We start from the raw sequence: 72,089 nt of genomic DNA, 5'->3' as shown, positions 1-72,089 counted from the left end.
GGGGCTAAACGGAGGAGAGGGGTGGACTGGTGTGCTGCACAAGAACGGACACTGTACGCGGCCCGGGGTTGCCCCAAAACGTTTCGCAGAATATGGGGTAAATGGCTTGGGGGCATAGTTTAGGGGAGGGAATGCATTGGATGGGAACGGAAGGGGGGAGATGGGGGGAAAGATCACGCGACTGCTTATCACTGCTTATCTGACGGGTCTTGTTGATGCCAAGTTACTCAAATTGATGTATGTCCTTCTTGATTCTGCTGCTTATATGAAAATAAAAATTTGTTTATCAAAAAAAATAATACTGAAATATGGGCCAGACTCCTTTTGTTCCCTTATTCAAAGTGTATTAATCTACTGGTCAGTTGCCAGAAGCTTTGAGGCGGGGGGGGGGGGGGTCATTGTTCCTTTACACAAGAAGGAAAGTTACTACCAGGAAATTACCAGCAAATTCCGTGGCTGAAGGCAGTTGGGAAGGTCTTTGCATTGAGCATTTTAGAGAAAGTACAGAATTGGCACAGGAAGCGAATATTATTTCCCTTGAACAATCTGGTTTTAGAGCAAATTGGTCAATCATTAATAATATAGTGGTTTTGCAATGTTCTTTTTTTTTTCTTTTTTTTTCAAAGATCTGTTTTTAATTTCTACAAACAAAGTAGAATAGAGGTCCAGCTAGACACAGCGTTAAGCCCACAACCCATTTAGGGCCAGACACATTTCACTCAAGGTTCTCCAAGAATATGTAAAGGCATTAATAGACAGTTTAGAACACAGCATGTCGCCTGCAACCCTTGTTGGGCCGGCCGCGTGACATAGTATATATAGCAATATTAGAGTGTTGTAGGAAGTCTCAGGACCTTTTTGTGGTAACAGTGAGAACATGGGCAAGAGGCCCATATAAAGCGGATAGACAGAAAAGAGTCGAAAGAAGAGGGAGCAATAGAAAAAGGAAGTATACAGCAACAAAAGCGGCTAGGTGGGTGGACGGGTAGATGCGCGCAGCAGTGCATGGTGTTAAGAGTGCATATCTTGAGGCTTGACGAAGGGAGCGTCGCCTAAGGCTGGTCTGGTTACGTAAGGAGCCTATTGGGGTCCGAAGGGAGTATGGCATCTTCAAAAAGTCGTAGCGCTCTAAGCTTGGAGGGTAGATAGCGCGCATGTTCTATTTTACAGAGATAGTGGACTAAAAGTCGCCGAACGGCAGTGAAGCGGGTGTCGCGTGATTGCAGTCGCACTGTAAAAAGTTCCATGGTTATTACATGCTATAGGCGTGTGAACCAAGCGGCTATTGGGGGAGGCTCCGTTTTTTTCCAGTACAACGCTATAATTTGTTTAGCCGCCAAAAGCATATGAAGTGCTATAGTCCAGTCGCTGCGGGTAAGTGCTTTAAGGTTAGTAGGTTGAAGGCCCAAAGGGATCGTGGTTGCAGACTCAGGCAGGGGAAAGCCCAATACCTCCTTGATATGACTAAAGACTTCCTTCCAGAGCAGGGTCAAGAGCGGACAGGCCCACCAAATGTGAATGAAATCTCCAGATGCATTCGAACACCTCCAGCACAATGGGGACACGGCAGGGAACATTTTGTGCAGTCGAGCAGGTGTATAATACCATTGTGTCATAATTTTGTATGCATTTTCCCTCTGCGGGATGCTGCGATAGACCCTAGGGATATCTCGCCAAAGGCAATTCCACTGTGTTGGTGTGATTTCCGTGGTTGACGTTGATTGCCATTGGCACTGATATGAGTGTGCAGTTAGCATCGAAGGGTGCTGTAGGATCTGGTACGTCCGAGAGATAAGGCCTTTCGATTCATCGAAGGAACGGACAGCAGCCTGTTGCATCTCTGGTGAGGACATCCAGTGCCGCAGCTGTGCATATTGTAGTCCTGCGCCCAGTGGGAGACAAAAGTCCTCCCTACACTGGGCAAATGACTTAAGTGTTCCCCCCTCATACAGGTCTCCGATCACTCTGCATCCCCCCTGTAGCCACTTAGCGAATGTTTGTGAATGGAAGGCTGGAGGGAATAGTGGGTTACCTGCAATGGGAGTATGGGGGGGAGGGGAAGGTTGTTAGTCCCTCATGCACGGCTACCTTGTCCCATATATCCAGGACCGTTTTAGTAGGTACTGCAATATAGGCACTGCGTGAGCGCGCTGTACGATGAAGCCACGCAAGATCCCAGATGGAGCGCCCAGTTACAATCCTGTCCATATGGAACCAGATTTTTTCGCTTTCAATGGCTATCCAATCCGAGACAAAGCAGAGATGCGAGGCCCAGTAATAGTCCAGAAGGTTAGGGCACGCTAGTCCCCCTCTGTCTCGCGGCGACATGAGGGTCTTGTGAGAGAATCGTGACCTACGTCCGCCCCAGATGAAGCGAGCGAGAACTCGTTGGAGGCCCTGTATTTGGTGTTGCGGGATAGGGGTGGGGAGACATTGAAATAAATATAAGATTTTAGGGAGTATCGACATTTTCACGGCATTAAGCCTGCCCAACCAGGAGAGAGTTAGGGATTTCCACCCCCGTAAGTCTTCCAGAACGGTTCTCCTGCATTCTCGCCAATTTACCTGGGTCCATGTGCCCAAGGAGGAGGTCAGTTGAAGCCCTAAGTACCTGATATGCTCCGTGGCCCATCGATAAGGGGAGAGTGTCTGCAAGACTGGTATCTCCTCCTTCGGGATCGTAAGGTTCAGAGCCCAAGATTTGCCATGATTAATTTTAAGGCCTGAAGCCTGCTCAACAGAGTGTGAAGCGCTGGGAGGGATGTATGTGGACGCAATATTGTGAGGATAAGATCATCTGCAAAGAGCGCTACCTTGTTCTGCCTGCCTCCAAGAGAAATACCATGTATGTCCGCATTCTGCCTGATCATCTCTGCTAAGGGCTCTACCAACAGGGCAAACAACAGAGGCAACAAGGGGCAACTCTGCCGTGTACCTCTATGTATGGAGAAAGGGTCTGTAAGTTGTCCATTAACCCGAACCCTAGCTTGCAGGGATAGATAAGGGGCCATGATCATAGAGATCATGTTCCGGCCCAGTCCGATCTTTTGCAGCACCGCGCGAAGAAAACCCCAGTCCACCCAGTCAAACGCCTTCTCCGCATTAAGCGAGAGAAGGCAGGCTGGTATATTCCAGTGCTGTGCTTTCCCCACCAGATGCGCGATTCTACGCACATTGTCCGCCCCTTGCCTATTGCGGATGAAGCCAACTTGAAGCCGGTTTGTATGCTTTCCACATCAGCCGGATCTCGCAAGACATGCAGCGGCAAGCACCACCGTGGGAGGTGGGTGGGGCAAGCGGCCGGATCCTGCAAGAGGAGCTCCACGTGGGCATGGTCAGATAGCGATATGCCAGACATAGACGCCACTAACGTGTCCCTCATGAGGTCGTGTGAGATAAAAAGATAATCAATACGCGAGTACGAGCGGTGAACGTGGGAGTAGTACAAATAATCCCACACCTCCGGAGAGTGACATCGCCATGAGTCCATCAAGCTAAGGTCTGCTATCTGTTTCCGGAGTGCAGAGGACATGGCCCCCGACCCATTGGAGGAAGCTTCACTACGATCCATCGCAGGATCCCACACCAGGTTAAAGTCTCCCCCCAAAATTAGAGAGGGGTCGCCATATGGCACATGTTCCTGCAGAAGCGTTCGGAGATAGGAGTCCTGCATCTGGTTCGGTGCGTAGACATTACACAGTGTAGGTAGGCATCTCCCCATCACCACCCCTGCCCTGATGAAGCGTCCATCTGGACTGCGAAAGACTATGGGGTCCAACTGCCTGATACCAGATCTGCATAGAATAGCCACTCCAGCCGTTTTGGTGGTCGCTGTGGCCCAGAACTGGAGGGGGTATTTTGGGTGCGCCATGCGGGGAGTATCTATGTTCAGCAGTTAGGTCTCTTGAAGAAAGATGATGTCTGGGCTATGTTGACGTAGGGAGCGCCACACTTGCTGCCGCTTATTGGGAGAGTTAAGCCCCTTGACATTAAGGGTTAGTACCTTTAAGGGGCCGGGAAGAGGCATAAATAAAACGGATCCCAAATTAGTCCATCATGCCACCGCAGAGAGCGGGGGAATGGAAGGGGGATACAGGCGTGAGCCTTCCCTGTCGACAAGAGCGCGTCGTATCCTTGGGGTCATCAGTCTGTCATACCTAGTAAACAAAAAAGAGGGAGAGAAAAGGTACAGACAAGTAGGAAAATAGAGAATAGAAAGGTGGATAACCAACTTTGGCCAACCGGGCCACATTGTCCTGTTCCAGTTGCGGGCTAGCCTACACCCTAAGGTTCGGATGAGCCCAGAGACGTCACTCTCTCAGGGACAGAGGGGGGTATATCGTCCGCTGCTCTCTAGTTCATCCAGGCGAAGTGCTCCGGCACCAGCTACACTGCGAAAGGGGAGTTGGGGTAGCGTCAAGGCCCCCACAACAAATATCGAGTCCCACTAGAAAGAGCTGTGCTCCCAGATGAGGGCTCCAAGGGCCATCACGGGTATATGAGCTGTTAATCAGGGGATTGGAGAATCCGTACCGGACTCTGACTTGTCATCTGCCAAGGACCTGATGTGCTCTATAATGTCCTGTTTAGCCTGCAAGGACGCTTGTTCATTGAAGGGTGGTGAGCGTCTGCGCCGATACACAGTCGACCAGGTTGGCTTGGCAGGCCCCCATGCAGAAGGTGGAGGGCGAGTGGGGCTGGTGGGCCGTGAAGAAGGAAGTCGGTGTAGTTGAGCCGCATCCTTGTAGGACCGAATCACCCTACGCTTGGTCTCCCATGTAAAAATGAGGGCGAAGGGATGGCCCCACTGATAGGAGATGTCCATGCCTCGCAACTTGTCTTTCACAGGTTTAAAGTCACGGCGGCGTCGTAGGGTATTGGGTGCCAGGTCATGGAAAATCTGGATCTTGTTCCCCTCATACGTGAGATCTTGCTTGGCTCGCGCCGGAGAATAGCTTCTTTTTCTGTGAAAAAGTGGACCCTGGTTAAGATATCCGGGAGGAGGCCCGGCCTGACCGCGGGCCCGTAGACTCGGTGAGCCCGATCCAAAGCCGGCGGGGAGGCGTCATCATCTCCCCACACCTCGTGGAGTAGCTGTGCCACATAGGTAGGCTGTCCGGAATTCGGTTTAAACCGAATCTAACCGACACTACCCTACCGGGTGAAAATCAGCAGACTCGGTTTAAACCGAGTGTCACTGATTTTCCTTGCTGTTGCACCACTTGGCCACTTGATGGAGCCAAAGCGTTAGATGCAAAGCCCCAATGCTGTCCGGACTTTGTCTGGCCCCACACAAAAACTCCAGCGGCGCAGGCACACACCCAACGTCAGCCTTAGAGCCCCCTGGACAGGTCTTTGCCGAGAAGCACAATGAATGGATGGCCCTTCCCGGTCCCGGGTCAGGCAGCTAATGGGAAGTGCTGAGCGAAGACGGTTTAAGTAGTCCGGGCGGAGATAACGTCCACTGTACTTGATATAAGTCACCATGCTCGGTGTCAGCACTGCATAAGGCTCTGACCCCTCTGTTAATTTACTAACACACATAATTTCTCTCCACCCCATACCCAAATCACTGCCACTCTGACTGTGTGAAATAGACTAGGCGCTATACGAACTGATAATGCACCCGACCCCTGAGTCTTGCGGCCCGCACGGTTGCACTGGAACCACTCATAACCTCGCATCTTCTTGTCCCTCCCTTCTACATCACCTCGGATCTCACGGGTTCCCCTAACTGTTATGTATATGAGCATCTAGGCGCTATATGACTCAACTTCTAAGCTCGCTCCCACAACCTCTACAGCGCCGCACCAAGGCGAGGACGGATGATAGATCGCACTCTCCCTGATCTCACGCGAGCGGCCATCCTCCAATTGACAGGCGACGCATCCCGGGCTCCAGCAGTCCAGATCCGTGGGGTGGGCGCTCCTGGGTCACTTCGGGGGCAGGCGGTGGAGAGCAGGCGCATCCTGACCCGAGTCCGTGTGTGAGAGGTTGTGGGTGCATGCTTTAGCGCGTCGTTGTGTGTATGTGCGAGAATAAGTTAGCTTGTGTGTAAGTATGAGTGTGTGCATAAGTGTCTCAGCGTGTGATTCAGTGGTGGGTGTGAGTGTCGCCTGTGTGCAAGTTGTGTGTGTGTCCGTAAGGGCTGTGTGTGTCAGCGTGCGTGTAAGCACGTGTCAGTGTGTGCACAAGCTGCGTGTGTGTGTGTGTCAGCTTGTTTGTTCTCTCCCCACCCCCCTCCGAGATCGCTGTCCTTTCGCGGGCACTAATTGGAAAACTCCTTGTGCTTAACGGTAACTACCCTTAGCAATACACGTATCCAAAGCCCACATGAACATGTGCAGTTGCGGCCATGTTTAAGAAAGGCTGTAAGCGCCAGGATCCCAACACCGCCCATAGGGCATTATTTGTTTACATGCAGAGCTTAGAAAAGGCACATATGCGATATGTAGCGCAATGTGAAAAGCGAATACTTCAATAAGCAAGCCAGTAGAGTCCACATGTAAACAAACTTAAAGATGTAGTAAATGTATTCCTATTTTCGTCGAAAGACGACCTGCCTGCCGAGGAGGCGGATGTGTCCATGAAACCGGTCAGTTTTGTGGTCTCCGGCACAGGACAGCCTATGGGTGGGGCAGACAGTCACCGTCCTTACTTCTGCTGCAGGATCTCGCGCCAAACACCCCAGAGTGTGATATCTTTTACTGGAGTAATTGAAAATGAAGCAACAACTATCCGTTTGCAACTCTGTGGGAAATGTTTTTGGGACGTTTTAAGGGAAGCGATTTACAAGAGCACGTCCCATATTTTGCTTAAAATCTCTTCGACAGTTGTATGATTCGATAGCTGAGAAAAAGAAATTGATTTTGATTCAGGAGTTGTGACTGAAAAACGTCGGAACAGTGACTGCCACTCCGATAGGTCTCCGCCTTCCACCCCTAGTTCTTTTAATGTCTACCGTCTAATCTCAGCGCTCCGAAGTAACTGAATGGCTCCGCGTTGCGCTTTACAAAAACTTTAAATAACTTTGCTTCCACCCAAATGAGGCGAGCGCTTCAACTTCCGATATCCACAAAACCCGAGAGCTGTTCTTGAATAGGACGTTTATTATGAAAAAAAAGTGTCTGTACCACTGTTAACTTTTCCCATTATGGGAAGTTTCTAATCTATATTTTTCGATCTTAAAAATATAAAGATGTCCGAAGCAAGTTTTATTAACAACGGTGACTCTGTTAACCTTTTAGCTGCTCGCTTGCTTCACTTGTTTTTTTCTATTAAATCCCATAATTGATCCCGCTTCATTCATAATCCCTAGTCATTAAAATACTGAAAACCCTGCATTATTACCTCTCATCGGTGCAGTATTTGGGCGCATTTCCAAGAGATTGGTGTTTATAGTCGTGTGAACATCGGTCGCTCTTTTAATGCCACCACTTTCCTCACAGGTTTTAAAAATTACTTATTTATATATCGCTTCACACCGTGCATGTGCCGCATCAAAGCCCTATGTTCCTATTTTCCTATTAGCGCTGCGAGGCCACACCACTGGCAGAATGTACGCTATATAAGCACGTGTATTCGAAAACTACCGACTATAATATTACTTGGAATTGACCCCTCTTGTTGTTCCCTGGCATCAGTAGTCTAGCTGATCTCACGGGGAGAAGGGGTAGGCAGGAGAGGGTGCGGGCACAAGACTTTTTTTAATGGAGTGTGGCACCTACCATGCCTGGAGGCCCACTAAACAAGCATTTGCAATGCAATAGGTTTCACATTTACGCAAGTTTAAGCTATTGCCATTGTAAATGACAATGCCTTCTTTTATGTTTTCAAAATTAAAACAAAAATAAAAGGCATTGTTATTTGCAATGTCAATCTGTTCCGCAAGCGTGCACCAGCATGCAAAACATTACCAAGAGCAACACAAATGTATGACAAATACCTACCAGAGGTGTTCCTTGCAGATATCGAACATATTTCAGAGTTACTCCAGGGTGATGTAAAGATCTCTGTTACCCTTGATGAAACCCCAGAGATGCGTGGCGACCCAGCAGTGGCAGTGCTAATCACATTTTGTGATGCAAAAAATGGATGGTACAGACGTACCATCATGGCAGATCTAGATGTACTGGAAACATGCAACGCAGTGTCACTTGGAATGCTGCTGCAGAGAGTTCTTACAAAGTTTAACAAAGATTGGAGTGATATTGTTTGTATTTGCAGCGATTCTGCTACGTATATGAAAAAGTTATGTGATGACCTTTCAAAAGCAATACCTGAGCTGAAGTGTTTCCCTGTAAGAGATCCATGCCATTTGCTAGATGGTATGCTGAAAGCAGCTCTCCAATCTTCTGAGCTAATGAAGAATGCTATTGATTTTGTAGTCCATTCTGGTGCACTGTTTCGGTATGCGCGGGAACTAAAACGCAAATATTTCTCATTTTGTGTGGCAGCAAAGAAAAAGTAATCCCAACTGTGTCATTTAGTCGGTGGTTCTCAGTCCTAGAGGCCGTGAATGCAATTTTATCTATGTGGCGACCGTTTACTGATTTTTTGCTTAGTGATGATGCAAAAGGCAAGAAATGTGATGATCTTCGGGTGCATATTGATAGCGATGTAAAAAAAAGTACATTGTACTGCATTCTTAGATTCCTACAAGAAAATATGACTGCTGTAGTGGACATAATCAAAAAACTAGAGTCAGAAAACACCCTGGTCTACCAAGTGTTCAGCATAATTGGTGTAGATGTCAAACATCTCCTCGAGAGTAGGCTAGGCGACACTTTTAGTGACTTTGGCACTGCAACATGTTCCCTGTTAGAATGCTTGCCACTTGGTAAGCAGAGAAGTGTTGAGGACCAATTCAGGAAATTTTATTTCACAATGCATGAGAAATGGCTAGCTATGATGCATAGAAATGTCCCTTCACCAACCATGGCGTTTGAAGCCAATGAAGCCTCACTTTGGTACTCTGCGCAAGTGTTAGATCCCTTCCGTAAAGGGGAATTTTCTCCAGATTTTGCGAAGTACAGCTTCATTTTTGACCGCTTTAACACCTCGGAGGGCATATGCACCCAGTTCAACGCATATGTCGCAGAACCTGGCCCAGAGAATGTCAACCTTGAGGTGCACCAATACTGGCATGGAAAGCTACGTCAGTGGCCAGAGTTGGCAAATTGTGTACTGTCTGTTTTGGCGTTGCCAGTCTCAAGTGCCAATGTCGAGAGGGCCTTTTCCCAAATAAAAGTATACATGGGTAGGAAAGAGAGAGCGCGAATGACCAAAGATTCACGGAAAAAATATTGTATGGTGTACTACAATAAATTCGACTTGTAAAGATGTATTTTAACCTCATATACACTATACATAGACTGTCTATATTCCATGCACCAATTAAGAAAGCAAACCATAATAAAAGCAAAGCGTCCCATAAACACCGGTAAAACACTGTTTCAGTTGTTTTTTTGGGGGCGAAAATGAGTAACCACTGAAAAGCACTGTTTTTTTGAGGTTTTGAAATCACTGGAAAACACTGAAAAAACACCACCAGAATTCACCAAAAATAGAAACTGAAAACAGGAAAGCCTACACATAGGTCATAATGTCCTTCCCTTCCGCTCAGAGAGGAACCCCCCGGATGCGGAGATTATTCCGGCGGCTTCGATTTTCCAGGTCCTCCTGCTTCAGTTGCAATTCTATGTGTTGGTCTTCCAGGACGGCCAGGCATTGCCAGAGCTGCTCCTGGTCTTCTGTGCGGGCGTCGACGGTCTTTTCCAGCCCGTCTACCCGCTCGCCTATCTCTGCGACTTCTTTCCTGAGTTCCCGAACACAGGAGTGCACTTCGGTACGTAGGGAGCCAATTTCAGACTTCAACTCGGACATGAAGGAAGCCATAAAAGCCTGCGTCACCGGTGACGAGTCCCCTCCAGCCTGCAGGGTCCCCTCAGTGGGGGCAGACGGGCCCACCTTGCCCCACATTGCCGCCACCGAACTGTCTTTGTAGGTTGGCCCTGAAACGTCTTTGCCTCTGTTGGTGCGTGTCATTCTTGTTCTGCGGCTGTTCAGCTGGTTTTCAGTCATAGAGGGTAGCGAGAGTCTATCCACGGTCTCTGCAGATCAGGGGTCCCAGTGGGAGCACCGTCCCCTGCCACAGGACCCCCCAGAGGCGTCCGGCTCCACCGCAGACCCAGGCGAACCAGGCAGTTCAGTATAGTAGGCCCGACGCTCAGGCCGTCGCAACAGCTCCGCAGCTCACAGCCGCACGTGAGTCCAGCATCCCCCGTCGATCCCACAGCGTTCCTGTAAAGCTCACGGCAGCCCTGCGGGCGTATGTGGTCGGCCCCCAAGACACAGCACAATGTCCCAACCAGGTCTCGCACCCGACCCACCGCACCTCCAGCAAGTATGCATCCAATGGTCGCCTCCCAAGAGCGGTAGCAAGCGTGCCGGGGTCAGGCCAGTCTCTCCTCAGACCCCAGTTGCGTGCAATCCGGTATGTCGCGGTCCAACGCTGTCAACACAGGTCAGAAGGTCTAAGGTGAGTCTCCACGTAAGAGGATCCAGAGGCCAATGCAGATGAGCAATCCGGCGAGGTATGCGGCCACAGCTAGGGGCAGCTCGCAAGTGCAGCAGCATGCCTTTCTCCCATTGGCAATGCAAGAGTTAGCCCTCGCAATGGCAGCGCAAGGATTGCTTCGGGCTAGTGTGAAGAATAGGCTGGGCAGTCAGGCAGGGTGTGCGGCAACAGCGGCGGGCGGCTCACGAGGGCATCGGTAGGTGTACTGGGGCCTGGGCAGCCAACCCGCGGCCCCCGGCCGCGCGATCCTATGGGTGGCGGGCGTAAGCCAAGAGTGCCTCCGGGGGACCCCCCCCACAAGGGAATCCTCAAGCCACTAACAGGCAACGGCCGAGCAAACGGGCAGGACGCGCCGGCATATCAGCGGCCTTTGTCATTTGGACAGTGACCCAGCCCCCCGTCGTCTCCAGTCTTAGGGCTCCTTCGCGCCACAGCGCACTAGGAGCAGAGTCGGACCAGGCCCTCCGCATTCAAGAGCTTCCACACGCCGCTGCCAGACACCGCCTACCACTCAAGAGCGCCACTCACCTCCACGTTGCCCAGCCACTGACAGCTCTCCACTCCCGCTGTCCTCTCAAGGCCGGCTCCGCTGCATTCTGGTCCGTGCCCGCTCATAAAATGGCGGACAGCTGGTGTGACCTGAGTGCTCCCAGGCAGCTCACAATGCCCTCCGCTGCCTCCGATGTGCTGCGTCGTCGTGTCGAGGACGGTGCAGCACCGATGCGGTCCGATGAGGGTCGAGACAGGTCCTGCTGATCCCGCGGCGTGCCCCCGACCAGAAAGCCACAAGATGGCAGCCGCAGGCTTCAGCAGTGGAAGGCCAAAGCAACAACGCCGTGTCACTGGTGCAGCCTCAGCGCCCTCAGCTTGCCAGGAGACGCTTCTCACCTTCTGCCACCTGTGCACCCCAAAAAACGGCAGCAAATGGGCCCCAGCTCCGCTTATGATGGAAAGTAGCGATCCGCCAGAGCCCCCGCCAGAGCCCCCGCGACGTGAGTCTCACCTCATTTGCAGCGAGACCACGCCCCTGCAATGTTCTTTTAGACAAGTATGTTGTAAGGAATATGTTATATTTATATGCAGCCTTTGACTTTTCCACTGCATTTGACTCTGTGGATCGACTGACTATGGCAGAAGTTATCAGCCTTAGGGATATCGAGTGGTCTATTTAGTCTTCTGGTGTCTTTGCATTCTTCAACATGGTATAAAAGGCTGACCGGTCTGCTGCTCCTGATGTCCCACGTACTTCGAAAGGCTCAGCAACACATGTGGTGGTTCAGCAACTTCCTCGAGGCCTGGCCTTTCCTTACTGCAACTTTGAGGTCAGTAACCCAGGTTGGAAACGCGGTGACCGAATCCCTGTTCACCACGTCAACTTGCTGTTGCCAAAGCTTGTTAGTTCAACACTCCAGAGATCTTCAAGCTACAAGAAACTCTAGCCTCCAGCATATCTTCCTGCCAAGATCAGCACTCTCACCGCATCCTTTACATCCTTGCTGAGCTGCTCAAGGTCCTCTTGCGACTCCTGTGCTTTCGCCCTGTGGGTCCTCTCAAAAGTCTTCTCCTGCTTCAGTGAGCTCCCCTGTTTGCTTGGGCCCTGCCCTGCTCTGCTCTCCCGCATATGGAGAGTCCCTTGGACCTTGCTGGCCTCAACGTTGCTCCTTCTTCGCTTTCCGTGCATGTTGCAGCGTGCAAGGCTTGTTGGTGCTCCTGCCAGACACTGACTCCCTGGTTCTCGACTTCCGAAGTGGGACAGCTTGTGAATGGTTCCTGGTCTTCCTCAGCGTGGCCTGGTCCTCACAGCTGCAACAACAAGGTCACTAAGAACTTGTTTGAACCGTTAGACATCGGTGGGCATTGCTCTTCCGTGCCTCCTGGTCACCTCCGACTGCTTGCAGGTTCTTCTCTTCAAAGATCCACCTTTGGATTCCACCAGACTCTTGAACAATCTTCGCCAGTGGCATCTATACTGAAGTCCTCCATTGTTGTCCACTGCGGTTTCCGACGTCACTTCCCACCTATGCACCCAGCTTCCCTGGGGTAGGTTTTCTGGTTCCTGGGGTATCCATGGGTGGGGTGACTCTCCAACCTTCTGTCTTCCACAGGGTTTCTTCAGGGTGTACTGGGAAGGGTCCTTCTTCGAAACAGCAACAGCAACTTTCCCGTTGACTTCTATTGAGTACGCGGCAGTGTTTCTATTCTGCACACAACCTCCATGGGGTTCCTGGGCACTTACCTTGGGTGGTTCCTTTGGTCCTCAGCTCTTCCGAGTCTCCTGGTCCAAGTCCCGACTCTGGTCGCAGTTTGCATTCCATTTTTTTTGTTAAATGGTTTGGTCTCATCTTGGAGACCACTGTGAATTGTGCTTACTTACCTGTTTATTGATGTTGGAGAGAGGAGTTGGCCTAACGGCTACGGCGGTCGGCCTCGAATCTGGGGAACCGGGTTCGCATCTCGACAATGACGCTGAACATCCTGTGATTCTGGGCAAATCACTTAATCTACCCGTGCCTAACAAAAATGAATGTGTCCTCATGTAATGCAACTGGTGCCATGTAAAGCGCTCAGATACTCGATACCTTCGGGGCAAGTTCGAGCTATATAAAAAAAATATATATATCAAACAAGGGGTGGCCCAGCACTCAAAATCATATATTTTGTAAGTGGAACTTGTTAGCAATCCACAAATTTTAAAAGCTCAATTTTCAATTTCTTAAAATCGCCAACGCAAGAGAAGCTCCGGGGACGCAGTCACTTCCCCGAGCAATCCGCTATGTAATCCGGACATAATACTGATCCAAAGGACCCGCAACACAATCCGGAGGCGCTGGTGTCCCGATCGCGGCACTTGCGCGGCGGGAATTCAGTCCAGGACGCCGGTTAGACCACGGGGCGAGGAGCGGCCTAGACGAGCACCGGGAGCCGGCTTGATTATCGGATCCGGAGGCGCGGCGCTCCGCTGCGCTACGACGCTGTGGGGCGTTCGGCGCGGACCCGGTGACCGCTCTTGGAGGCGGCAGAAAAGTGTGGCCCTGCCTGCGGACATTCCTCCCCTTCCCCCCCCCCTGTTATTCGGATGGCGCTGTGCTGTCCGCCTGGGACCAACTGCTGGCGAGGTAAGAGCTCGGAGGAGAGAGACTGGTGCCCACGCGGGGGAAAAGGTGCTGACTGCCAATAAGACCGCAGGGCCCCATCAGCGAAATGCCCGCGGGCGGGGGAGAACGGTCCTGATTGGCTTGCGCCAGCCATTGACCGCCGGGTTGGAGCGACATGTGCCCTGGACGCCGGCACTGAAAACAGCGTGTGCAGGCAGGGGAGGCCCTTCACTGGCGCTGTTGGAGCCTTGCCGTGGAGCACCGAAGCTGGAGCGTGCTGGGCGGCTTGGAGCCGGACAGCGACGCTAACTCTGCCCCCCCGGAGCTGCGCTGGGTGGACTGGGGTGCAGCTGTCCTTGAAGTGACTGTTTGAAGACCCACGCCTCTGGCGGTGCCCGATCGGCGTGGTGTGGAGGTGGCCGGGATCCTCGTGTGCCTCACTGGAGTGGGCCCGTGGCCTCAGAGCCTTCCAGGTGCCTCCGCGGCGGGAAACCCGACAGGCCGCACGAGGGACGAAAGCCCCGTGGCTGGCGGCGGCGATTACCGACTGCGACAGAGCTCATCACAAAAATGGGAGGCAGGGGCCCACGCGCGAATACCCAGGGCAAACTAGACAAGTATGCCTACACAAAAGAAGCGCCGGCTTCCATGACCAGCAAAGATTCGCAGGAAAAATCGTTGAACCAAGGGGAAGCGGGTAAGGTGACGCTTGATGATATTATGACCGCGCTTACTCAGGTCCAGTCCACGGTGGGCACCATTTCTACCGATGTGTCTTTTTTAAGAGCTGACTTTCAGAAGATGGAGGCGCGAGTCACGGAGGTGGAACACACGACGAAATCCCTGGTTGGAGATACCACCGCACTGCTTCAGAGGGTGACTCACCTTGAGGCCGAGAACAAAAATATGGCGGCGAAGCTCGATGACCAGGAGGGGCGCTCCCGCCGCAATAACGTCCGAATTACAGGCCTTCCCGAGAGTGAAGGGGGTCAGGCCATGGACCTTTACGTTGAAGAACTCATCAAGACACGACTCCAGCCGAGAGGGTTATCCACCTTCTTCTCGGTTGAACGGGCGCACAGGGTGCCGGGTGGCAGGCCCAAACCAAGGGCACCCCCCAGGCCGGTGTTGGCACGCATCTTTAACTTCCGTGACCGAGATGCCATTTTGCAGACTGCAAGAGTGGCCCCACCGATTCAAGTGCATAACTCGCTCATCTCCTTTTTTCCGGACTTCACAGATGCAGTCACCAAACGCCGCAGAAGCTTCCTTGAGATAAAAAAGGATCTCCGGCGCAAGGAAATTGCCTATTCAATGCTATTCCCGGCGAAGTTACGAGTTGTAGCTGATGGAAAAACGTGGTTCTTTGATCGCCCGGAGGAGGCCCGAGAATGGCTTGAGGGGTGGCGACAAGTGGAAGGACGTAAGCGACCAGAAAAACATCAGCAGCGGCGACGAGTGGGAAGACGGCCCGAGGATCACGAACAGGCACGGGAAGGAGACACGGCGCATGGGGCGGAGACAGAGAAATGAGAAGAGGAACCATGGATCACGCATATCGGCACACACAGAGACAGAGGACAATGGTAGTGCAATGCTACCCAGGTCATCGGTCGGTGGGGGCCTCATGTGATCTTCTATACACACTAAAAGGGTGGGCGAGGATCCACTAGTGCAGGGTCCACACGGCGGCCGCAGAACGGTCTCGCAGAACAATTGTCCTAAGGAAGGGGATGGACTAAGGTGATCACCGGACTTCTCACCCCGACACGCAAGTACTGTTACTGGGAATGGGAATAAAGCGCTCTGCAAAGTTGGGGCGGCGGGTAGTTGTAAGTCCGTCTAGCAGGGAAGCAGGGTGGGGGGTGGAGGGTGGGGTTTTGTTGTTTTGGTTTGGTTTTATTTGTTCACGTTTTGTATGCAGACACTTGGAAATGATATGTCCTCACATGGGGATGGCAGAGACTCCATCCACGCTCATCCGTCCCATTGACTATGCGTCTTGACGATCATGACAATACCACACACGCAGACAACTGAGCGGGGGCAGAGGCCGGACACAAAGGAGAGATCCCTAACACTAATGACGTGGAATGTGCGTGGCCTTGGGGATAAAATTAAGAGGGGTATTAAGCGAAGCTCCCCAGCTGTTGTCCTGCTGCCAGAGACGCATCTCACTGGGAGTGCATGCCGGGCGCTAGACAGATGGGGGTTCAGGATGGTGGCCCACTCAGAGTTCACGTCGGGGTCCAGAGGGGTGGGCATCTTGGTACGTAAACAATCGCCACTCATAATACATAGAACGAAAACGGACGCAAATGGCCGCTTTGCGGCTCTGGTGGGACAATGGGAGGGACACTCTATCAACATAGTGTCGGTGTACATTCCCCGGCGCTACAGGCAGTTGCGCTTCTGGCCCTGAGTGACTTCCTCCTTGATCTCCCGGAAGGGGAACTGCTGATTGGAGGAAACTTTAATGACGTGGTGGACGGGGACATGGAACGGCATCCTGTGAGGGAGCAGGCGATGGGGGGGGGGGGGGTCACGTCTCGGGGGTTTTCTGGAGGCAATGGGGCTGGTGAACGCCTGGCGGCATCAGCATCCCATGGCGCGTCAATTTACTTTTCATTCTGCGGTGCATAATAGCTTATCGGGAATAGACCACTTTGTGGCCTCCTCTGAGAGCCTCAAGCACGTAGACTCAGTTGTCATTCGGTCTAGAGGTATTTCAGACCACTCGCCAGTGGTCTTAACGTACACCAAGGGGGAAGGCGGCGAATATTCCCCATATTCCCTGGATACTTGAAAGTTCCCAAGATCATTAAATCCATACGCACCTCGACACAACAATACTTCAGGGAAAATGCCGGGTCGGTCCACTCCCCGTCCACCCTCTGGGAGGCCTATAAGACTGTACTCAGAGGGAAAGCTATCTCTTCTATAGCAGGCTATAAGCAAGAACAGCGGCGAGAACTCACTGCCTTGGAATCGGAGCTCCAAAAGGCTGACACACAACATTCACAGGACCCGACTCCCATCACGGCCCGCACCCTGCACCTCCAACAACAATTACATAGGGAACATTTGAGGGGGGTGACCGTACTTAGACTTTCGGCAACAAGACATAAGGTGTACGAGGCCGATGATAAAGCTGGGAAGCTGTTGGCGTGGCTCGATAAAAGGGAGCGAGATAGAAAGTGGATAGCGCAGCTTAGAATGACAGATAATGCAATGGACGCTGACCCACGGGCCATAGTCCATAGGCTAGCGCAGCACTTTCAGCAGGTGTACACATCACAGTCAGCGATGACAATGGAAGAGGCACTGACCTATATCAGGGATATTGCGATGCCCAAGCTTGCGCCAGAGACAGCCCTCACATTGGAGGCGGATCTGACGACAGAGGAGCTACAGGTAGCAATTGGCTCCTTACAGACAGGGAAAGCGCTAGGACCGAATGGAATCCCCGTAGAGCTTCACAAAAGGCTGGCGGGGACAGTGGCCCCGCACCTACTCAATATGTACCGTGACAGCTTGGCGAAGGGAGAACTCCTGCGGGATCAGCGTGTAGCCACAATAGTGGCGATCCCGAAACCCGGGAAGCCCCCGGAAGAATGTACATCATACCGCCCCATTTCCTTAATTAATGCTGAAGCCAAAATATTAGCAAAAGTCCTTGCGCTGCGGCTTACTCCGCATCTCGCAACCCTGGTTCACCTGGATCAATCAGGGTTTATGCCTAGTAGAAACACGGCGTTAAATCTGAAGCGACTGCATGGAGTGATGGCCCGTATACCATATCTTCAGGAGCCAGCCGTTATCCTGTCATTGGACGCCCGTATGGCATTCGACATGGTGGAATGGCCCTTCTTATTTGCGGTTTTGACATACTTGGGGTTTGGCCCACAGTTTTGTACGTGGGTGTGCCTACTCTACACGACTGGCCCACGTAGCGGCTAATGGGCACATATCCAAGGACTTCCCACTGTCCCGAGGCACGCGTCAGGGCTGCCCGCTGTCACCGTTACTGTTTGCGCTGGTGCTGTAACCACTGGCGGCATGGATCAGGTGGGAGCCCCAGATACGCGGACTGCGATGGACAGCAGATTGGGAAGATCGTATATCGCTTTACGCGGATGACGTTCTGCTTTATTTGGCCTCACCCAGGCGCTCCATCCTGGTACTTCTCAATTTATGTGACCAATTTGGTCGTGCATCGGGCTATACTATCAATTGGTCCAAATCAATACTTTTCGTGCTCCGGGGCCCACCACCACAGCTTCTAGAGGATTGTCCACTGCAGATCTCGGTGGCGGGATTCCGATATTTGGGAATCTACATCACGGCGGACCCAGATGAATTCTTTAAGAAAAATCTTATGCCTCCCCTGGAGCGTCTAAAAAGAGATGCCACCCAATGGGGGACACTCCCCCTAACGCTGCTGGGGAAGGCAGCGCTTTTTAAGATGATGGCATTGCCTCGATTCCTGTATGCCCTCGAAAATACGCCATACTCGGTGCCACCCATCTACTTTAAGCACATTGCGGCTCAGGTCACGGGGCTAATGTGGGGGAACAAACCTGCACGCATCGCACAGCGCAAGCTCAACAAAGGGTGGTATGATGGGGGCATTGCACTGCCGGACGTACAGCTATATTATTGGGCGGCGCATTTGAAAGTTATTAATCAATGGGTGCATGCTCCACAGACGAATCCCGCCTATAAGGCAGATAGATATGGGCTCGGGCTGAAGGCATGATGTCCGCACTTTACATCAGAAAGCGTACACCGATACAACTCGGACCCACTAGGCAGACGGTCGACATCTGGCATGCAGCACATGCTAAAATGGGATGAGCAGGAAAGATAACACAGCTCACCCCTCTGTGGGTGACACAGCGGCTAGGCGGCTTGAGGCACTGCAAGGGCTTTGACAAATGGGATGCAATTGGAATTTCGACAGTGGGTGATATGTGGCATAAGGGAGGAATAATGTAATTAGTGAGTAGTGAGATGCACACCGTTCTTTATTGCACTTCAAATTTTTTCATGCTTTGTATTCCTTGCTTGTCCATTTAAACTTTGTGTGGTGTGCAAGCACGGTTCGCGCCCTGTCCCCGTTGCGCAATTCAACAAGACCAAACACGAAGGAACCACTCTTTGGAACCTATCCGGCTGCACAGCCCAATCCTGGATTTAATGAATCCAATAAATCAAGTTTTCAATTCAACCTCTTTAAATTTCTCCTTATTTTTTCGCATAATCTTTTATTCTTAACTTTCTTCCTCTTCGATTTATTTTACTCATTCGTCCATAAGTGATGATGTTGGTACAAAACAGGAGGAATACATGTTTCTGCATATCACGACTTTATTTGCGTCACCCAATGCATTTCGGGATTGATTTCCCTTCGTCAGGGGTATCTGCAATACAAGTATTCAATGACATCACCATCAGTATTCATGTAATATTCCTTAAATACAGTACAAAACGAAAACTGAGTGCATTCTCATTATACACATAGCCTACGCAAACTCGTTTTTAGAAAAAAGGTTATTTGCTACTTTCCTTATCCAACAATCTCACCTTCGTAAACCATTCCCAACCCCCGGTCAGCTCTGGTTCAAAAAAACCGCCCTTCACTACTTCTCTCAATAACCTCTCCCCCATCTATTGACACTCCACCTACTGTCTCATCCCCTCAAAAGCTTACCGTGATATGTATTATTCATTAAAAACCCCGGAGTTCACATCACGTCTGCACAACATGAATTCCCCAGCGTCGCGTCATTTTCCTGCTGAGATAAAGCTCTTTCCTTGATCAGACCTTAAAGCTATTATCACTGCTGTGAATTCACTTCCCCTTGTACCTCCCCTCTCAATTAACGACTAACGGTCACAAACGTGTGTACAAGCTGTATCCAAACTACGGAGCGGATTAAATATTTAGCGTGGTAGCTTTACTTCTGTGGTTGTCTAATACTACATTTCCCAGAATCCCTTTGATTTGTATCCTGCGCTTTTCAGTTATCCTAACCCGTAAGCTAATGTCTTGCAACCAGTTAACATAGAAATGTTTTTTTTACTCTAAACCCTTTCTCACTTAAATGCGGTATGTTACATCTATTAGTCCTCCAATCCATTGTAGAAGAGTTGCTATTTTACAGTGAAAAAGACTGTTTATCACCCCATGTTTATTGAAAGCCGTTCCTAGCAAGAAACACTCCTCCTGTGATTATCATCATGTTCGCGGGCCACAATACTCTCCAAATTCTCAAATTTCAACGTGGGTGCTATCTCACAATGAGGACAGAAGTTCATTCAAATGTAATTAGTGAGTAGTGAGATGCACACCGTTCTTTATTGCACTTCGAATTTTTTCATGCTTTGTATTCCTTGCTTGTCCATTTAAACTTTGTGTGGCGTGCAAGCACGGTTCGCGACCTGTCCCCGTTGCGCAATTCAACAAGACCAAACACGAAGGAACCACTCTTTGGAACCTATCCGGCTGCACAGCCCAATCCTGGATTTAATGAATCCAATTAATCAATGGGTGCATGCTCCACAGACGAATCCCGCCTATAAGGCAGATAGATATGGGCTCGGGCTGAAGGCATGATGTCCGCACTTTACAACAGAAAGCGTACACCGATACAACTCGGACCCACTAGGCAGACGGTCGACATCTGGCATGCAGCACATGCTAAAATGGGATGGGCAAGAAAGATAAAACAGCTCACCCCTCTGTGGGTGACACAGTGGCTAGGCAGCTTGAGGCACTGCAAGGGCTTTGACAAATGGGATGCAATTGGAATTTCGACAGTGGGTGATATGTGGCATAAGGGAGGAATAGCCACGTTTGAGCACCTCCGAGCGCAATACGACCTGGCGCCCTCTGAATGCTTTAGATACCTGCAGATCAGACATGCGCTGCAGGCGGTCCTACCACCCGGCACAGAGGTCCCTGAAGCCACCCCCTTAGAGGATAGGCTGTTGACAGACTGCATGTATAAACGAGCTACCTCTTTCACATATCGAAAGCTAGTGAACAATCTCCCGGGGCACTCAGGGGAAAATGGTCACGAGATGTGGGCGATTTCGACGACTCTGAATGGCGGGAGGCGCTTGCCTCACCACGGAAGGTGGGGATACCGTCTAGACTTAAACTAGTGCAAATAAAAATCCTACATAGAACTTATTACACTAGATATATCCTGCACACAATAGGGTCGGCACCACACCCGTACTGCCTGAGACGCTGTGGGAAGGAGGGTACTTTCCTTCATACCTTGTGGGAATGTCCTAAGATAAAGGAATACTGGGTAAAAGTGATGAGGACTATATCACAGGTGGTGGAGATATCACTGGCGCCCGAGCCGAGGAGATGCATTTTAAATGTGTGGGAGCTGAACGACCTTACACGCCCAGCACAGGAATGGGTAACAATGGGGATAATGGTGGCAAAGCGCAATATCGCACAAAAATGGGGTGCGAGAGAGACGCCGTCGCTTGCCGCCTGGTGTGGGGATCTTGATATGGCCATGGTGGCAGAGAAAGCAGTGTTTATAAATTGTGGCTGCCCGAGGAAATGGAACAAGGTATGGGGGGCCTTGAATAAGTACAGGGGATACATTTGTGAACCCCCCTGACATAAGAGTAGAGGAGGACTCAGATATTGAAAACGGAGGGGAGCTGTAGATGTAATGTGAAGACAGTTCTCATTTTATCGAGATGTTTATGATTCTGTAACACCAAGTGCCATAATTTTCAACAATGCAAAGGTAATGTTTATATGTAGTTGATTAATGTATCAGAATTGTCTATGCCTTGAATATGAAAATAATAAAAAAGGTTTTCCAAAAATAAAAAAAATTCGCTAACGCGTGCTGAACTGGACATTACTTTTTCCAGAAGGGAGATACATATCCCAGATGATATAATCAAAGAAACCAAGTAGAAACTAGATCCCCTAGGATCAATAGGAACAACACGAATACACGCAATTTCATTTTCGTTGTATGCCGTCTTGCTTTTAAAATCCGAGGGAATTTCACACTTGAATCCTCAAAGCTAAAACAAAGATCTTAAAGTACATCTGAGCCCTGAAGAAGTCCGTATGAGGACGAAACACGTTGGCGATTTTAAGAAATTGAAAATAAGAATAAAGAATCTTTCATAACTACAATCAAAAACTTACCAGCGTTTCTTTTATTTCTGTTTGGGAAGATCTTGATACATTGTTTACTTGATATTGAGCTTTTAAAATTTGTGGATTACTAACAAGTTCCACTTACAAGATATATGATTTTGAGTGCTGGGCCACCCCTTGTTTGATTTGTTATAGTGGTACTTGTGCCACCTTTGTTTGGAACACATGGAGGTCATGTTCTAGGCCCCTATGCACCAGAAAATGTTACAATAGACTCAGCCTAGATATGGTATTGCTGACTCGTGCTGGATCTCTAGCCTTGACTCTCCTTTCCTTTTGAATTTCTCAAAAAAATAAATATGTTGTTTATTTGTGTTTATATCTCCAGGTAGGGGATGTACCAATGTGTTAGTGAGTGTTGTGTAACAAATAGACATTTTTATATATACACTTTGTGGTTCTTTTTCGTTTAACCTACACTATGAGATTAGTTCTGGTAAAACAAGCTGCTTAACACTCCTCCTGGACTAAGCTTGAAGGCTGCTCTCCGCAGCTACCACTCAGAGAGCTTTCTAAGGTGGCCGATACCACTAAAACCACCCTATGGGTTGTCTGGATTAATGCAAGGTTCTTCATTCGAATAAGTGTGAACCATATAGTAAGCCAACCTCCTACATTGGTGTGCTGCTGTTGGTATTTAAGCCTGCACTGTTTTACCAGCTACTCTAGATGTGGTTGGATGAAATAACATCACTACTAGCATTAGGCACATAGAAAAATACTTTTTTTTAAATAGTAAGTTCTACTAAACTTTTTGGATTGTTAGTTGATTGTCTAGCACAGCCCTTTCTACAATCCTTTTTGAAGTTTAGTTTCCACTAGGGTAGGTAGGTGCAACACCACACTTCACCTAGTTCACCATGTATTTAGTTAGGGAAGGCAGTGGTTCCCAATCTTCTAGATTCAGTGGTCTTAAATTCCAGGAACGTAGGACCCTGGAAGTTATAGACAGGTAGCAACCCTAACACTCAGCAACTCTTAGAGATGCTGCTGCAGGATGACCTCCAGAAAGCTGAGCAGTCAGAAGGGCAGAACAGTGTGGGTGGGATAGCTCCAGAAGATGGGTCAGGGGTGGTTCACCCCAGTGACACTGATTCTGAGCTTGAGCAGGAGAAGTCTGATGACCCCACACTGGTGAACTCTGATCCCCCAGCGAATGGTGCAGAGGTTGTCCCTATAGGTAGGTCCCCCTTTATCCCTCATAGGAGGGTACAGAAAATGCAGGGGAGGGCTAGATCCTCCTCTGGTAATTCCAATGCCTCTGATAATTCCATAGAGACCTCCATCTCTAATCAGAGGGAGGACTCCTTATAGATGGAATACTACTTGCTTAAGATTGATTCTGAGCTTAGCTTTCACAATCAAGAACATTTGGCCCTTGATAAGGAAACCTTGGACGTACAGAGGGCTAGGAAGAATTTGGGACTAGAGTCCCATGGTGGCAGCACTAGTGTCCCTAGGTTCAGGGAGCAATCTTTTGAGGCTAGGAACTGGAGCAAGATAGTCGCTCCTTACCAGGAGGGGGATGAGATCCATAAATGGATCACTGCCTTGGAGAGGGTATGTAAAGTACACAAGGGCAGTGGGCAATTAACCTGTGGCTTTCCTTTGCTAGCAAAGGCAGAGACAAACTTCTTACTGTCAAAGAGGAAGATGCTGGCAAGTAAACAGTCTGTCTTGAAGAGTGCCTTCATAGATGGGTTTGGTTTAACCACTGAGCAATACAGGGTTCAGTAGCAGCCAGCACGGATCGGGGGTGGTGGGGTGTGGGTAAGGGGATATTTTTATTGATTCGACCAAAAGCCATGCATTAGATACAAATAGTACTTCACTCCAAAGATATTTATTTGATTTTCAAAAATAAAGTCATAATAGAGACAAATATACGAGATACCTGATCTTAAAAAATGGCATTCATTAAGACTGATAAATAAAATGAAATAAGACACACGGATGCAAATACAGCCAGGGAAATCTGACCTCTTATAGTGCAGTGTAAAAAATGGGGGGGGGGGGGGGGGGGGTTAGGTTGTTTATATGTTTTATGCAGGCATATCATCTAGATCAGGTTCCCTCCATTGCTATCCATTTAGCGCCGCAAGATCATAGCCTCAGAAGATGTACCCCTCCTTGGGGACCTAAAGATGTTCTCATGGAACGTTCGAGGCCTTCAGAATAAGATCAAACGCGGCGCGGTCCTCCGTCAGGCATAAAGGTATGGGGCAGATGTCCTCCTATTGCAAGAAACCCACCTGTTGGGCACTAAAGCCCCTTGCCTAGCCAGGTTTCGTTTCCACCACATTTATCATGCAGGGTTCACCAGGGGCTCCCGGGGGGTGGCCATTTTAATACATCCCAGGGTCCAGTTCCAATACATATCACAAAAAGCAGACCCCGGGGGTAGGTTCCTCTTCGTCAACTGTACACTTCATGGTGAACGGGTCACTCTTGGTAGCATATATGCCACCCCCCTGCTGGGAGCGAGTTTTGTAGACAGGCTTGCGGGTGTGTGGGGAGACATTCAGGAGGGTCTAACACTACTAGGGGGTGACTGGAATGACACGATGGGACCGTTGGATAGACAGCGTAACGCGACCCCTCAATTAGCACCAAATACCACTAGGCTAAGCACTCTGGCCTCCACATTGGGCTGGGCGGACGTCTGGCGGGAATACCATCCCTCCGTACAGAGCTACACTTACTTTTCTATGGTCCATGGGTCGCAATCCAGACTCGACTATTTTTTTGTTCCCCGCTTATACATTCACTGCTTCTCACACGTAACGCACCCTCCCCGTGGGCTTTCTGACGATTCTCCAGTCGCCCTACGATTCCACACGAGTTCCCGCAGACCTCCCTTTCGATGGCGCATGTCCCCCTGGCACCTCCGATGCCCAGAGTATCAGGATATGCTCCGCACGGCTATCACAGAGTATTTGGATTCTAACACTCCATCCACCCCCTCGAGATGCATATTATGGGAGGCCCTAAAGCCGACTGTCCAAGGTGCCGAGATAGGTTACCGCACCAAGGAAAAACGTTTACGGGGGGAGCAATTGGCGACCCTAGAATCACGTCAGATGGCCCTAGCAGCGCAGCTCAATATGGATCCTAGTCCTGCTATCCAGCGCAATCTACGTCTGGCACAGCAGGAATTGCAGCAATATCTAATGAGCGAGGCTAAAGAAATTTGGGAGGCGTCACAACACCGGGTATACCAATGGGGAAATAAATCGAGTACAATGCTCCACCGACTCTGTCAGACAGATAAATCTCCGGCGACGGTCCCCACTATCCGCGGCACTGATGGGTCCCTCTATACATCGCCAGAGGGGGTAGCTGGAGAATTTGCGCGGCACTTTAAGACTTTTTTTACGCTCGGCAAGAGCAGATCTCGGCCGCGCTCATCGTGGAATCCCGCCACGGAAACTTCCAGACTCCATGCGAGACTGTCTGGAGGCCCCTATCACGTTAGACGAGCTATTGGGGGCCCTCAATGCGCTCCACCCGGGATGAGCCCCTGGCCGTCCAACGGATTCCCGATGGAATTCCTTCGGCCAAATATACATCTACTGGGCCCTCACCTCCTAGCCGCAATTCACGAGGCCTTGGATGCCTCCATATTGCCTCAAGATTGGAGGCATGCTGAAATAGTCCTCTTTCTCAAGCCAGGGTGCCCTCCGGAAGACCCTTCCTCCTATCGTCCCATATCCCTTATTAATTTTGAACCTAAGTTATTGGGAAAGGTCCATGCTGATCGCCTCAGATCCTGTGTCTTAGATCTGATCCATCCCGACCAGTCAGGATTTATTTCCCAGAGAGCGATACGTCATAATATACGCAGGGTTCATAACGCCATAGCAGCTGCTCCAGCACTGGGCCGACCGGCCGCATTGCTTCTGGCTGATATAAATAAGGCCTCCGACTCCCTTAGTTGTGCATACCTTTTTCAACTACTAGAAGCCATCATCTTCGGTTCGCGATTCCTTGCCTTTACACGCTTATTATATACTGACTTAACAGCATCAGTGCGGATAGCCGGGCACCGCCTCTCCTCCTTTCCCATCCAAAGAGGCACCAGGCAGGGCTGCCCTCTGTCTCCCTTATTATTTGCCATCGCGATCCAACCTCTGGCGGCACGGGTTAGGAACGACCCGGTCCTTCGAGGTTTCGAATGGTCGCAGTCACACTCGGACCGCATCGCGCTATATGCAGACGATGTTCTCTTCTTCTTTACACACCCCTGGTATTCAGGGCCGCGCATCCTAGAGATCCTGAGAGTATTCGGAAGCACTACAGGCCTGCACGCGAAGCCAGCCAAATCCATCCTTTATCCAGTGTGCGGCCACCAAGGCCGAGACACATGGGCTCTGCAACTCTCCCGTGTCACCGACGGATTTTTTTTTATTATTTTTTTTTTTATTTATAAAAACCTTTATTCAGTAAATCCGGAACACAGCTATTCAGCCGACAACCCGGAGGTTCGGCAGCTTAAGTTGAGCAACACAGAAAAGTCACCGACGGATTTAAATACCTCGGTATCTTTGTGTTCTCGTGTCCCAAAATCTCCTGGGCCCATAATCTCACTCCACTGCTGGCTAGCCTCAACAGTGAGACTGCGATATGGTCTTCCCTTCCCCTGTCTCTATATGGGTGCTCAGCCATCTTCAAGATGGTATCACTACCTCGGATCCTGTACCGTCTTCAAAATGTCCCTTATTCTATCCCGCGCTCATGGTTTGCGCAGGTTAACGCCATACAAAATACATTTCTCGCGAATGGTGGGGCAATTTTCGGGATATCATATCTTCAGAATTGGTTCAATTCTGGCATACTTAAACTAGGGGCTTTGTATTCGACCGAAGGGATCCGGACTTTTGACGATCCTAATACCCAATACAACTTGAGCCATAATGAGGCCTTCAAATAGCTTGCAATTGGGGATTTTTGGGTATGCAAGGCTGGTGGGCCCACAGGGTTCGTCCAAAAAGATCTTATTGACAGACTATGCAAGCATACTACGCCTCGCATCGGGTGTATCTATTCCACTCTGAATAGCCTAATGCCTGACGACATGGCCAGAATTTCAAGCAAATGGCAAAAGAAATTGGATACTACTAATAACGTCTTTTACCTAGCTTTGCGATCCACTCAGACCGATTTGTTATCTGCCAAGCTACAGGCACAGTTTTACAAACCTGTTTATTCAATTTTTGACACCTAGCAGAATTGCGAAATGAGGGACAGGCAAAGGCACGTATTGTCCTAGATGTGCTGAATTTAGCACAGACTCTGTTCACATGTTTGCCATTTGTGTAGAACTTGGGCCATTGCTAAACAAGATCCAAGACTTTCAAAGGGAAGTCTTAGTACAAGATATTCTGCTAACCCCCACGACCATCCTGGTGGGTATACAAGACACTGTTGATAGGAAGAGCGGTGGGGCCCTAGTTTTTGTTGCCATGACAATTTACAGGCTATGCATAACATCGGCATGGATAGACTCAAATCCCCCCTTATTTTCACAGTGGTTGGCCCGACTAGTTGCTACTTGCAACCTCAAAAAGGCTATCTATGCAAAAAAAGGTATCTGGGCCAAAAAGAGGGGTTTAGTCATATGGGAACCTCTGTCAAGTTGGTTCAATCAGACAAACTACTAGTACATCACAGGGATGGAAGCGAATCTTCACCGAGCCTAGAGCTTGGTTGAGCTGCATTTTATCTTTATTTTTTTACAGAAAGGTCTTATCCTAAAAATTAAACTTTTATGAAAAATGATGAATGAAGTATTGTATTTTTGCACTTGAAATGCTGGAAGTTCGACCTTACCTGGCAAATGTCTACTCTGTTTACACTAATCTTGTTTTATTGCGTTAGATTGCGTATTTTTCACATTGGCATTAATCACTTTATTATCAATTAACATATACCTTAGATATGTTGTACCACAATGATTTATGGCGCTGCACTTTATGTACATGCACTTTTAAGTATTTTTTTTAATCAAGGCCAGAACCATGTCTGAAAGTTTAATACTTTGTTGGCAAGCGTGGGCCTAAAACTGTGATTACTGTTAAAGGGCAAGTAGATCTTCCTGCTTGTGGCAAATGCATTTAGTTTTAGATTAGAGGGTGGAGGGCGGAGGAGGGCAATGTATTGCACTGTTTTATTCTTTATTGTTTATTGCATATATAAAAATACAAAATAAAAAAACTAATAATAATTTCCTAAATGCAAGAGCTTACAAAATGAGTTTGAGATAAGTTTAAAAAAAGTTTTATAACATTTATGGAAAAACAAAAATGTAGTAATTATTATTTTGTAGCCCCATCACATGGGCATGCTGGTACATGGCTCCCCCAGACCTTAGAGTCATCAGAGAAACACAAAAGACACTATACGTTACCCGCTCTCAATCTTAAAAGTAGCAACTTTTCCCACCACGAGAGTTCAGGCTGCAAATAAAACGCCACCTTTCCTATGGCTAAAAATATGTCGGAATTGCATTGATGGCACTTGCTAAAAACCTCCTCATGTCTTTGTAAAGCACAAAATTCTGAATAGCGAGATTTCACCAGCTCCTTGCCCGATTTATATATATTTGCCAGAGAGGTAAACAATTCAGACAATCCAATATCACTAAAAGTCTTTTCGATGTACATCAGCCAAGGAATTAAAAGTCCTCTATCAAGGCTAAGGCAGTCCTGAATGACCTCTCCCGGTTTAAACCTTGACTTACGCTGGACGGGTCTACATTTACTTTCTAAACTTAAAAGATGAGTTTTGACTACGATAGAGGAGAATTGGCTATGGACTTATTTAAGCCCAATAGTGAGATTTGACAAGTGGCATCTGGTGTAGGGAATAAAAATGAAGGATTGAAGTCCAAATTTCAGAAATTAGAACGTTTGAAAAAGAACGAACTTTCTAAATGGCGGGATGGGGTCACTCTAAATTGCTATATAGGAATACAAAAAAAGTATCCAGGGGTCTAAGGATCCTTACATTCCCCAAATGTGATGACCTTGATCCAGATTTATTGTTAGAATGGGAGGACAACTTACACAGTTAATCATTTCCAATTATGAAAATATTAATTTAGCAAGCGGAGAGGAAATGCTCCAAACTCAGAGATGAGATTAAGATCTTGGAGGAGGATTTTGAGGAGGATATTAAGTCTTTAAATCTAAAAGAAGCTACCAAAAGGAATTACTCCATTTTGAAAGAGCAAATTATTGCTCATCAAGCGATGGAAAAAGGTAAGGAAGATGAGCAAAATAATGAGGGATGATAGGGACTGTGAGAAGGGGCGTATTTTTACATTTGCTTGATGCTTTGATGATGTAAAAGTCCTGAAAGGCATCTCACCGCCTTTGGCTGATACAGGCAGTGTGTCGAGCATTAACAGCAGTTTGGGTGCCTTGTCTTGGAAGAACAAGGCTTGGGTAGAAATAAAGATATTGAAGCACAAGGGGCCAGTTCTTCGACTTTTTTAGAGGAGGTACTAAAGATTCCATATTGGGAACAAAAAGCAAAGACAAGTTGTAAAACCAGGAAAAGGGGGGGGGAATAGAAGACAAAAACAGAGTTCTAACCAGGAAACAAAAGAAACAGTTGAGAAAATAATGGGAGCAACCCAGATTGATGGAACAGATATGCTCCTAGGAGGGCTTATAAAAGAGGATCTTGTAGTAAATCTTTCAGACCATGAGTTGACTATACATGAGAATGTGGTATTTAATAAAGGCCTTGGATTCTGTCCGGTATCAAATGGTGTCTTTTCAGAGTTACATGTGGACCTATACAAATTCATTAGGAAATTTAAACTTAAATGCCATCTTGCCATCAATGAATATAGGGGTGAGAAAGTGAGAAACACAGTGACACCTACAGAATTTACAGTGGCACACATTAAAGACATCTGTCTCCAGACACTGATAAGTAGTCTTCATTGGATCATATATTTGAGAGTCTTAATATAACACAAGACTATACCTGTGATAGGGGCCTACATGCCCATAGTAAATTTACCCCTAAGGGGTCCCACCTTAAGAGCATAGAAGTCTTTTATATATTCTGGAGACAAACTATTTATGTTGTTCGGAGGATAAAATGCTCCAATCACAGAATATATCATAAGGATAATCTATCGACAGAAGAGAGGGCAGCCTTACATAACCTTCAAGTGAATGATTCCTTAGTGATAAGGGAGGCAGACAAAAGTGGGAACGTGGTTCTAATGAACAGAAGAGATTATGAGGAAGAGGTGTAACGACAGTTAAACAACATACCACATTAAAAAAAGTTACACAATAATCCCTGTACTTTGGCCACAGTTCAAATAAATGAGAAACTGTTGCACTGGAAAAATATTTGTCTTCTGAGTTTAACTTTCTCCTAATCAGTAACCCTAGATTTCCATGTTTATATTTACTTCAAAAAATACATAAGAAAGGACATTTCCTGCCGGGCCGTCCTATCATCTCTGGAATTGGGTCCATGACTGGACACCTCTCACAGTTTGTGGACTCATTTCTGCAGCCCTTGGTTCGTAATCTCCCTTCTTATATTAGGGATACCATGGACATACTCAGTAAATTTGAAGATCAACCATGGGAGGAATCAATGTGGTTTGTCACATTGGATGTTGAATCCCTCTACACTTGCATCATGAAGGATTTGGGGAAAATGGCAGTGGAGTTCTTTTTATCCACTCAAGAGCTCTGATTTGTTGAATCATAATGATATGCTTTTGGACATGGTTGATCTAATTCTTGACAATAATTACTTTCTTTATGACAAGGACTAGTACAAACGCCAACAAGGGACTGCGATAGGTTTGAAATGTCCGCCATTATATGCCAATCTCTTCATGGGGTGGGTGGAACACATCCATGCGTGGTCAATGCCGGCTGCCGAATGGACCGAGCTTGTACAATTTTGGGGCCAATATATCGATGACATCATCTGGACTGGTACGGATGTCCAGATGAAAAAATATTTTGGCCTACTTAATGTGAACTATTTGCAACAGGCTCCATATATTTGGGGGATAATGGTATTGTTGTATTATAAGGTATATTGGATACCACAAATTTGGTTAGCCTTACTGAGTGCTACGTCTGATGACCCTTTTGTGTGGCGAGGGCCTTTGGGATTTGACCCAAATGATATGCAATGTGTATGTACGATTTACACTGGAATTCAAGTATTAGCTTGTTATTGTAGTGTGTTACATCTGTAGCTATATTTCGAGCACTTAACTTATCAAGCATTGCACCCAAACATTGATGTGCTCTGGCACCGAGATCTCGAAGTTGCTCAGGAAGTACATTTGAAAATGGCTGTCCTATTGGGAATGGGAGGCTTAAGCAGATTTGTTTTGCTCTGTCAACCTCTCGGACAAAGTTAAATAAAGAACCTGGTGCCCTTCTCAATTTTACATAGGGGAATGTACCTAGGGCTGCCAAGAACCTGATGAATTAAAAGTGACCCCGAAGTTGCTAAAATTTTGTACAGAGCTCAAAAACTGGTCTGAAGGTTAAAGGGATCTTAATTTTTTTTCAAAGGACCATCTGCCATTATATGGAACTTCCCGAGGCAGCGCTGGAGTGGGAGACGTTAGTGCAGGCCCTTAGGGATTATTGCGCCCCCAGCGACTCTGAAAGTGAGGAAGCAGCTCGCCCCAAGTCCCGATAGACGATTGCACTTTTCAGTTCTGTTGCTTTCCCCATGGGTCCTTTAGCAGATCCTGTTGAGGTTGTTGCCGTGCGCTGATGGCGGGGTTGGGTGGGTTCTCTTTGGTTCGTAGCGTTTTTGAGGGTGGGGTTTTTCTTTCTGGGTTTATAGGCTTGTTTGGAAAAGCAGATGACGGACAGTGGATCATCCGGACCAGCCTCGACATCCTTCTGAGCCCCCATTGAATTTCGCCGCCCGACCCCAGGGTTGTGGGCTGAATGGCTGTGTAAGAAACTTACGGCGGGGGGACGGAGGGTTGTGTCTCATTGATCTTGCTTGTTATATAATGCTGGTCGATTATGTAACGATTTACTGATTCCTGCAATAAAAATATATTTAAAAAAAAAAAAAAAAAAATTATATGGAACTTCCCAAAATTAGTTAGCGTGTCTAGGTTCCCCATGAACGCAATAAAGTATTCAACCAGCGTCCGCAGGGTGCTGCAAGTACGGACCATTAAAACAGCATTGTCTGCATGTAATAACGCAGGAACAGAAACGTTGAATATTTTAGGCATGTCTCTAGCAGCTGCAGACAGATGGGTGTTTAATTCAGTTATATAAATGATAAAAAGTAATGGAGCCAAAATGCACCCTTGACGTACACTGCTAGATGGAGGGGAAAACCCCAGTAGTTTCCCTTGCACAACCATATCCCACCCTGCCCCCCAAGTTATCATCCAGGCTGTACAAACAAAATTCACCAGGCGAACCTCAGCTCATAGATCAAGTAAAGCCAACCATATTTTTGGCCCGTTTACCCTGTTGATTGCATTGGATAAATCCATTAAGGCCAGGTACAGCGGGCTGTGCCTGGCAATGGTATATTTCCCTAGGATCAAGGATCAAGTGCAGGTTCAGACATTGATCCACTGTACCTGGGCGAAAACCATGCTGACATAGGGACAGAATATTATTAAGACTGATCCAGGTCTGCATGTGATTAAAGATTGCCCTCCCCAAAATATTTACCAAGCTGTCAATGAGGAAAATAGTCTGGTATCTCTTTAGCGATTCATGGTCCCCTTTTTCGAAATTAGGAACTATGATTGAGTGCGCCTATAAGATAGATAACTTGTGCATACAGAGGTATTAAACAGGCTAGTGAGGAAAGGGTCCCAAATCTCAACATTAAACTTTATGAGATCCATAGGAATCCCATCGGTCCCAGTTGCTTTCCCTGACGAACTCTGGCCAAATGGCTGATTAAACTTCTTCCAGGGGGATCTGGAGGGGAGGTAATTCCCTAAGTGAGCTCTCAACAAATCATTGCGGGTATAATCCTCGACTAAATGATAGATTGAAGAGAAATGCTCAACCCACTCAACACCAGATATATCACAGACCAAAAGGTGACCTGACGGAGCATCCCTCTGACTGAACCCATTTGACAATCTCCCAAACTAGAAATAGTAAAACAAGAATTGTTTAAACTGTAATATGCTAAACTTAAGAATAAAACAGTAACATTAACTGTTGAAACATTTTCAAGCTAATATGGCATGTACTTCAGGTGCATTAAAACAATGGTAAATCAGTCCTGTGGCAAAGTGCTCTAGCTTTCTTGTAGGTTAAGATACAGTGAGCCCCGAACAGACGTCCCATATATGCAAATCGTTTTGTGCAAAAGTCTAAACTTTACATACCATGTACAGCGGATTTTGGGCTATATTTTCATTAGATGTACTTCACAGACACACTGGGGCTGGTTTGCAAGATATCTAGAAAATAAGGAGCCCTCCCTAACACTATGCAGAACTTCTCTTCTTTGGATTGTCAATATCTTTCCTTAATGAGGTCAGATGTAAGTTCACTTATTAAATGTAGGGCTAGTCCACAGCTCACTGCATGCAATCCATTTTAGGCAACCTCCTCGTCATCCAGCCAACAGCATTTCTTAAAGTTGTCCATGATCATTACTTCTTGCATTGATCTCAGATATACATTTGCACATGGGTTCTTGCGTAGCCCCATCCACAATAAAACGTAGCACAATAAAATCCAGTCCAATATACAATTCAAGCCCAGCTCAAACATTAATGAGCATATTGATATACCAGTGCTCAATTGTAGGTGACTACTTAAAAACCATTCTCATTTTCTTTTTAAATGAGACATGTTACTAAAGCTCCAGAGCGAATGCAGCAACTGTTCTTATATTATAAACCTGGGTATCTGCACTTTTTGTGTTGCACCAAAGGATAGCATCCATGGCCTGCCCTTCACAAATTCTGCTATCTGAATTTGGTAAGACCATGAGAGCTTGCAGTCTAGCCTGACACCAAGATAATGGAACCAGCCTATTCTCCTGAGTGTTTTGCCCTCAAAGGTGCTTTTGAAATGTCCTGTGTGGTTCATATTCATAACATTTAACTTGAAGTAATAAGGTACCTGTTAAAGCCACTCCATAAATAATGTAGTGAGTTTTCTTTTATAGGTGGTAGCATTTCAGATAAAACAGAAGCATGGTAATTTATCCAAGGGGGTGGGATTCATATCGCCCGATGCCTGAGACATATTCATTTTTATTGTGGACAAGAAGATTTATGGTCTTTTTTGTCCGATGGAGAACTAGATGTTACAATATGGTAAACAATGCAAGATCAGTGACATGCTAGAGCTCAGAGCCAATCAGGAGGGCTGAAAGAAATTCTATAAGCAAGGGAAACGCTTGGAGGCCTTTGGTTAGCTAAAAGCCTGTAAATGTAGTTGTGCTGTTATCTGTATTTCCTCAATTTTTGTTTACTTGATTTTGACGCAGATGTGTTTTCTTATTGCAGCAGCTGACTATTAAGTACACTATTTCATAAGTGAAATCAAGGCACTCTGCTGTAAGGTTCGCATGTCAGGCTGGTCAGAGCCTTTGTTCGTTCTTCTACGTGTATCATTTGTACTGCATCCTAGAGCAGGGAAGTAGAGAACGCAGTCCCCTGTTCCCCGGCGTTTTGCCTTGCTATATTAAACCTGAATATCACTCCATCTCTGTATTCAAGAAAATGAGAGCAACATCGACTGGCAGTGGGATGTGTTTTCAAGATAAACATCCATTGCAGGCAGAAATGAAAGGCAACTTGAAGTGGAAATAAGAACGGGGGCAGTCATTTGCCGTCTTTATTTTGAACCCACATGGCGACTGGCTATGTTACTCTGGCCATGTCCTCGTCTTCCTACTTCCTTCGCTGCAGTGAGTGGATGTGCTAGGGCACGGAGCAGACAAGTCTGCCTGAGTGAGAGAGTAAGAGCAGGTGGGCACCGGGCTCACTTTGCCTTCAGTGCTTCATTTCATCAGTGTTTGACAAATAAGGCACATACTAGCCCACTATCGCAGCAACAACTACATTGCAATGCTGCAAAACGTGGAATTGTAAGCACTATAGGAAGTAGGAGGCTTCTGTAAGATGCTCAGGTGCCAATTTTGTTTGTCAATTTTTGCTCCAATTTTAGAACACTTTAAATTTGCTACTTTATTGATTCTTGCATTTTAATAGGTCCTTAGAGTAGCACAGCTTGGAAGTGGGATACTACAGATATGGCGGTTGCGCTTGACCACAATGTGCTGTTAGAGCAAATGTTAACAAAGTGCAATTTCAAGCAAAACACACACACACTTCTTTTGTAATGTTTAATTGGTCAACGATTTTTCTACTCTCCGCACTTTTAAGCAGGCGCCAAAGAGCCATCGACCAGGGTTTCCAGAGTAAGTGTAGAAGGTGGAACCTGGCTCCTTTAAGAGTGACCCTCATCTTACCTTCCATTGTCGGCATAACTTATTTCTGAGTATACTCTACTCTTAGTCTCATGCCAGCATGTCTCAGACCCTATTTTAATTCTGCAATTGGCCGATACCTCATTTCATAGATCACAAAACCTCTCCTCTTTAAACTTCTGTCCTTGTAATCTAGCATAACCTAATCTCCACCAGCCTATATCACCGACCATTCACCTGAAACCACTTAGCCCACACCAATGATCACTCCTACCTTGTATTATTATATCTCAAAGTACCTTGAGTAAATGCATTACATTTTCTCCTGAGAGCACCACTATCCACAATAACCACTAGATTAACCACTAACCTTGAGTTCCGGAGAAACATGCTACACACCGTAAAGTTCTTGAACGCCTCTGCAGGGATACGTGCTTTGTAATTACAATAAAAGTTTGCCATAGTAAAAAGAAATGTTTAAGGGCTTGTTAGAGGAAGGAGATCCTGCCTTTAGGTGATTTTTCATTGTTTTGTACCAGCCAAGACATTAAAATAGTGGTCATGCTGACATTAAACTAAAAGTGGCAACAGCCTCTGTCAATATGTAAGCTCTTTGATACAAACTTCAGGAAATAAATAAACACCAAGTGCAAACTCCCAAGGGCCCCATAGCATGGTTTTTAATCACACATTCAGTGTTATCTGCAAGTGTCACCACAGGCACTTAGTTGTTGGTGCAGAAACGAGTTTAAGTCACTTGTCCTGTTTGTGAGAGGGTTAAAAGAAAAGAAAACAAAACGCGCGGAAACTGGAGACTCCGAAAGACCTCCGTGCGAGGAGCAGGACAGAAACCGCAATTGCAGGACAAGCCTGAAAAATGCAGGTCAGTTTTTCACAACAGTGCATTCTAGCCTGAGACATGAACATTCGAATTTCCACTCGGCGCCATTTTGATTGTGACCGGGTCTCGCTCGCCTCCATTTTGTTTATTATACAATTTCGCGCCAAGCAGTTGGTAGGCGGGGTTGGCTTTAGCCAGAACGTCTGAGAGAACGAATCTCGCGCCAACAAGGCCATCTCTCTCTTTCTCTCTTCATCTCACCTTTCTCACGGACCAATAGCGGAAACGAATGACCGGGAAAGAGACTGCACAAAGGACCAATCCTGAATCATAAGGGAGGTGCCTCATTTTTTGCCGCGAAATTGCGAGCTATATTCGCGCGTTAAAAAAGCAGAAAAAGAGTGATGAGGCTCCGCCTATTGCAGCGATTTTCTCTGTGATTGGCTACAGCCTACATCTGCTCAACCCAGCGGCTGCTACGATTGGTTGGTACTGGCCCGAGGACTCTCCTAGGTTAGTCGCTCTGGGGCTACTAACATCGTGCGCGAGTCTTTTCGTTTCAAGCCGCTGTTTCTGTGTCTGCACACTATAGTCATGTCGGGCTTCGATCAGCCGGGGGTATTTTTCAGCGACAGCTTGGGGGGCCTGGGTGGCGATTCCCAGGGAGGGACCGGCGACGAGGCGCCCGCTCGTCGAAGCCATGTGAAGCGTCGGCTGAAGGACTTTCTCCGGCAGTACCGTGAGGGCAGCGATCGGGGAGGATTAAGCTTCAAATACCGGTGAGGGTCTTGGAGAGAGAATTAAAACGTACTGCTTGAAAGCGGGGTCCGTGAGAGGTGTCTAAGTGGGGCTATCGGACATGGACTTTGGTGGTGGGAGAGTTTGGGTATATATAGCACATGGGGCGGGAAATGCCAAGTAGCAGAAGCGTATGGCATTGTCACGGACGTGGGAGTGCTAAGATAAATGTGACAATGCAGTGGGGGTGAGAGGTGGTAATAGTAGTGGGGGTCATACTGGGTGCATCTCATCTGGATCGAGAGCTGGAACTAGTACCCGATTGGAGAAAATGGGGCATAAGCTATGGGATGAATAAGTAGTAATGGTGTTCTGGACCGTTGTGCAACCATTGCATTTTCTCCGTTGGCTGGAGTCTGACACTGCTTTCAGAGATGGATGGGCTGTCATGACCTAACTACGAAAGCTTTTGTGGTCCTGTTTTTATACTCTGATCGGCGCAGGTCTAGAGGTAAATAGTGCGTAGGGCAGGGAAATGGGAATACTGTGAAGAATGCATACGTCTGTGGTGTAGCAAGGTGGGAACATCGGTGGCGAAGAGTGTATACGAAAGGTAAGGAAGCGGGACTACCTGGGTAAAAGGAGAAAAAACACATTTGGACATGTGTGCCAGGGACGTAAGACACTTGGGGAAGGAATTTGTGAGCACCAAGAGATTGGAGCGTTGCTACATGAAGTTAAGGCATTGGGACAGAGACATGGGCATACTAGCAGAATATAGGAAATAAGCCATTGCTACAGGGAAGTGGGAGCACCAGTGATTAACGATATTGGGGAAGTGATGAGGCTGACTATGCCTAATGCACTTTAGGGAAGTGTCAGGGGCAAGAAGAACATATGAGCAAAACAATTGTTAAGGGGTGGGGAGCAGATCTTCAAATACAGTTAAGGGCTGGTCAACTTGGGGGGGTAAATAAGGTGCAAAGGACAAAGGGCTTGGAACGAAGAACGTCACACTATGGTCATTGGATGGTATTGCTGCCAATAAAGAGGGGTGTGTGGAAGGGAGGCTGCAATTTTGAGCCCGTTTGGTGGGCAGAGAGTTAGGAGGCCATTGCTGACACTGTGCCTGTTTATATCTGACTTCTAGAGATGAGCTCAAACGGCACTATAACCTGGGAGAGTTCTGGATTGAGGTGGAGATGGAGGACTTGGCAAGCTTCGACGAGGACCTGGCTGACTACGTATACAAGCAGCCCACAGAACACCTGCAGCTGGTGAGCTTCGGAGAAGACGCGTCACGCGTGACTGGGGATTGTGGAACATTGAGCCATCATGATTTGCAGTTTACTGGGTGTATCAGTCAAGAATCGTGAGGTTGGGTATTAAATGAACCAAAGCTTATGAAACTTGGGAATCATAGCTATTGTAGGTCATGAGATGTCAGGCCTTGGGAAATCTAGACACTTTGCTATGTCGAGTTATTTTATCAAGGGACACTATTTTTAGGGCCTTCTAACCCAGTCGGGCCTGGATGGGTTTTCTGTTCACTCACAAAGTGAATGAGCATTAAAGATCCTTTAAGCCCTTTGATGCTAGGCCTTTTCCCTCCCTGTGCTAAGCCCTTTTTAGGTCTCGCCTGACCCAGCGCATGCGCTGGTCTGGCGAGACTTATTGAGAGGGCTCCAAAAAGTGCTACCAGGCCAGCCTAGAGCTACAGTGCATGTGCACGGGCGCGCGCGCCGCGCTTTACCGCGATTACTTTCATTTTCGCGGCCACACGGCCGCTTTGATGTTTGATCGCGATCACTTTCGCGGCCGTATGGCCGCTTGGCATAGCCAATAGGTCTCACTTTTGGGACCTTATAAGTATTTAGTTATGCAACTGTTGCATGGCTAAACACTTATAAGATCCCAAAGGCGAGACCTATTGGTTATGCCAATGCTTGTTTTTTTTGGTGCTATTTTGGGTAGTTCGCACTTTGGCTCCAGTAAGGTATCCACGCCAATTTTTCCATCCAACGGGTTCCAAAGGTGCCCAGGTTTTGTGGATTCCCCTCGACTGAGAAATTAGCCAAAACACAGCTACATTTTGTTTTGGGATTTATTGGGGCAAAAACGTGCTTCAGAAAAGTGTCTCTTTCTTCTAACCCCACCCCCCCCCCCCCCCCCCACCCCAAATGGGGGGGAACCAATGGTTTGCGGTGCTAAAATCACTATTTCCCTGGCTTTCGGGAACAGGCTGACTATTGCCATTAAAATGGAGTTGGAAAAATTGGCTGTTTGTTAATACGTTTTCACCTGTAACTTTGTCTGCATATGCCAGATTTTTTAAAGCAATATACTGCTATGTCCGCTGGGCCCTTATGGTTGCGGGGATATATAGGACTTGTAGGTTCGCCAAGAACTTGAGGTACCCAGAGCCAATAAATGAGCTTCGCCTTGTATTGTTTTTTCATTATGTACGGGGTATATCGCAGTTCATTTTGTAAAATGTAGAGTGAAAAATGGGTATGGGGCAACCTTTATATTCCCGAAATGGAAACATGGAGTTTAGAAGCAGCGGTTATTTGCACACATCCAAATTTCTGGATACCAATACTACTACTAGCATGTGAATTATACTCGTATAAAAATGATTCCTCACTTGTGTGGTTGTCCAATGCAGTGTCAGCCTAAAATTCATATTTAAAAAAATATAGCGCTTGGAGCTTGCTGTGCCATCCCCATAATCCCTATGTTTTTGGTCCTTCCCAGTCGCAGGCCCTTGGCTTACCCACACAAGTGAGGTATCATTTAACTTTGGGGACCACGGGGGAACCCTGGGTGGTAGGAAATTTGTGTCAGCACGGTGATCACACACAGAAATGTGAGAGAAACTGGTTTTGTGAAGCTAAAGTTGACAGCAATGTGAGGAAAATGTGTGGTGTTTTTAAGATGTATTTTAAAGCTAAATTTGAGGTTTGCTGGGGTAAGAAAACACTGTGTTCCACACAAGCAACACTTCCCTGGATTCCCCCCAGGTGTCTAGTTTTCAGAAATGTCTACACATTGGCAGAGAAAGCCAGAAATGACAAATTACTGCCCATCCATCTGTTCCTTAAGTACACATACTGGTTGGATTTGGCACGAGGGTGATTGAAGGTTTCAAACGAAATTTCACTAAAATGAAATGCACTGTTAATAATTGAACGGTGGAAAACTTTAACCAATGACTTGCAGCTCGTGAGCTGTAAAGCAGCGGCAAGCCCCCAACCTATTTATATGCCATTTATGCTCCTTCTGTATGTGATACAAAAGACAATTCACACCGCCAGTGCGGAACCAGTACATTACAGCACTCGCATCAACAGGCAGCACCATTCAAGGGCCCATCACTTTCATACACCCACATGACTGACGGCAATCACACCAGCTGGAATGCTCCAATAGTGGAATCCCTACCAGTGTGCACCTGGAAATTATAGACATATCCTGAACTACTGACAATAGATACATATTAGTTCCATAACGTGCCCACTTGCTAGGAATGTACTGCCTAAAAACCAAACTGCCCTTGTACAGGCCCAAAGATTCAACCGCTTTTTCTTTCCCCGGAGCATAGATCTCTGCAAAAAGATCTATAAAGAGATCAAAAGCAGGCCGAATCTTAAAGACTGTCATAATCGGGGTAATCTCATGGCAATGCTGCTGCATGATCAACAAAATGCAGCATCTGAAGGAAAAACAAATGTTGTTCACGACTTGTGATTACAGAAAATATGACCGTTGCCATCAAGGGACTGGTAGACCAATTTGAAGACTGGGTCAGCTTCCTTATCAAGCCCATCAAAGTTAAACCCAAAAACTTCTTCATCTCATCCAGATTTGTGGGAGTCCACTGGGTTAGCTCTAGAGTGGGGCCTAAGTCTGACACTGTTGTCATTCAAATACTGTTCAGCATACAAGTAAGTCAGCTTAACAATCTCATCCAAAAAAATACTTCATCCAAAAGTTCACTCTATGCCCTCCAACACCACTAGAGGCAGGTGACACCACCTGCATCATGTTTGGGCCGACCCGGAGTCCACCACTTGCAATAGGAAGCCTTTCAGCCCCAGGCTGAAATCCAGATGCCTCTTGCTGCATTATCACCACATCAGTGTCCTCTCCTAAAACAGGCACTTCATCCACATTGAGAGTAGCTTCATCAGATGATTCCTTTCGGATAGAAAATTCACTGCCAGAATCCTGCACTTCCTCCTCTGCCTCAGATGCAAAGTACGTCTCATAATCCTTGTCCAAGGAAGATTCAAAAAGCATACCAACAACCTGCTTAGCTGTAATATTGCGGCTAGCCATAATCCTTACTAATAAAGGTAACTTGACAAACAAGTCAACAACAAACACTATATACTCCAACGATACCACTCACTTGCCAGAGACCGCTAGACTCACTACCACCTACTCTGCACAACCACAGCAAGGGCCAATGATATCCCACTAAAAAATAATATTACCAATACAACATAATGCACATTGTGCACAAATCCAAGGAAAATTTCCCACACAATAAAACACAAGCTAAATATGCTGTTATTATGACACCATTTACAAGGTCATTAATGCATGACAATGATACTCATTTGGAGTAGACAGGACAAAAAAAGGTTTTCTTACCAAACACATGCATCTATGCAAACTGCTGATTAACCACTGTCGAAACCACAAACAGAAATCACAGAGCGAAATTTATAGCTTTGCACTAGAATAAAAACGAGAAATAAAACATTACAATTACTTATGCAAATAATGTGCCTGTCCCCACACAATCAATCAGCCAAGCTGGTGGGTGGGGCATATCTAAAAATATAGCAAAAACATTCACTTCCAGGAGGGGAGTGATCCTTGCCCAAGGGGCCGCTCCCTACAACAACAACCTTGCCCAAAAATAAAACCCCTAGTGTCAAGTGGCTTCTGCACCCCCTTGGGAGCAGATGGGTCTAAAAGCATAAGGCTGATCTACCCCCAAAGACTAGCTACACGTGGCCAAAGGGCAGCTCCCACACATCGCAAAAATAAACGTACCCCTGGTGGCCTAGTGGGGCAGACAGACATAAAAAATATAAGCCGATCTGCCTCCAAAGGGGTCAGAAACGGACAAAGTTCTTGCTCCCCAAAGAGAAGTGACCCTTCCCCAAGGGGCCGCTCCCCAACATTGACAATCAATAAAAAAAAAAGCCCTGGTGTCTAGTGGGCATTCCTGCTGCACGATAATTGCCCAGAGACATCAGAAGAAAGCCACCCCCTTCTGGTACCTCTGTTACAAACGAGGAGAAAATCGCCTGTCTCCTAGATGCTCTGGAGGCAAATCGATTACAGTGCGTCCAGCCACCCCAACCACGCACTGACGTCATTAGATGCCCTGGGGGTGAACAAGGGCGGCCCTTCAACAACAAACAATGAAATTGCCAATACTGATAGTCCTTTATAAACAGATTGTAACATGGCGCATGCCCACTCATCAATGACAGCCGGAACTATTGAATAGTTTTTATCTTAGATATTTCTTTTTTACTATCTTTTTTTTTTTTTTTTAGAAAATCACATTTCAACAATTGCGTACAAAATTACAAAAGCGCACGATCGTACTTTTTAAAGAAACGTACAAATAAACATAAATCCCACAGTCTGGACTCGTCTCATTCACACCAATTCAAACACCCACAAGCTTCATACCACGCTGATATCATACTGCACTCACTCAGCTCAAACAACCACCCATACTCTCCTGCCACCTTTATCAATTTGTTCGACCAAGGTGCCAAACCAAACAACATACAGTTTTGGCTACTAGTTTTTGTGCATAAACCAAATTACAAAGCCTTCCGATTTAAACAATACCAACTTCACAAAAATGCACAACAGAACATTAGACAGAATGTTTGTTTGGCAATCAACAACGCCAGGTCGATGTGTTTCGAACCCTCTTCAATATAGGGTTCTCCTCAGGACCAAACAGTAAATTTCTTTACAACTCGATCTTCACGTCTCTACGTCACGTCTTAAAAACGACTTTAAGGATGAAAACCATTCAGAAAACTTTACTTGGTTGTGTGCAAATAATAAACATTTGTGCTGAAAACCAATTTCCACAGGTTGTTTATACGCTATGTAGTAAAACTCCATGTTGGTGCTAAAGCTTGTTTGTGGCCATTTCCATGGAAAATGTGCTGTCTGTAAATAGTGCACTACCACATCACGCTTTAGTAATAGATTTATTAAGTGAGTTTTCACAGATTAGCTAAAACATTCAGGCATCTGTCCTGTCAACTAAGGAGCAAATCTGGGTTCATGTGTACCTTATGTGAGCTAGACTTTTATTACACATGGATCAAACAAGGCCTATCTTTTTTTTTTTTTTTTGTACAGCGGAAATTCTGAAGTCAAATTTTAAGGTGCTCTTGTGATGAAAGGCGACTTTGCGAAAAAATATTTGCCTAGGAGCACACCGTTTGAGACCATTTTACGTGACAAATATAATAGTTATGTTGAGTAGCTTATTAAAAGTTACTAGACCTGCAGGTCTAGTAATATTTTTTTATTTTTTTTAAAGCAGTTTGCTAGGTAGAAGGTAAACTAATGCATAAGCTACTAGACCTGCCCTTCAGTAACTGCTTTCAGAGTGGGGGAGTGAGACTGTTGTTTAGGTGGCACCCATGTACGCTTTAGCGTGAGGGGGCTCTGTGGATGTACTGATGCAAAGGACTGCCACCAGGGTTACTGTCTTGTGTCCTTAGTTGAATTGTGTAGTATTTAGTATTGCTGTGGGATTTTAAAAAAGTACTTTACCCCAGCCTTGTCTTTTAGGGACCAGACCTAGAAGTTTGATATTATAGCTTATCTCCACACTCTTCCTGGGACTCCTCACTCTTGCTACCCGGCGAGTCAAGTGCTGGAGGGGATGTACTTGGCACAGGTTGCAGAGCCATAGTAGGGCAGACCCTGGGACACCAGGGATGCATCACTTCTGATAATACAGAGTAAAGGAAGTAAGATTGTACATTGGTTACATAGCCCTCCATCTCTACTTGAAAGCACCCATGCCACGTATCCGGATGGATGTGGATTTTCAGATGGGGTGGCCATTGTTTAATACTTGAGCTGATTTTTGCCAGCTCTATTGGTTATTCGTGAAATAACTCACCAGTTCAATGAAAGTTTTAAAACTATGAAAACGGGAATACTAGTTTATTTTTTTATTTTTTATAAAGTCCTCTTTTGGCTCTTGTATAAAATTGCTGCAGCGGTTTTAAACAAAAGCCGCTTCTTAAAACTAAAATGGTGTCATAATGGTGTTGAGGGATCCTGGCTCTGTATCCTACACTTGTGACTGGGAAGTAATCTGCAACAAGGGAACTGTCCCATAGCTGTTGTCCAGCTCGGCGAGCTCCTGTGCTGCACACTGGATCTACCTGTGAATTTACACACGTGCGCCCGGCCTACCTCTTATTCATTTGAAGTGGAGCTTCTGGTCCCTGGTTGTTTGTCCTGAAAGCTGATTCGTTCTTTTCACCCTCCTTAGTTTGAAGAAGCTGCACAAGAAGTGGCGGATGAGGTGACCCGTCCTCGTCCTTCTGGCGAAGAGACCCTGCAGGAGATCCAGGTTATGCTCAAGTCTGATGCTAACCCTGCAAATATCCGTAGCCTGAAGGTGAGCGCCCAAGCAATGGATTTGTATGGTCACTTTTTTAATGCAGTTATACTAGTTAATGTTTCGAATTTGGGTGCCGCAGGTTCAAAATGATTTGTGCCATCGATGCTGGCTTATAGAACTCCTCAAACATAAAAAAAACAACCACTGAACTCTGTTGTAGGTGTCCATTACAACTGTGGTGCTTGGTGGCATCTGCTGTTTTGCAGGTGCTTGCTTCTTGGGCAGAGTTGAGTAGAAGTGTCCTGTTTACATATCTGTTCCCACGTGGCCCGTAGTATTCCTGGGTTCTGACAAGAAGGGTGGCTACAGACCTCCAGCATCGTCGTGAGCCCTCCCTTTTAAAAAAAAAAAAAAAAAAAAAAAAAAAAAACATCTTAAGCAGGAGTGGTGGTGTAGCTCAATTATTTAAGAGCCTTTCTTATCTGCAGCTCTGCAAGCAAAAGCTCTTAAACATATAGTACATCAATAATGGGCCAAGTAAGTAAAAGTAATAACAAAGAAATTAAGGGGAAAGAGGGCTGGAAGGAAAAGTGAAATGGTGGGCATATGAAAATAAGAAAAACTGACAAGAAGGAAGGGTAAAAAGGATGAAAGGGTGGATGCACAGGCAAATGGATCGATTGACCGATGGATGTAAGGGTAAAAACAATATTTGCATGAGGGAGAAAGTGGCTTCAGTGGGATTTCTGGGTGAATGGATGAGTGGTCGCCTGGATGGAGTTGTGGAAGGGTGGATTGCTGGATTTATAAAAAGAGGGTGGATAGATGAAGCCTGGATAGATAAGGATGTATGAATGTTTGGAAGAGGTAATTTAAGGATAGATGAATGGAAAACTAATAATAAAAGGATGGATGGAATGGTGAAAGGATGGATAAAAGTATGGAGAGATGGATTTATGTATGAAAGGCTTAAATATGAATGGAAGGCGTTAATCAGGGACCTCATCTAGAACGGGTAGGGCTTACTCGCTTCGCTCACCCAATGGCGTTCGAGGTACGGATCAAAGTGGGGTTATTTTGATTTGCTGGCTGCTCTCTTGCAGACCTACTGAGAAAGCCCCACTGCTGTCTACGGAGCTCCCCGCCGCTTCTGATAACGCATGTTCTTTACCCACAGTCGGAGCAGATGTCGCATCTGGTGAAGATACCTGGTATCGTTATTGCTGCCACTGCTGTCCGTGCGAAGGCCACCAAGATGTCCATCCAGTGCCGCAGCTGCCGGAACGTCATCAGTAACATCGTGGTGCGGCCGGGGCTTGAGGGATATGCCATGCCGCGCAAGTGTAACACGTAAGGGTTTGCGTATACCACAAATAGATTCTGATGCAAGTGTGCATGCCAAGGTCTCCGTGGAGAGTTCCCTTGGATGACGCGCATCCTCGTGGAAGCAGGATGCCATCTTATGTGTGTCTTTTCATTCCAGGGAGCAGGCCGGGCGTCCCAAGTGCCCCCTCGATCCGTACTTTATAGTGCCGGACAAGTGCAAGTGTGTGGACTTTCAGACACTGAAGCTGCAGGAGTCGCCAGACGCTGTGCCCCACGGAGAGATGCCCCGCCACATGCAGCTGTACTGCGATAGGTAAGGCCCTGACTCCAGAAAGCTGGGGAACGCCCTCGGTTTCTTTGCTGTCAGTGAGAAATTGATTTGTGTTGAAGTTGCCTGTATGAAACCTGCAAGCTTTTCTAGACCCTGAAAGCTTTTGTGTGTGGGAGGTGTTTTTTTTTTTTTTATGGAGAGTTGTACAGTGCTTTAGTATGTCTTTGCTTTGTCTAGAAGTGCACCTTCACCTTCTGGTGTTGTGGATTCCGTCACAGACTGGGGTCTACTTTCAGGGTGTTTTGAGTTGGATAATCCTTGTATGCATACTATTCTACTTTGGTATGTTTGGGTGCACGTGGTATGGTGGTTGCAGTGGGTTTCTGCCAATTTAGGTATTTACCGCCTAGAAAAAATCAATAAGTACATTGTCCAGCTCCAAATATGTGTTCGAGGTAATTGAAGTGTTTGATTGGTCCACAGTATCACTTGGAGCACCCACTGACGGTGTATATTTGTGATACACAGTGAGTTGCGGTTGTGTGCATTTGATCTGTTAGATTTATAAGCAGTTTTCTGTCTGTTTCCCTATGTGCAGCCAGTCTAGTGCTCCTTTATGTCAACCTGGCTTCCACCAGACCCCCCCTCCTACTGTAAAGCAAGGTTTATATTCACAATCCATTCGCAACTTAATGCTGGCTAGAACATTGCTCTAATCATTTGGCAGAGTAGTCTGCCAAAATCTCAGTCTTGGTAGGGTTGTTTTTGTGTGGTAGAGTCCGGCAGATCAGCTGATGTATGTTTCTCATGGCTCTTTTATTGAGAAAAATCAAAGTTGCATTCAAATCCCAATAGCTCCTGCAATTCCTCTGAGGCCGGACCAAACCGGTTTTATGAATCAGTCTGTCTTTACACAGGACCATAGACTCAGTTACTTTTTCTGGGTATTTTGCTTAGAGTAGTGGCTGGGTCGTTCCGTGGTTATACAGTGCATCCAAGTCCTGCAGATGCTGTTTGAATGGGCTACATCGTTAGGCGTTCATACTCCTTACTGTCGTAGCCAAACTGGCTTCTGTACCTAAACTCTAATCTTTCTCTTTGCTTAGGTATCTCTGTGACAAAGTGGTTCCAGGCAATCGGGTGACCATCATGGGCATATACTCCATCAAGAAGTCTGGCATGACTTCGAGCAAAGGACGTGACCGAGTTGGCGTGGGCATTCGCAGCTCCTATATCCGTGTGGTTGGCATCCAGGTGGACACAGATGGCACAGGTGATGTATGCGTGGTGTAGGCACCAGCAGTGCACGTTGGTTCTCGTGTGTAGCAGCCAGTGGTTGGCATTTTCTCCTAGAGAGCATCTTTGAGCTATGCAGCACATAGGAAATTAAGATTATGAAAAGAGTACAGCCCCTTCGCTGGGTGACTTCAGAAAAAGACTCCAATCCTGGATCTTTGACGGAAACATAGCGCCCGGATAGCCCTAGGGGTGACAGTGCATTGCGTTACAAATGCTCTTTGATTATCACTGAAGTGAATTTACCTCCACAGATGCAAGCAATTTCATGGGTGGAGCTATAAGAATGTCTCTTTAGCAATTGTACACGTGTTCTGAAAAACTGTTGGCTTATGGGTTTGGATAACTTGCACATTTTGACTTGCGTAAACATTTTGTCCAGATTGGTGTGCACTAAAAATGTAGCCTTGTTGGAGGATGTCGGTAGGTATGCAACAATTAAGTCTTAAGTTGATTTTTGTAAAGTTGTCAGGCCTTTAATTATAGGCCAACCTCATTCTTTCAGAGAACTTGGGATCAGGTACTCATTGGAAACACGAGTGTGAAGTCTTACCCTGGTTAACTGTTTCCTTTCAGGTCGCAGCGCTGTGGGTGCCGTGACCCCCCAGGAGGAAGAAGAGTTCCGCCGACTGTCCTCCCGGCCAGATATCTACGAGACCGTTGCCAAGAGCATAGCTCCTTCCATTTACGGCAGCACGGACATCAAGAAGGCAATTGCCTGCCTCCTGTTCGGAGGCTCCCGGAAGAGGTGGGTTATTTGAGAATGAAGTTTGTTGGCACGAAGAAGTTTCTCCTCGCTCATTGTATGAGGGTGTACAGCTAGTCCTGGTCTATTCTAGCATCACATCTGCCTCGTTCTCTACAGACTCCCTGATGGGCTTACTCGCCGTGGTGACATCAACCTGCTGATGCTGGGGGACCCCGGTACGGCCAAGTCACAGTTGCTGAAGTTTGTGGAGCGCTGTTCGCCTATTGGGGTAAGCAGATATGGTCTTGGCGATTGCTGTCTCTGGGAGTGGCCATTTTGTGCAGTTTGGGGCCTGCTGATGTTCTCAGGCAGAGTAAGAGATAATCAACTCTTCTGCTGCCAGGGCAGGGTCAAGTGACTCAGCCCGTGGTTTCCTTTAGTTTGTAGCTCCAAAGCCCTTTATTAGGTGAAAGACCTTTCATACGTTGATGCAGTGTGGTGCAGGCATTAGCTGTTTGTAGCGCTGCGACGGGGCAAAAAGATGTCGCAGCAGAATGTTGCATATGGCCAGCGTGGCATGTAGCTAATTATTTTCTATGGTTTGCAGGTATACACCTCTGGGAAAGGTAGCAGTGCTGCTGGTTTAACAGCTTCTGTGATGCGTGACCCGGTGACACGCAACTTTATCATGGAGGGTGGTGCCATGGTTCTGGCAGACGGAGGAGTTGTGTGTATCGACGAGTTTGACAAGGTGAGCGGACTGTCCCGTGGGAGGGTGGTGTGTGTATTTTGTGTTTATTATACCCCTCCCCCTTTTTTCCTCCTACATTGCTAATGTTTCCTCTGCTTTCACTAGATGAGGGAGGATGACCGCGTGGCCATTCACGAAGCCATGGAGCAGCAGACCATCTCGATCGCAAAGGTTAGTGCGTCACCCGGGGCCCCTCTGCTGCTTGGTATGTTGACGTGAGTCCCACAGGTGCACACTGGTGGTCTGAGTCTTTGCCCCCGACTCTAGAAGAAACCTGCTCACTCACCGTTCTTCTTAAAGTTCCTCTGGTCTGCCACACTGCTGGAGAGTAGATGGATTCTGACAAAATGGCGTCTGCCTTCTACCCGAAGGGGGCAAATGTTGTAGTGTCAAAAGCATGGGTCGGGGCCACTGGACATACACGATTCTGCAACTGCTGTTCTTTTCTTTTATTTTCCTTTTAATGTGTACTTTCGTGCGCTAGCTGCATAATTTGCAGATTTAACACCTTTCCATTTGTAATTAAGATGGATCTAAAGGTTTGTTCTGCCCATGGGGTGCACTACTATGCCACTCGAGCCCAAAAAAGTTAACCAGTCCCCTTCAGCAGTTTCTTTAATTATGCAGGGGGCTGACCCCATTTTTGGGTTGGTGGGAGCCTATTCATTTTGACCAGGGAGTACAGTTTTTGGATCCCTCAGAAAAAGACATTGTAAAAGTAATTCGCATGGTGGCTGCCATAATTAATTTCTTGCACTTCTTAATCAATGTTAACAGCCTGTTTTCAAAGCTTCAGTTGTCTCCTAAGTATTTGGATAGTCAAAGAATCACTTTGGGGGGTCAAACCTTGAGGTCCAATGTTTCGAATCCTGATGTACATCTTCCTGAGACTCGTACATAATGCCCTTCAAATGAACTATCCTGTCAGGTATATTCTGCCAGGTATCTTAGGGGGGAGGGGGGGGGGTAGCCCAGTGTGATCTGCTATACCTTGTCGCATACATCCATGCTCCACTGCTGCATACATTTCAGTGACGAGGAGGAAGACGCCTGTTTAGACGTTGCCATGAGTCAACCCAGAGACTGTATCATTCCTTCAGACTTTCAGTGTCCAACTAAAGACAGGAACGACCCACAACACTTTTTTGAAAAATTTTTTTTACCTGTTTGTGGCCGTTGGTTTGTTTTTTTCAGATAAGTTTTAGGGAGGGTATGATCAACTCTTAAATGATTCAGCAATAGTAGTTGACTATTAATTTGTTTTTGTACTAGGCTGGCATCACTACCACCCTGAATTCACGTTGCTCGGTTCTGGCTGCTGCCAACTCGGTGTATGGGCGCTGGGATGACACAAAGGGTGAGGAGAATATAGACTTCATGCCCACCATCTTGTCTCGATTCGACATGATCTTCATAGTGAAGGACGAGCACAACGAACAACGGGATATGGTAAGTGGGAAAGAAGGGCTACGATAAAGAAGGCCATGCATGGCTGTCTACATCTAAAACGTTTTAGAGAGACCTCATTGAGATTTCTCAAAGGAAGTTACCGCAATCTTGCCTTAGTTTAGTTTTAATATACTAAATGATTTTGCCCTTTACAAGTTCCAAGTTCAAGCTAAGCAATGCTTTACCCATTCCCTAACAGACTGCGATTGCAGCCTTCACCCATGTGAAGTTAAGCTCATGATGAGCTATGGAAGACTTGTTTAGCAGCCAAAAAACGAACAATCCTTGTTTATTATCATTCTATCTTTTTTCTCCCGGAGTTGAGGCTTGGGGCGAAGGTGATGACAGGCTGGTGGAGGGTTAGTTGCACTTCTATTCAGTGCACATTCTGGTCAGGCCGGCCAAACCGTCCTATGCACTGCAGCTCTCTCCAACCCGAACTGTGTTGCTGGGTTGGAGAGAGCAGGCGTAGGCTCCTAGTCTAACTGGGAGTGCAAATCATCGGCACTCTGGCCAATCCTAACGTTGCTTTCAGCAGCATGAATGCAGCGTCAAGATTGGGCGCAGTGCACTCTGGGAACCTGCAGAAGAGGGGTGTGATGCAGCAGGTAATTTTTTTGTCTGCTCCCTCTACTCGATCAACCCATCAGCCGCTACTGTTAATTACCATGAGTATTCTCAGTACAGAGAGGCATGGGCAGCAAATATTAGAAGTGGTGAGATGCTGCTATATCCCTGTTGGAGAGGTTCATACTGTACTCTAAACGGTCTGCAAGATTGTTCTTCCTCAACATGCCTACGTTAACTCTTCTCCGCATCGGTTAGTGACAACTATCATGCCATGTAAACTTGAGACTTGTGATAGTGCAATGTGATATAACTAAGGATCCCTGTTTTCAGTTTTTACTGATTTTTACAGATAAATACAGACAACTATTTATTTTCTTGTCTGTAGTTTTATAAATGTGGACAAAAAACAGAAATTATGTGCTTTTTGAGTGATTCTAAATACACTTTGCCATGACTGCCACGCTAATAACTGTATTGATGGGTAAGGGGGTTGCAAAAAGGCTTAAACAGCAGTAGATAAGAACATGGCTGATACTGAAAAGTGCAGATTTTTCATGTAAGTGCAGTGATTTATCTTCTGTGGGTGTTCATATTACTGAAAGCATGACTGCATATTTATTGGTTAAATTAATGTGGCAATATACCAGTTTCACCTTTATTTTCTTTTCATAAAACCCATAATAAATATGGATAAATGCAGATAAAGTTGACAAAAAATATAGCTCAATAGAGACGGAAATTTGCCAAAAATACATGGCATAAGTATCCTTTCAAATGTTTTCTATAGCAAGGTTTGAAACAGCCAATATGTTTGACTTTGACGTCCATGCAGTGTTCATTTATGTTTGTAAATGAACAATATTGGGGTAAACAAATGACAAATTGAGTGGCCCAGTTGTACCTGCCCTGGCAGAGAAGTACACCACTTTCCAGGCTGTGCACAGACAGCAATTTCAGTGCGATGCAGACAATGGATGAAGTTGGTGGGTGGAAACACAAAGTGAGTGAAGAATGGACAGACCAATGAATAAACCGAACTGACCAAAGGCTCCTATATGGACATGCATTTTTGGAAAACTTCAGTTGCAAACCGCTAATGCCGCCTATAGAGTGCATGGCTAGTTTAAGGCTGACCAGAGAAGTGATTAAGGGTGTACTTTATATCCAAAGCAAAGTTGTTCTGGAAGTTGAATAAGAGCAAGAATTGCACAGGGCTGGAAGTGGAAATTGGCGGCAAAATATTTCTGTAACCCGGCTGCTATGCTGCAGCAAGTTAGATCTTAAACAGTTTGTGGTGCAGGTTCCTGTAGTGTCTGGAAGAAGCAAGTTGCAGGAGCCACCGTTCAGTGTAGTGATGATTTTCTTGTTTTTCAGACTCTGGCCAAGCACGTCATGAATGTGCATCTGAGCGCCTTGACCCAGGCCCATGCTGTGGAGGGAGAGATAGAGCTCAACGTGCTCAAGAAGTACATTGCGTACTGCAGAGGGTAAGAGTTGCTCTGTACATCTGTCCTTGTGGCCCTTTGTTTTATTGAAGGGGGAGCCTCTGCGCTAACTTGGATTATTTATCTTTTTTGCATGTAGAGGTTTTAAAATGTGGCATCCTTGTCTCCGCTTTCAGTCCCTTAAACTAGGGCATACAGGTAGTTTTCCTGCTGCCATCTTAGTGCAACAGTGGGTAATATTCACAAGTTGAAAATATTACTATCTCTATGCAATTAGCTTTTTTCTTCACCCAGTACTAACCTAACCGTCACCTTTTCTATGCACAAGTTTCACGTGACCTTCCTCTGCTTATGCAGGCGATGTGGACCCCGACTTTCTGCTGCAGCAGCGGAGAAGCTGAAGAACCGGTACATCCTGATGCGAAGTGGGGCCCGGGAACATGAGAGGGAGAGCGACCGGCGATCCAGCATCCCCATAACTGTCAGGTGAACTTTTTTGAGCTGCTAAATCTTCTTTTCTTTTATATTTTATTGGCGAGTCTATGGCACAGTGATGTCCCTTCTCACTGTAATCTTCATGTTTCTAGGCAACTGGAGGCTATTGTACGAATCTCTGAGTCCCTCAGCAAAATGCGTCTGCAGCCCTTTGCTACAGAGACTGATGTTGACGAGGCACTGCGACTGTTCCAGGTTTCCACACTGGATGCTGCCATGTCTGGCAGCCTCTCTGGTAAGTGTAGAGCCCAAAATTATCCTGTCTTCCCACCCTGAAAAGTCCATCGTGTCCACATGCCCATTATGGTAGAGGATGTGGCGCAGTGGCCAGAGCGGCCGACTCCGGAACTGGGGATCTTGCTTCGAGTCTCTGCGTCGGCTCAACATCCTGTGATTCAGGGCATATCACTTAATCTCCCTGTGCCCATGGACAGCGCCTGTATGCCCTCAAGGGTGATAAGCTATGCTATATAAATCTACATATATAGTTAGCAGGCTTCCTTCTTTGTTGCACTATGTACCCCTCCACTTGTTGACTCTGCCCTTGGCAGCCGAGTGTAGTGGTGGTTCATTTTTCAGCGTAGAAAGATCTGGAACAGTTGTTTTTTTTTTTCCCTTTTGCCAGATTCTCCTGCACTCCATTGTAGCTGTCTTGGAGTGTCAAACAAAATCTAGGCAGACTAATCCTAATTTACTACAGGTGGCATTGAGGTGCCATATCAGTACATCATGTTTGCACACTGAAATTTTACTATATTTTTTTTAACAAAAAAGGGAAGCCTCTGAGAACTCATACATTAGTGTCACTAGGAGTACACAGGAGTTACTTTTTCTCTGCGCTGGATTTTACTGCCTCCCCTAGTTTGGGTGCAGATATTCTCCGGGTTAAAACTCCCCTGTACTCGTGTAAAGCCACAGAATAATAGTGTGGTCTGCTCCTTCTCCAGGTGCTGAAGGCTTTACCACGGTGGAAGACCAGGAGATGCTGTCTCGGATCGAGAAGCAGGTGAAGCGGCGGTTTGCTATTGGTTCGCAGGTGTCTGAGCACAGCATCGTTCAGGACTTTATCAAACAGGTGAAGACGAAGGGGCTGGAATGTGTTTTTTTTTTTTTTTGGAGGGGGTGTGTCTAATGTTTTGTTGGATAAAACCTATATTGCCCCATGTACTGTGATGTACACTTGCTCCAATTTGCTTTTGCAGCTGTGATTGGACTGCATCTGTATATTGGTCAGAAATTAGCACTGGGTGGGCTGGAGAGAGGCAATGTGTCTCACAGCAGAAGTGATTCGGATAGTTCTGATTCACAGTTAATGCTGAATTACATTTTGGGGCTTTGGGTAGAGTCCTTAATTGTCTTTTTGAAAACTAAAGACGCGTATAGCAAACCCGCAGCAAGCTTTGAATTCATTGTAATAACCGATTGTCCAATTGGACAACCATCATAAATGTTAAGAGAATTTCTTGATTTTATTAATAAGCATTTTTTTAAACTTTTGTTGTTGAGTTAGTCAGACCATCTTAATTTGACAGTTACCCAAAGTAGTCACATGTATTTACTTTGTAAATATTTTTAGCCTCCATTTTCCTTTGCTGATTTTTAGGACCTCTGCTAAGACTTTGTTTTTACCAGTTTTATTTTAAAATAGTTATATTCGTGTAACTTTCATAATTGGGTTTGGAGACCCATTGGAGTTGGTGATAAATATGATTACATTGTCCACATAGGCTAAATGGGTGATTGTCTAGCTTTGAAGGTAAACATGCTGTGTGGTCAAAATACATTGAGTTATATAGGGTTCTCTTGCATAACCACACACACACACACACACACACATATATATATACACACACACACACACACACATATATATATACACACACACACACACTTATACACACACACACTTATACACACACACACTTATACACACACACACTTATACACACACACACTTACACACACACACTTATACACACACACACTTATACACACACACACTTATACACACACACTTATACACACACACACTTATACACACACACACTTATACACACACACACTTATACACACTTATATACACACACACACTTATATACACACACACACACACACACACACACACACACACACACACACACACACACACACTTTGGCTTTGATGCAACTTTGACTGTAGAGTTCTGGGCCCCTGCTGTTTAGGTTCACAGTACCAGTGTTCTTTACTTAAAACTGATCCACAATTGGATCTTTAAGCCCCCTGTAACTCCCTAGTGAGAGGTATTTGAGTACCTATGGCATTGAGACTGAAGAGGGTCTCCTAGGGGCACCTCACCTAGGTCATGCAGACTGCCACTGTAGCATCAATGGCCTGGTGCATCAAAACAGTCGACATGGCCACTGCCTACGTGCTATTCCAACTAGCACTGGCCAAGATATAGGTATGTCATCCCTCTAGCAGGCCTTATCAGCCCCAAGGGAGGGTGCACTATATCACAGGTGTGAGCATATCTGCCTGGGCAGATTTGCCCACACAATTTTATGGTCTATTCCTTAATATTGTACGTACCAGTGAAGCCATAGAGAGTACATGGGCTGGGATCTTGACAACTAGAGTTCCACAACACCATGATGGCTTAACTCAATCCAGGAGCGTGAGTACCGAACAGCTTCTTGTAATAAACGCACACTGATGCCAGTGTGAGATTTATTAAAACTTACTCGGAGGACACCTCCGAGGTGGTCCCTGAACCTACAGACCCTGCTGTGGGTACTGACTGGCTTTAGGCAGCCTGCTACACACAGACCTGTTTCTGGGCCCCTGGGTGGAAAGCCTCTGCTCTCTGGTACCAGAAACAATGCACATCCTGGGCAGAGGTGTCACCCTCCTTCCACATTTGGACAGTGCCCGAAGGGGAAGCATCAAAGGTCCACTGTCTTTCTAAAGCGTCCCCCAGCCTCTGCTGCTAGCAACAGATGGCAGCCCCCAGTTTACTCCCCCACAGCTGGAAAACTCAGACCAGGTGGTGTGCCCCCAACCCCCGGCGAAGTTTTGCGCACTTAAGTTCCGTCCATCTTGAAGATTAGGGACCCCACCCAATCTGGGCTAGGTCTATAGTCACTCGGGTAAGGTGCCCATTGGCCCTACCTTCTACCCCACACCCCCTAAATGTAGTATATGGGTAGTTCCCCCAGACCTAGAAACCAGATGTTCGAGGCATATGAGCTGCAGATCACACACTGAGGATAAGATCGCCATCTGGTGTTGGGCTCGGATGATTGCAGGTTGTTGTAGTCTTCGGAAGAAGCCTTTGGTCACGAGGTTGGTGACTCCTCCCCTGGACAACAATGCGCATGGGCATCCACTCCATCGTCAGATTGTTTTTTTCCGCCATTGGGTTCGGATGAACTTTTTTCTGCTCCAGCAGAAAACTTTCAGCAATCGATTTAATTCTTCAATCTTCTTTTCATCGAGATCATCTCGGACCGGTTCTGGAAGCGGCTGATGGACAGGACACCCTTCAAGAAATGCCCCCGGTGTGGAGCGAAGTTCCCCACAGTGATCACCACGAGGTTTGTAACCTCTGCCTGTCGCCGGAACACAACGAATCGACCTGTCCAGCTTGTTCCGCTTTCCGTTCCAAGAAGACCCTCCGGGACCGAAGAGCTCGACGCCATATTATGGCCAAACCAGCTCCAGAACCGGAGGACATCTTTGCTCAGGATGTTCCTGAAGATGACACCGAAGATCTCGATCGTGTCCGAGGCCGACGATTCCGATGACCTCATCACTCCAGGGCAGCGTGTGAGTACCAACCCCCTGCCCCTGCCCCATCCAAAAAGACATTGGTCAAGACTCCGCCAGCTGGGCCCAGTCGAGACCGGAAATCCTCTTCAGAAGCCCCGCCCTCGGGCCCGGCTCCGAAGACATCTAAGCCTGTAGGTGGCTCGGGCTCGAGCAAACCTCATGTGATTGTGCCTATAACACCTTCGGCACCGAAAACTTCACTGTCGGCACCGAAACAGGCTCCAAGACCGAAATCTCCTTCGGCACCAAAACGTTCCTCGGCACCGAAGTCTCCACCGGCGCCGAAACGTTCTTCGACATCGATGCCTAAAAGTCCCTCGGCTCCGAAATTTCCATCGGCTCCGAAATTTCCATCGGCTCCGAAATTTCCATCGGCTCCGAAATTTCCATCGGCGCCGAAATTTCCATCGACGCCGAAAAATCCATCGACGCCGAAACCTCTGTCGGCACCGAAAAATCCATTGGTACCGAAAACTCCGTCCACACCGAAAAGTTCATAAAGACCCGAAACGGTCATCACCACCACCGCCTTCGGAGCCAGATTAACTTTTTCGCCCAGATCCTACTCAAAAGCGGATCTACATCAATCCCGAAACCGGACATGTGACTGCCGTCCCATACAAGAAACGGAAGCTGGACATCACACCACCTCCAGCTCCCATACGGAAGAAGGACTGTGCTACTTCACCACTTCGTCTTTCCTCTCCTTTATTACCTCCTAACCCGTCCCCCCCCCCCCCCCCCTCCTCCTCTTCCTCTTACTCCTCCTCCTTCTCCTTTCCCATCCCCCTATCATTCACCTCCTCCTCAGGATGATAATGATGACTTGGGGGGGAGGGGCGGACCCTGATTTATTTAATGATCCTGTTGATCCAAACGACCCTTTTACGTTCCCAGACACAGCACCCGTAGATGACTGGTCTTATCCAATACCTGACATGCCTGACCCCACTACCTACCCCTCCAAGCCCTCCCCTCCTGATGACCATTTATGGTTTGGGCAACTTATAAATAGGGCAGCAACATTCCACGGCGTCACAATGCACACAGACGCCCTTGAAGAGGACTTTCTCCTCTACTTTTGAGCAGTCACAAAAAACTGTTCACATACTGCCCATGATCAAAGGGGTTATAAAGCATGCCACTGAAGTCTTTAAAGACCCTGTTCGAGCTAGGGTTCTCAACCCACGCATCGAAAAAAAAGTACCGACCAGCCCCGCAGGACCCTGCATACATTAAAGCCCAGCTCCCTTTAGACTCCTTGGTCGTATCAAATGCCAGGAAGCGCGTTAACTCACAGACAACTGGAGAAACGCCTCCCCCGGACAAGGAGTCTAAACTTTTAGAGGCCTCAGGCAAACGGGTCGCTGCGCAGGCGGCGAACCATTGGCGTATTGCGAATACCCAGGCCCTGTTAGCCCGGTATGATAGGGCGCATTATGACCAACTTGAGGACCTTATGCAACATCTGCCTGAACCCTTTAAGTCCCAGGCCTCTGACCTCATCCAAGAAGGCAAATGAATATCTAATGCCTCCATTAAATGCGCCTTAGATGCGGCAGACACTGCTTCTAGGGCGGTCAATACTAGCCTCTTACTCAGACGACATGCCTGGCTCCGTATTTCCGGTTTTAAACCGGAGGTTCAAACCGCAATTCTGGCTCAACCTTTCAACCAAGAGCAGTTATTTGGCCCTGCAGTGGATACTGCATTGGAGAAAATGAAAAAGGATAATGAAACTGCCAAGTCTATGGGAGCACTGCAGTCTCCTCCAACCCGGGGTTCCTTTCGTCGCTCCTTTTTATAGAGGAGGCTCCAAAAACACGGGAACTGAGTCCACATCCACCTTTAAAAATTCGGGACAAACATCCCCTAACAGAGGATATTTCCGAGGAGGTTATCGGGGAAACAATAACAAAGGTCGAGGGCGGGGCACCAACAATAACACCCGCACCTCCCCAGCTACTAAACAGTGACTTGCCACCACTCCCCCCAGACCATTCCACTCCGGTCGAGGGGCGGCTCCAACAATTCCTACCTGTCTGGACTTCCATCACCACAGACAGGTGGGTAAGACAAATTATCCAATCTGGCTACTGCCTCGAACTCATACAATCCCCCCCAAACATACCGCCCAAACAACGTCCAATGTCCTCACATCATCTCTCTCTCCTCAAACAAGAAGTTCAATCCCTGTTACAAAAACATGCGATAGAACCAGTCCCCCTTCAACATCCGGGAACAGGGGTATATTCTATATACTTCCTCATTCCCAAAAAGGACAAAACACTAAGGCCCATACTGGATCTCAGACTACTAAACCAGTATATACATTCGGATCATTTTCATATGACCACCCTCCAAGTCCTCCCACTTTTACAACAGGGAGACTTCCTTGCCACATTAGACCTCAAGGACGCATACTTTCACATCCCTATGCATCCCGCTCACAGAAAATATCTACGATTTGTGGTAGGTGGGCAACACTATCAATTTACAGTTCTCCCATTCGGAGTAACAACAGCACCCAGAGTGTTCACCAAGTGCCTAGCAGTCGTGGCAGCGCACCTCAGAAGACAACAGATCCATGTCTTCCCCTATCTGGACGATTGGCTCAAAAGCCAATACACACCAAAAATGCGTTCTCCACACTCCTCGCACGATTCAAACTCTCCACGATTTGGGATTCACTATCAACTACCCCAAATCCCACCTACAACCTTCCCACTTGCATCAGTATCTAGGAGCAACCATAGATACATCCAAAGCCATTGCCTATCCCAGCACTGCCAGGATAGCCAGTATACAAAATCTCATCTCTCAATTTCAAACTCATCCATCTCTTCCAGCAAGTGTTCATGCAGCTCCTAGGCATGATGGCGTCATGCATCTCCATAGTCCCACACGCACAACTTCAAATGCGTCCCTTACAGGAATGTCTAGCACAACAGTGGAACCAAGCTCACGGAAAACTTACCGATCTGGTGTTGGTGGACAGTCGCTCACTGAAATGGTGCAACACCATCAACCTGTCCAAAGGGCGACCGTTCTTAGAGCCTCTTCCACAAGTTGTGCTAACTACCGACGCATCTCTCACAGGGTGGGGAGCCCACCTCCTTCACCATACCACTCAGGGCAAATGGACCAGTCAACAAAAACTGCTCCACATCAACCACCTGGAACTCTTAGCAGTGTTCATAGCACTAAAATCCTTTCAGGTACACCTAAAGAACAAAACTGTCCTCATACGCACAGACAACATGACGACAATGTATTATATACAGAAACAGGGAGGGACACATTCTCTCCAACTGTCCCAACTGGCACAGCAAATCTGGAGATGGGCAATTCCCCAAAACATCTACCTGTTAGCAGAACATCTCCCAGGGATCCACAATCAGGTGGCCGACCTCCTGAGTCGCCACACACAGCAGATCCACGAATGGGAATTACACCCCAAGGTTCTACTCCCCTTCTTCCAAAAATGGGGACAACCAGACATAGACCTGTTCGCCACTCCCGAAAACACAAAATGCCCAACCTTCGCCGCCAGGTTTCCACACCCACAGTCGAAGGGCAATGCCCTATGGATGAACTGGTCAGGCAGATTTGCGTACGCTTTTCCGCCTCTCCCACTAGTTCCATTTGTGGTACGCAAACTGAAACAACAGTCGCTAACACTAATACTAGTAGCTCCCACTTGGGCACGTCAACCGTGGTTCACCACACTTCTGGATCTATCTTTAGTTCCACATCAAAGGCTACGCCTCTCCCCGGATCTATTAACCCAGAACCATGGAGAAATCAGACACCCAGATCCTCAAACACTGAACCTAGCGATCTGGCTCCTGAGGTCTTAGAGTCCGGATACCTCAATCTCCCTCCAGACTGTATGAATATCATAAAGGAAGCCAGACGACCTACTACTAGAGCGTGTTATGCCGCGAAATGGAAACGATTTGCCATCTACTGCGCTAATAATGACATGCATCCATTGGATGCTTCCATCCAAAACATCATTTGCTATCTACTACACTTGCAAAGATGCAATCTAGCGTATTCCTCTATACGTTTACACCTAGCAGCCTTAGCAGCCTAATTGCAAAATAGGCAACACCTGTCCCTTTTTAAGGTACCAGCTATCAAAGCGTTTATGGAAGGTCTCAAAAGAATTCTTCCCCCAAGATTACCACCTTCCCCAGTGTGGAATCTCAGTGTGGTTCTAACAAGACTTATGGGTCCCCCATTTGAACCTATGCACAAATGTGAATTACAATTCCTAACATGGAAGGTAGCTTTCCTTATCGCAATCACTTCCCTACGAAGAGTAAGTGAAATACAAGCCCTTACACTAGAGGAACCTTTCTTACAACTACACCGTAACAAAGTGGTTCTTAGGACAAACCCTAAATTTCTCCCAAAAGTGATTTCCCCTTTCTGCCTTAACCAATCAGTAGAGCTACCAGTCTTTTTCCCAAACCCAGACTCCGTAGCTGAAAGGGCCCTACACACCTTAGATGTCAAAAGAGCCTTGCTTTATTACATCGACAGGACGAAACCTTTTCGAAAGACAAAACAACTCTTTGTTGCTTTCGCACCACCACATAAAGGCAATCCCATCTCCAAATCCGGTATAGCCCGGTGGATAGTTAAATGCATCCAAATATGCTACCAAAAGGCTAAACGTACACTTAGTTCCCCCTAGGGCGCACTCCACGCGTAAAATAGGGGCTTCTATGGCCTTCTTAGGTAACATTCCCCTAGAAGACATTTGCAAGGCAGCCACGTGGTCTACCACGCATACCTTCACTAAACACTACTGTGTTGATGTGCAAGCCAAACAACAGGCCTCAGTGGGCCAGGCTGTCCTAAAAACTTTATTTCAAACTGCTGCAACGGATACAGGCGACCACCGCTAAGGGGAAGCACTGCTATACAATCTATCCTCAGTGTGTGATCTGCAGCTCATATGCCTCGAACGGAATATGCTACTTACCAGTATGCATCTGTTCTTGGCATGTAGAGCTGCAGAGTCGCACACGCCCGCCCCCCTCCCCGGGACCTGTATCTGTTCCAGCATCTGTCTTACTTGGACATTACACATGGACATCCTTCTTTCATTCCTATACACCATCTTTTCCCTTCATGGCGAAAAAACAATCTGACGATGGAGTGGATGCCCATGCGCATTGTTGTCCAGGGGAGGAGTCACCAACCTCGTGACCAAAGGCTTCTTCCGAAGACGACAACAACCTGCAATCATCCGAGCCCAACACCGGATGGCGATCTTATCCTCAGTGTGTGACTCTGCAGCTCTACATGCCAAGAACAGATGCATACTGGTAAGTAGCATATTCCTTCTGCAACCTATGAAGAACATGCCGTGTAGCAAAGACTAATGACTTGGGCCCCAGCCCTGTCGGCCTGTCTCCAGCTTTAAAGTTGTGCAAAGACCACGCCTGTCCTGTAGCCAGTGACTGCCTTAATCCAGAGGAAGCCTGCCTGCTCTTCAACATGGATGAGATCTCCTGAGTACAGCGGCCCTGTCCAGAAGAATCCAACTCGAGGGCTCCGGCTGGCACCACGACTCCTGCCAACTCTGCACCTGCACTAGATGCCCACAGACCGGAGTGGCTAACGGTTACCTGTCCAGTGAAGTCTCCCCAGCGATCCTGACCTCGAATCCAGCGTTGGCTGACCTCCGACCCCCGATGCCTGGCTCCAGTAAGAAGACTGACATCTAAAGGCACCCCTGCATCCGAAGCCCCTGCCTGCGCCTTGGTGAACTGAATTGACAGTGCCCCTGCGGACCTTCTACATCTCTACTTACCTCTGCTGTCATTTGGCTCTCTCCTGCAACCTCAGGTTCAACGCCATCAGCCTTTGTCGAAAGCAGAAACCTCATTGAACAGCACTGGGCTCCTGACACTGAATTTGCATACTGCACCCAGCTGCCCCTGTGCCACTGGCGATGTATGTTTGGTGCAGCTTTGTGCCACCCCCCCCCCCCCCCCACTTCTTAACCTAACCCCCAAAGTTTGGCCCCTGCAACCGAGATATTTACCTGCAAGCAGCATGGCTTCAAGCACCCCCAGTCTACATTGAAACGCATTGGTCTGAACTCCGATTTTTACCTCTTCACCTGGCCGCTGGTGGTGCAGTTTTGTCACCTGACCCTTGCTGACCTTTGGTCCCGAAGACTGGAACTGTAAGGGTGATACTTAACCATGTAAATGCATTATTGTTTTCCTCCATATAACATTGAACTGCTCCAACCTTGATTTTTTTTTTTGATTTTTTTTTTTTTTTGATTTTTTTTTTTCTTTTCTTCAAAAGTGAAATGTATTTATATTTAAAAAAGTTCTGACCTTATTGCGAAGAGCCTGGCCATAAAATAAAGTACAAACATAGCTTATTTTTCTAAAATTGGTGTGGATTTCCTTTTTGAGTTGTCCATCATTGGTCAATGTTGTGCAATAATTGTCTTAAACTCCTCTGTGTTGGGTGCAAGGCCGCTAGCCCGCACTAGCACTAATGGAGCACTTTGGGTTTTACATTGAGCCCTGTACACTTTTGGAGAACCCCTTGACTCTGTGCATGGTATAACCACCTAGTGGCTTACCATATACAGAGCCAGTATTTATTTATATATACAGCAGTGCTTTTAGCTGTTACAGGTCTACATCTGATGGCTAAGAGTCCTGGTAAAAAATAAAAAAAATTGCCAGATTTCCCCATTTGAGGCTATCTGAGCTTATAAGGTATGGTTGATATCGCCATCCAATGTATCCCAAAGTTTCTTCCAATTGACTTGATCAAAAGCTGAGCTGTAACTAACACACCGTGTGAGATGTTTCTTCACTGATTTATCCCCTACTAATTTATGGGCAACAATACTATTTATTATGGAGCAGCCTGTTTGAAATCTTGATTGATTGCACTGAAGCAAATTGTCGATTGTCCAGGCATCATTTATCCACTAGATATTTACCAAAGAGCTTACCTTCACTATTGAGTAGGCTTATTAGGCAAGGTCCTTCTTTGGGTCTGTTTTGAATCTTTATATGTATATGGTGAATTAATACCCCTTTTCATGACTAGGGAATCTGGCCTGTTTTTAAGTACTTGCGATAATAGTTGTTGACGTAAATTGCCCCATAATATGGGGTATGCCTTGGGAACCTAAATCTGAATCCCATTTAAACCAACCGCTCGTGAAGATCTAACCTCTTTGATCAATAACATGACTTCTTTTTGTGAAATATCTAATGAGGTAGTTGAGTAAGATGTTAGATGAAATTAAGTAGACTACTGAATGATAGGATCAGTACATGTTCCATATTTCATATGGTATAAAATCGTATTTTGTTGTCCTGTGTCCTAGTGCCATATCTATTCTGGACCCAAAATACCTTTCCATTGTTTGAATTCCATACCACCATATATAGTTAAAGTTGGTCACCTTGATCTGAAGGTAGTTGCAAAGAGATCTACATTAAAGTTGTTAGCTCACCGAATTGACTCTATATTTTCTTTGTGTTGCAGAAATACCCGGAGCATGCAATTTACAAAGTGCTGCAGCTGATGATGCGACGAGGGGAGATTCAGCATCGCATGCAGCGAAAGGTCATGTACCGTATCAAGTGAGCCTGCACACACCCAGCCTTTGAAAGAACGGACTTGGCGTATAGACTTCTGGCTGCACAGTCTACTGACGTTTCTGAGCTTCAAGTAGACTCATTTGTGAAAGGCTGAGCTGCGCTAACGAACGCTTTCTCACTATTGCTTGTTGAATCAACTCGTAAACTGCACGTATCCAGGGTTACTATTCAGGCTTGGTTAGATTTGCCCAGGAAGTGATGGTTACACATTTTCTAAATACTGGATGCATTGGTCAGTGGAATGCATACAACACCAAAACAGGCATCTAGTCATACGATTCAGCTATATAATGGACCATCAAGACTCTGGGGCTCCTCGCTTGTGCCTTCGCTGGATGCAGCTCGAGCTTGTATCCCTTTAGTAGAAGGATGGGCAGACCACCAATGTTGATGGAACACTGCTGAGGAGTTCGTTTTGTCAAATCAAAATTCTCCTGTCCTATTTGAGCATAAAGTTTTGTACAGAAGCTGAGAAATAAAAAAATAAAGTACTTTTTGTAGCCTGTGTTGATTACTTTATTTGGACCATAGAAAGATAAGGTTGAAACTGGGGCTCTTTTCTGACGTGTTGATTTTTTAGGTTTGTACACTACTGTATTGCATGGATTTCGAAGTTTGGGTACGGTTTCGTGCTCCTTTCAAGGATTCTACTTGGGCCCAGACGCCCAGAGTCCATTTGTTCAGTCGTGTGGTGCTTTCATGTATTGCTTTGTTTGCTGCACAGTAAGACTTACCTCTAGACTGGTGCCAGGCTTCATTTTTCAGCATGGCGTCCTCCATACAATGCAGCTGCCTCTGGATGCAGCATACTTTTCTTTTTCACTGCACGGGTAAAGCCAATTATGTGTTTCTTTCTCCTCGTGTTGCATTCTACTGGTTTCCAAAAAGTTTTGGAAGTGACATCTTTAAAAACCTGGCAGCAACCAAAAGCTGGTCTTAAAATATTAAAGCTGGGTGCTAAAGGACTTCTTCGTTAGAAGTATGGGCAGACCGGCGTGGTCGAGCTCAGGAAGCGCTACATCTGCATGATCTGCTAAGACCTGGAATGAAGTGCGTCTTTCAATAAGGCGTGGAAGCTAAATGCGCACGCACACTGGCGAGTGTGGGCTTGTTTTATTTTGCAACCACAAGCAGGGTTTTTAGTTGATAAACAGATTGCCTCTGCTCAGCTTCTCGGAATTTTCTTTCTGAAACAGGCGATCCACTGACGGAATTGTATTTTGGAAAAACAAACCATTCGCAGCTTTTTGTCTGTCGGGGGTGACTTGTAAATGCTTAAGAATCTTATTCCTAGACTGTTTTTCTGTGTGTAAATCTGGAAACAAACTGGGTTGTGAAAGACCAACCCAGTCGCCAAAGGGGTTCATTGCAACAAAGCTGACCCAGGGTCTATACTGGGTTAGTTGCTTTATATAGCTTTTCTGGAGTTCTCAAAACCGAAACTGTTGCAAACCGTCCTGGAGGTGTTTAACTGCTACAGCCAGTTTTTTTTGATTTTTTTTTTTTTTTTTCTTTTCTTTTCTCCCCCCCCCCCCCCCCCTGCCAAGATCAGTTTTCAATGTGGGACTCTTAGATTAGATTTTAGGATTGCAAGTGTGGACCCAAAGTCTAGCATGCGAAGTGCTAGCCATGTAAAAACATAAGACTATCTCAGTGTCTCGCGTGATGCGATTCACTTTAGAGCTACAACTTGTGCACAGTAGAGTACTGTAAGCGGTCGGGTTGAGTAATTACCTCAATGGCACTTCCAGTCCTACCCCCAAGTTCCCCCTGTGTGCCCTGCTTATGACCATATAAAGGCTCACACGACTGTAATTGCCGTTCAGAGATGTTGACAATGGACACAAATTTAGTTTTCATCGAAATGGAAATGTCACAGTTGGTGATGATGTGTTTTGTTGGTCTACGGCCGTGCTTACTTAATTGAAAGGTCTCGCCAGCGGGTCCTATTCTTGGCTTGTCGTGTTGAAGAGGCTCCAGTAGAAACAACTTCTGTAGCTCCGATTTTAACCAAGTCCTATAATTAACACACACTTTTTTTTTTTCCCTCTCCCCCCACGCTCCCTTTTCCAGCTACCCCACCTTCCCTCATCACATCTGGTTTGCTGTCTGTAATCTTGTCTCCATAGGCATTAGGTGCCACATGTACTCTTCTAGGTCATGCTGCCACTACTTCAATAAAACATGTTCTCAGAAACACATTCAAGGTATTAGAACAAAGGACGTACCTAGGGGCTCAGCTTGGTCATTAAGATTGAGGGGTGCGAGCTTCAGATTTTCAAACAATGTGGCATATAATATTTAAAAAATGTATACATCAAGCAAGGTTCATAAAAGGGGCTCAAGAGGCAGTGGAGAGGGAAAGGAATGCCGATTGGTAGGAGTACGAAGTGAGAGAAATATGCCTAATGCGGTCCTATAATGTGCGTATTAGTGTCAAAGCTTTCACGTTAATAAACGGAGGTTATAGCACCAGGATAATGTGCTGCTTGGCTAAATACGAGTCCCAAAGGTGAGATCTATTGGCTATGCCAATGCTAGTTTATTTTTTTTCTTCAAGTGTGGGAGCTCTTTGAGCAGAGAATGGGCGTCACACCCACTAAAGGTGAATGAGGGAAGTACACCGGTCTCCATACTATATTAGAACATTGGAATGTGGAGCACTCCATTGTAGACAATGGAGTGCTCCATGCTTCTACGGGCCGGTAAAGGCCCGCAGAGCAACATTCCAATGTTTTACAAAAGCCTCTCGAAGTTCGAGGGGATTTAAATCTCCTCGAGCTTCGAGAAGCCTTTGTTTAATTTGTTAGAACATTCTGCCCTCTAGTGGCAGAATATTCTAATCGCCTTATAGCCCTTCGTAGCAGGGCTATACCGCTATTAAAGTCCCGCTGCTTTTGTTAAAGTCCCTCGCCTTCGGCGCGGGCCTTTAATAGCTGGTATAGCCCGCCGTAGGGTATATTACAGCAGAACAGCACTGCTACAGACCAGTATTTCCCCTACATGCAGCAGGGCCAAGCACACACACGAGAGAAACACATTTTTGTTAACTGAATGTTCTTTCTAGGGCAATTTCACAGGTTCACAACTGTTAGTAAACTCCTATCACTTCGAGGGAAATATCTACCAATCGTATTTTCAAAAGAACTTTTTTAATTAACACCTCCTTTGTGTTGAGGTAATGACAATAAGGCTATGAACTTTACTAACTTGTTATGCCTATAGGGTCGTTTGAGTGCCCCTATAGTGTATAATAGGAGTTACCATTACCACACCATGGGCAAAGTCTGTCTGAGATGAAAATTAAATGTGACCTTAGGCAAAAAGACTGGTCTACTTAAATTTTAGACTGTCACTAGATTGATGCTTTCCTTTATTTTGGAATTCTCAAATAGTTTGCCTATACCCCAGAAAGTTGACAAGTTGGATATTTGCCAAAGAACAGGGAATCTCCTATGTTTGAGTGAACTGCATTCAGTTTCTCCAGTGTGTGTGTGTGTGTATATGTGTGTGTGTGTATATATATATATATATATATATATATATATATATACACACACACACACACACACATATACAGTCTCTTCACAATGAAATTGGTTTCACCCATGGATGGTAAATCTGGGACAGCATTCACGTGAACAGTTACACAACAGATTCTTCCCTGTGCTACATGGAGGTTCATGTTTAAAAGTGCAGCACCGTCAGCCCAATCACTGACGCTTGCCCGATGGGGTTCCATGCTTTTCTGCTCAAGTTTCCCAGGACCATGCAGGAGTAGCTCATAGTCCATGCCCTTTGCATTCTGGGACTTAAACTGGTTTAGCCCATTATACATTCTCTACTATCTGTCACAAAATGCAAAGCACAAAATCTCACTTGGATAAGCTACCCAAGCAGAAATCTGGGAAACTACAGAGTTCTGTTACCCCCCCCCCCCCCCCCCCCCCCTGTTGAATGCACCTGGGATAGAAGGACCTTGTATATTGATCTACATTGTGCTCCTTTTGCAGGGTGGAGACGTCTCCTACACTTGGAGATATACAGCTATCTCAGAGCACCACAGCACTGATTGCAGTTTCCTCTGTACAGCCTATGTGCATTGAGGCTGATAAAAATAAAATACAGCTGTGGAAAGGGAGTGTTGTAAGAAAGTTGCTCTGTATATATTGTCCCCAAATAGGTACAGGTTGTACAGAGTCCACAGAGGTTTGGCAGAGGCTAAAGTTAGATATAACCTTACTCAAGTGGTAGCTTGGTCGAGCAGTAAGGCAGTATCAGAGGACAGTGTAAAGCATGTGTTGTACACACTCAGTCAGCAAATGGTCTCACACACTCAAGAACTGAACTCTAGGCCAATTGTTTGTATATACAAATATATAGTTTTATTTTAGAACCAACAATAGGTATCAATATATACTTTCTCAGAATGAGATGCTTTAGGTAAATACTTTCAATAAGCAATAGATTTTTGAATGCAATAGTTAGTTGTTGCAATTGGCAACACAATTATAACATTGAGCTCAATGGGAATTTCTAAGAAAATGCAATTAATTACATTTTGGATTACGTCTCTTACCACAGGACTGGATCCTAGATTCAGACCTGAGACATCTCCTGTAAACAGTTGAGTAAAAACGTTTTGGTTACAGTTATGATTTTTAAGGAATGTTATTGTATTTTAAAAGTTGACACTTAGATTCTTTTTCACATAGAATCACCAATGTTACCCTATGGGAGGAAATTCACTTGGCAGGAAAGTAGGGTTATCGTTACTTTTTCTTACTCTGTGCTGGATCCTGGATTCAGCACTGGGACATCTCCTGTAAACAGTTGAAAGAATACGTTTTTGTTACACAGGTGATTTTTAAGGAATATTTGTACGTTTCAAAAATAGACACTTAGAATTTCTTGCAAAAACCAGGCAATGTTATCCTATGGAGGAAAATCAAGTTCGCGGTAAGTACGGTTGTAATTACTTTTCAGGGTCAGTGCTGGGCATCAAGATCCAGCACTGGGATCTCTCCAGATAACAGGTGAGTAATTTAATTTTGTTTTCGTTGATCGGCTGATTTTTAGTGAATATTTTAAAGTTTCAAAACTCGACACTTAGAAGAATTTCCAAGTGAAACCAAGTCAATGGAGGAAAAGTGAGTTCTTGGCTTTTGGGTAAGTACTCGACTGGCAGAGTTAAGGTTCTGGGCATAGACTCAGGGGTCAGGTAGGTACAGTTATTACACCCTCAGCGGCACAGGGGCAGCCAGGTGCAGAGAGAGTTAGGCCCAATGTTAGCCTATGGCAGGCAGGGGGCCTTTGGTTGGTGGCTGCTGGCAAGCAGGCCACGAGGCTGTGGGAGCTGGGCTCCTGGTCACTTGCTCAGGGCAAATGGGGAAGTAGATCAGAGTAGAGGTTGCACTGCCAGGGACACTCGGGCGGCTGGGTGCAGGGTGCTTTTGAGCCGTCGGGCGCTCAATGGTTTCCTATGGAGAAGCTACAAAATGAACAAAGGCTGCAAGCTCTGGGATGGAGATTCTTCAGGTGCGACCACCACTTTGAGAGGTAAGTTGGGAAGCTGTAGGCACCCAGGTGCTGGGCACAGGGGGCTGCTGGGCGCAGGGGTGTCTTTTCGCGTCGGGAAACCTTACCCTCTGCTGGTTGCGGTTGAAGGGGTCCCTGGTTCTGAGGCTGCAGGCGTCAGGAGCGTCGAGGTGGGTCTTTGGGTGCTGGATTCTGGGTCACAGTCACCGGTGGGACGTCCTCTTGGCGTTTGTCCGCACAGGTCAGGCTTGGTGGGTGCAGAGTGTACAGGGTTTGCGGTTCCTGGCTGGTGCCAGGGGTTGTTGCTTGTTGTTGAGCAGGACCACTGCTTGTGGGAGTCCCAGTCTTTTTAGAGTCACAAGGCAGTCAGGTCCTCCGGGGTTTTTGAGGTTGCTGACCACTGGAGACACCGGGTTTTAGCAGGAGCAGGTTCGAGGGTCGACAGGCCTGTAGGGCTGGGGCCAAGTCAGTTGGTGTCTTCCTCTTGTTAGCTGCACGGCAGGTCTTCTTTCTTCTTGTTCTTGCTTGTTTCGGGATCTGAGGAAGGAAGATTGAGGGTGCCCCTAAATACTAAATTTAGGGGCGTTACAGGTAGGTAAAGGGCAGGGACCAATGGGTCCCTTCCCTGGGGTGGGTACACCCCCTATCCTGCCACTCTCCTGTGGGAGGGGGGGCAGTAGCCTATTCCTGATTGGGCAGGGCTCCCCATCTTCAAGATGGCGAGAGCCCGGAGTTGTGCTTCGCCTCGCCTCCCCCACCTGAGGGGTGGGGTTGGCAGAGGCTGGCACACCCCCTTTCCTCACTTAGCTTTTCCCGCTGATCTTCCTGCCAGAGAGGGGGTCAGAACCGGTGGGGAACAGTTGCTGAGTACAGCAAGTGGCCTGGGGAAGCTCACAAAGGCGGCATGCCATTGAAGCTTCCCCTGCCCATCCTGGGGCAGGTATCCTAGCACTTCGCCCAGGATGTGCATTGTTGCAGGCCTAGGAGAGCACATGGCTCTCTACCCATGGGTCCAACATGTCTGCAGGGTGGCAGCCTAGACAGCCTCTCAGACAGGACGTGGATTGTGGGTTAGGTTCAGCGGACAACTCTTAAGTTGCCCTCTGTCGTGCATCTTACACTAAATTCCACACTGGCATCAGTGTGGGCTTAATGTGCTGAGAAGTTTGATACTAAACTTCAGTCTTCAGTGTTGCCATCATGGTGCTGTGGAGTTTGTGTTGACGACCTCCCAGCACCATATACTCTTAATGGCAGCACTGCACTTACAGTGCCCAGGAATGGACGTGGGTACTGTAGGGGGACAGGGCTCATGCACCTGTACCCTCACAACTGGCGTAGTGCACCCAGCTAGAGGGTTGACTGAGGTATGCCAGGGCAGTGTGTTTGTAGGCATGGCACACAGGGATGTGTGCGCCATGTCGACTGTTTTGTTCTGCACCAAGATACTCAGCCTGCAAAGGCAGTGTGTGTGTGTCAGGGTCTCTAAGGGTGGCACAATAAGTGCTGCAGCCCTTGGGGGGCCTTCTCTGGTCACAGTGCCCTGGGTACCATTTACCAGGGGCTGCCATGTGGCCAGAGATGCCAATTGGGTTTAGGCTGTTAGGCAGTTTTAGGGAAGGAACACAGGCCCTGGGCACCTGATTGGCAGGAGCCCAGGGCACACCAAGTCAAAGAGCATCAGTAGCCTGGCAACAAAAAAATAAAAAGGGGGGGGGGTGGTTTACTGCAACAGAAACCCACTTTCTCACAAGTGTTGTTATGTGTTCATCAGACTCCTGTATCAGGAATTAATTACATGACCGTTTTTTTCCCTGCACGGTTAACTTTTCATTCTATCCATATAGCCTCTCACCTATAATTCTTTTTGTACTTGCACTCGTTGCATGACCGAGCATATGAACCATTTCCAAATGTGCACGAATTGTGAAAAACATGTTCCTATACTTATCAACCAAAATCTGTGTTTGCTTACATCTCCTCTGTCCTTTAATTCTGTACCTTCCAAGCTAAAATTTACTGAAGTCGTCCTCCAAGTTTCCTAGCATGAGTAAGTATATACAAAACCACTCCTTTTACAACTATGCAGATGACGCCCAACTCATTTCAGAAAAGTAGAGCGCTACAAAGAACTCTACAATACACAACTCGCAGACTTCCTTTGTGGAACCCCTGGATAATGAAAAAACACATAAAGTTAAATACAGCAAAGATAGATTATGACCTGTGGACAATGTCAAAAGTACCACC

The 72,089-nt window shown here is 46.8% G+C and overlaps 1 protein-coding gene across 1 annotated transcript; it reads left to right on the top strand.

Annotated features, from left to right (window-relative positions):
- Positions 1-36,588: 36,588 nt before the first annotated feature.
- MCM5 (minichromosome maintenance complex component 5) lies at positions 36,589-64,806 on the top strand. The gene is made up of 16 exons (XM_085601103.1): positions 36,589-36,946; positions 38,056-38,182; positions 44,470-44,598; positions 45,719-45,891; positions 46,025-46,180; positions 47,245-47,411; positions 48,011-48,182; positions 48,300-48,411; positions 48,730-48,873; positions 48,979-49,044; positions 50,146-50,322; positions 52,267-52,379; positions 52,695-52,823; positions 52,925-53,067; positions 53,780-53,907; positions 64,186-64,806. Exons 1-16 carry the CDS (start codon positions 36,762-36,764, stop codon positions 64,285-64,287), a joined length of 2,223 nt encoding a protein of 740 aa, XP_085457229.1. The 5' UTR covers positions 36,589-36,761; the 3' UTR covers positions 64,288-64,806.
- Positions 64,807-72,089: the final 7,283 nt, after the last annotated feature.

The sequence above is a fragment of the Triturus cristatus genome, chromosome 4_2 (genome assembly GCF_964204655.1).
Source record: "Triturus cristatus chromosome 4_2, aTriCri1.1, whole genome shotgun sequence".
In the NCBI taxonomy this organism is placed as follows: domain Eukaryota; kingdom Metazoa; phylum Chordata; class Amphibia; order Caudata; family Salamandridae; genus Triturus; species Triturus cristatus.
This window is presented reverse-complemented; position numbering and strand designations above follow the sequence as displayed.

Excerpts from the sequence above, each read along its gene's own strand:
- MCM5 (XM_085601103.1), top strand. The coding sequence starts at position 36,762 with ATGTCGGGCTTCGATCAGCCGGGGGTATTTTTCAGCGACAGCTTGGGG. Across the intron at positions 46,181-47,244 it reads ATGCAGCTGTACTGCGATAG|GTATCTCTGTGACAAAGTGG; the intron begins GTAAGGCCCTGA and ends CTCTTTGCTTAG. Across the intron at positions 52,824-52,924 it reads AGCATCCCCATAACTGTCAG|GCAACTGGAGGCTATTGTAC; the intron begins GTGAACTTTTTT and ends TCATGTTTCTAG.